The sequence below is a fragment of the Coffea arabica genome, chromosome 3c, assembly GCF_036785885.1.
Source record: "Coffea arabica cultivar ET-39 chromosome 3c, Coffea Arabica ET-39 HiFi, whole genome shotgun sequence".
In the NCBI taxonomy this organism is placed as follows: domain Eukaryota; kingdom Viridiplantae; phylum Streptophyta; class Magnoliopsida; order Gentianales; family Rubiaceae; genus Coffea; species Coffea arabica.
Genome location: NC_092314.1, coordinates 3,488,935 through 3,560,047, shown reverse-complemented (window position 1 = coordinate 3,560,047; position 71,113 = coordinate 3,488,935). Strand labels below are relative to the sequence as shown.

General features: G+C 36.0%; 5 protein-coding genes and 1 long non-coding RNA gene across 11 annotated transcripts; 3 read left to right on the top strand and 3 right to left on the bottom strand.

The window, feature by feature from the left end:
- Positions 1 to 608: 608 nt before the first annotated feature.
- Positions 609 to 4,155, top strand: LOC140037528 (putative calcium-transporting ATPase 13, plasma membrane-type). The gene has a single exon (XM_072081875.1). The coding sequence runs from the start codon at positions 778 to 780 to the stop codon at positions 3,835 to 3,837; it is 3,060 nt and encodes a 1,019-aa protein (XP_071937976.1). The 5' UTR covers positions 609 to 777; the 3' UTR covers positions 3,838 to 4,155.
- Positions 4,156 to 6,714: 2,559 nt separating this feature from the next.
- LOC113734187 (putative calcium-transporting ATPase 13, plasma membrane-type) lies at positions 6,715 to 12,578 on the top strand. The gene is made up of 3 exons (XM_072083265.1): positions 6,715 to 9,771; positions 10,739 to 10,819; positions 12,498 to 12,578. Exons 1-3 carry the CDS (start codon positions 6,715 to 6,717, stop codon positions 12,576 to 12,578), a joined length of 3,219 nt encoding a protein of 1,072 aa, XP_071939366.1.
- Positions 12,579 to 13,048: 470 nt separating this feature from the next.
- On the bottom strand, positions 13,049 to 18,191 carry LOC140037527 (ATP sulfurylase 1, chloroplastic-like). Its single transcript, XM_072081874.1, has 5 exons — positions 17,378 to 18,191; positions 14,440 to 14,845; positions 13,821 to 14,081; positions 13,623 to 13,709; positions 13,049 to 13,436 (listed from the first exon to the last, which is right to left on the bottom strand). Exons 1-5 carry the CDS (start codon positions 17,881 to 17,883, stop codon positions 13,299 to 13,301), a joined length of 1,398 nt encoding a protein of 465 aa, XP_071937975.1. The 5' UTR covers positions 17,884 to 18,191; the 3' UTR covers positions 13,049 to 13,298.
- A 19,769-nt stretch (positions 18,192 to 37,960) lies between these two features.
- LOC113734183 (protein argonaute 10) lies at positions 37,961 to 47,948 on the top strand. 6 transcript variants are annotated; one of them, XM_027260562.2, is made up of 23 exons: positions 37,961 to 38,232; positions 39,561 to 39,665; positions 39,827 to 40,497; positions 40,830 to 41,038; positions 41,256 to 41,405; positions 41,540 to 41,673; positions 41,759 to 41,868; positions 41,955 to 42,061; positions 42,370 to 42,508; positions 42,611 to 42,727; positions 43,256 to 43,363; positions 43,445 to 43,516; positions 43,975 to 44,097; positions 44,203 to 44,362; positions 44,456 to 44,577; positions 44,823 to 44,960; positions 45,043 to 45,185; positions 45,329 to 45,391; positions 45,735 to 45,798; positions 45,940 to 46,075; positions 46,176 to 46,249; positions 46,809 to 46,935; positions 47,514 to 47,948. In XM_027260562.2, the coding sequence occupies exons 3-23, from the start codon at positions 40,000 to 40,002 to the stop codon at positions 47,693 to 47,695; spliced, it is 2,976 nt and encodes a 991-aa protein (XP_027116363.1). In that variant the 5' UTR covers positions 37,961 to 38,232; positions 39,561 to 39,665; positions 39,827 to 39,999; the 3' UTR covers positions 47,696 to 47,948. The 6 variants fall into 6 exon arrangements, with proteins under 6 accessions (XP_027116363.1, XP_027116364.1, XP_071937972.1 ...); XM_072081871.1 differs by lacking the exon at positions 37,961 to 38,232 and adding an exon at positions 38,353 to 38,837; XM_072081872.1 differs by lacking the exon at positions 37,961 to 38,232 and adding an exon at positions 39,067 to 39,085.
- A 2,557-nt stretch (positions 47,949 to 50,505) lies between these two features.
- LOC140037526 (uncharacterized) lies at positions 50,506 to 52,981 on the bottom strand. Its single transcript, XR_011841455.1, has 2 exons — positions 52,436 to 52,981; positions 50,506 to 52,304 (listed from the first exon to the last, which is right to left on the bottom strand). It is a non-coding gene; the product is annotated as an uncharacterized lncRNA (long non-coding RNA).
- Positions 52,982 to 62,036: 9,055 nt separating this feature from the next.
- On the bottom strand, positions 62,037 to 70,511 carry LOC113734182 (uncharacterized). The gene is made up of 11 exons (XM_027260560.2): positions 69,684 to 70,511; positions 68,185 to 68,449; positions 67,413 to 67,566; positions 66,583 to 67,306; positions 66,068 to 66,494; positions 65,762 to 65,943; positions 65,151 to 65,310; positions 64,633 to 64,860; positions 64,180 to 64,530; positions 63,294 to 63,395; positions 62,037 to 62,718 (listed from the first exon to the last, which is right to left on the bottom strand). Exons 1-11 carry the CDS (start codon positions 70,193 to 70,195, stop codon positions 62,455 to 62,457), a joined length of 3,369 nt encoding a protein of 1,122 aa, XP_027116361.1. The 5' UTR covers positions 70,196 to 70,511; the 3' UTR covers positions 62,037 to 62,454.
- Positions 70,512 to 71,113: the final 602 nt, after the last annotated feature.

The window sequence follows — 71,113 nt, the reverse complement described above, 5'->3', positions numbered from 1 at the left end:
AATATAAAATAAAAAATAATAATTAAGAAAATAAAAAAATATGTTAAAAATTATATCTATAATATAAGCAAATAATTTTTGACCATTATTTGACTATCCAAACACACACAGGCTGGGCAGAAACAGAAACTCGCTCTGCCGCGTTGGCGCGTACACTCGCTTCTTTGACTTTGTCAATTATGCTTTAGGTTAAGTAACTTCGAACACATTACAACCGCACGCGCCCCAAGCCAGTGGCGGTGCATTTCCTAGTACTTTTCAGACTTGTTCATTGAGTTTTCCCTTGCAATGTTCTCATTCTATTATTCTTATCCTCGCATTCTTAACGTGGAATATTTCTTAGACATTTTGCATAAATTCCCTAGAATAAGCACAACCACTATTTGGAATTATTACCAGTAAATTCCAGCTCTTTTCAGTTTTCCTCATCTTCCTTTTCTTTCACTTTTAAAGTCTTGCTCATTACATTTGAACTATTTGTTTGCTAGGGCCCATGGATTAGACCTTCGGACAAGAAAGAAACGTCGTACCAGATGCTTCATGCATAATATGCAATATAAATAGAGGCAGCCACCGAATATTGCATCAACCAACTCATGCAACAGTTTTTCTAAAATCTTTTCATGCAGTCAGTCAAATTGGTTGAAATCGTGAACCTACAGTGAGCTTTTATCTTGCCTACATTTATACTTTGTATATTGGCTCTCCTTTTATCTTGTGTGAGATAGAAAATCTCAACATTCTTTTACTTAGCAGCTATCATTGGCTTTCGAAATTATGCCTTCAATAGTTGATGCAAATTTGTCCTGCATTAACCTGGTTGTGCACCTTAGTAAACTGAACAATACCAAAAAGAAATGGGGCTCTGCTTTTCTGACCATATGTTGTTCAAGGGCCTTCAAAAATGTTCCAAGTCGTAGAAAGAGCAAGATTTTACCAGTACCTTCAGACACGGTTACTATCGATATTGCCGAAGTTCATCCCTGCCCTTGCAAGGTTGATCAGACAACTCTAACAAAGCTTGTCAAGGAGAAAAGCCTTGGTCAGCTTGACCAATTAGGTGGTATTCAAGGTATAGCTACTTCTCTCAATACTGAAGTTCAGCATGGATTAAATGGTCATGATGCCGAAGATATTTTACGCAGAATTGAAGCCTTTGGTAGCAACACATATCGTAAGCCTCCCAAAAAGGGATTCTTCCATTTTGTTTGGGAAGCTTTTCAAGATCCTACAATTGCCATTCTTTTGGCATGTGCTGCATTATCACTTAGTTTTGGCATAAAAGAGAATGGTCCAAAAGAAGGATGGTATGATGGTGGAAGTATATTTGTTGCTGTTTTTCTTGTCATTTCTGTTTCAGCTATCAGTAATTTTAGGCAGAGCCGGCAATTTGAGAAGCTTTCCAAGGTCAGCAGCAATATCCCAGTTGAAGTTGTGAGAAATGGCAGGAGACAGCAAATTTCAATCTTTGAAATTGTTGTTGGAGACGTTGTTCGCTTGAAGATTGGTGATCAGGTACCTGCTGATGGATTATTCTTGGAGGGGCATTCCTTACGCATTGATGAATCAAGCATGACTGGAGAAAGTGATCATCTAGAAGTTAATCAAAACCAGAATCCATTCTTGACTTCTGGTACCAAAGTAGCTGATGGATATGGTCAGATGCTTGTTACTTCTGTTGGAATGAACACAACTTGGGGGGAAATGATGAGCTCTGTTAGCCAGGACTCCAATGAGAAAACTCCTCTTCAATCGCGCCTCAATAAGCTAACTTCAGCAATTGGTAAAGTTGGTTTAGCAGTTGCTTTCTTAGTTCTTTTGGTGCTATTAGTTCGCTACTTCACTGGTCATACAAAGGACGCAAATGGAATCAAAGAGTACAATGGCAGCAAAACAAAGGCTGATGATGTGATCAATGCTGTGGTGAAAATTATTGCTGCAGCCGTAACAATTGTAGTTGTTGCAATTCCAGAAGGTTTGCCTCTGGCTGTAACACTTACACTTGCTTACTCGATGAAGAGAATGATGGCTGATCAAGCAATGGTGAGAAAGCTTTCTGCTTGTGAAACAATGGGCTCTGCTACAACCATCTGTACAGACAAAACAGGTACTCTTACTCTAAATAGAATGACAGTAACAAAATTTTGGCTGGGCAAGGAATCAGTGGAGAAAGATAGCTACCTTTCTATCTCAACCAATGTTCTTAAATGGCTTCGTGAAGCTGTGAGCCTAAACACAACAGGAAGTGTTTATAGGTCGATTAATTTAGGAACTGAGGGCCTCGAGTTCTCAGGAAGTCCTACTGAGAAAGCAATTCTGTCTTGGGCTGTGATGGAATTAAATATGGACATGGAGCGAGTAAAACAGAATTGCTCCATTCTTCATGTCGAAGCATTCAATTCACAGAAGAAAAGAAGTGGAGTGTTGATGAAGAAAATGGTGGATAACTCGACTCATGTCCACTGGAAAGGAGCTGCTGAAATGATACTTGCAATGTGCTCGCATTACTACAATCTTGAAGGAGAAGTCACATTACTTGATCATCTTGAGAGGAAGAAATTTGAAGAAATAATACAGGGCATGGCTGCCAGCAGTCTGAGATGCATTGCATTTGCTCACAAGCAAATAACAGAAGCCGATGATGCCAGTGGAGAAATACAGCAAACATTAGAAGACAGAAACTTGATCCTTTTGGGGATTGTAGGCCTAAAAGATCCCTGTCGCCCCGGTGTGAAGAAAGCTGTGGAAGATTGTCAATACTCTGGTGTGAAGATCAAAATGATCACCGGCGACAATGTCTTCACTGCAAGAGCAATAGCCACTGAATGTGGAATACTTAAGCCCGATCTTGAGGCTAACGATGAATTGGTGGTAGAAGGTGTCGAATTTCGCAACTACACAGATGAGGAACGGATGGAAAAAGTTGATAAAATTGTTGTAATGGCGAGATCGTCTCCTTTTGACAAGCATCTCATGGTGAAATGCTTAAAAGAGAAAGGTCATGTTGTAGCAGTGACTGGAGATGGAACAAACGACGCGCCAGCATTGAAAGAAGCTGATATAGGACTTTCTATGGGGATTCAGGGCACTGAAGTCGCCAAGGAGAGTTCAGATATTGTCATTTTGGATGACAATTTTGCTTCTGTTGCCACAGTGCTTACATGGGGAAGGTGTGTGTACAGCAATATCCAGAAATTTATTCAGTTCCAACTCACAGTGAATGTGGCAGCTCTAGTGATCAACTTTGTAGCAGCAATTTCAGCTGGAGAAGTACCATTAACAGCAGTTCAACTCTTGTGGGTAAATCTCATCATGGATACTCTTGGAGCCTTGGCGCTAGCAACAGAAAGACCAACAAAGGATCTGATGGACAAGCCTCCAGTGGGGCGTACTGAACCCCTCATCACCAACATCATGTGGAGGAACTTAATGTCTCAAGCCTTGTATCAGATAGCAGTTTTGCTGACATTACAGTTCAAAGGAAAATCAATCTTTGGTGTTAGCGAAAAGGTAAACGCTACGTTGATCTTCAACACTTTTGTTCTTTGCCAAGTGTTCAACGAGTTCAACGCAAGGAAACTTGAGAGTAAGAATGTGTTTGAGGGGATACACAGGAACAAGTTGTTCTTGGGAATTATTGGAGTAACAATTATTCTTCAAGTGGTGATGGTGGAATTTTTGAAGAGATTTGCTAATACGGAGAGGTTGAATTGGGGGCAATGGGGAGCTTGTATAGGAATTGCAGCTGCATCCTGGCCAATTGGCTGGATTGTCAAGTGCATGCCTGTTCCGGACAGGCCAGTGTTCAGCTATCTCAAGTGGAAGAAATTCCGTTGAAATATGTCAACTTTTCCTATAGATTTTACTAGCAGAAGAATAAGAATATTTGTTAACCAAAAAATCATGTTGATTTGTTATCAAGTACGTAGTTTTTGTTAAGATTTTTAGGATAATTGTTAGCCGGATATTTTGTTAGTTTGCTGCTTGTAAATAGTGATTTGATGAATGAATAGCATAAACTCATTTTAAGATTCAATACAAGCCTCTTATAAGCTTTTTTTTTTTTTTTCTCCCAAAAAGACAACAGCTTCAAATGCATGTAAAATGGAGTAGTGTGCTCAAAGTTTCGTTTTAATATCTTCTGTAGTTTGCTTCTGTAATGTACTTTTTGTAGTAAATTCTTGCAGAGTTCAATATTTACACTTACCAATAAATCAAACAACTTCTACTAATTGTTATTAGGAAAACAGCAGGCGAGTTGCAATATCACAAAGTTTCGTAGTAGTTTATGCTGATTTGTTGGTTTAGAAAATGATTAGACTCCACTATAATATAACATTGGCATACACATTACAAATTCTTACTTCTTGAGCTATTCGCAATATTCATAAGCAAACTAATGATTTTCTGTAAAATATCCACAAGTCAAATTGACGAATTTGGGCCCAGCGTGGTTCAATGACTTGGACAAATCATTTTGGACGTCTAAAGACTGAGATGTATCTCAAACCCAAGCCCATTGATATGTAACCCATCCAAGAAGAGGTAGCCACCACGTGATAACAGAATTTGAAGGAACAGCGACTTTAAGAGACAACAGTATGCATTGACATGAGAAGCATAGGTGGAAAACAAATCAAATTTCGTCGTAGGTTTCAAGCAGGGTCCAAGGAAATGGAAAGGAAATTCAATTGGTGCCAAGAAAACTTGTGCAAAAAGGAAACTAGAGGTAGGGAAGGGTTCTGTTACCTCAGCGTAATTCCTAGGAAGCTTCCGTATTCAATCCGCAATTGAAGGCATTTTTTTTTTTTTTTTACTTTTTCCATAAACACATATTTCAACCACTTTTTTACATTCCATACAATCGCGACGGAGCCGAAAAAAATTTTTTAGAGGGGTCAAAAATTTTTCCTAACAAAATTATCTTAATATGTTATATTCAAAATAATTTTCATCTATTTAAATATATAAGATCTAAAAATCAAAATAATTTTCATCTATTCAAATATATGACATCTAAAAACATCAAATATTAACATTAATTGTAAAAGTATGTCTATTTTATAAATATACAGCATAGTCATAACAAAATTAAGACAAAAAATAACCTTTGATTAAATATTTTATAACATCACAAACCACCCAAGTTGCACATTATGATAAGATACTCCAATATGTCACGTATACAATATATACACATATATATATATGTAATATAAAAATAATTATTTTCAATTAAATAAAGATAATAGTTATGTTAACATACCTTAAAATTTCGACCTCTTTTCTTAAAAGTAAAATAAGATTTACGTTCTTTCATAGAACTAAATTCATCTATGATTAAATCAATGTTCATTTTTTCAGCAACTTCCTTTTCTATGTACATAGTTAGCCAATCTTTCAATAAATTATCTTTGAACTTATTTCGGAGCTTTGTCTTGATTATGTTCATAATTAGAAATGCTCATTATGTAGTTGCAATTGATATAAGAAGAGGAGTGAGAACAATTAATTCTAATCAATTGGACTAAGTTGTATATTTATATATGGGCCAATAAAGTAATTATTTTTGTTTTAGCCCATTGATAATTATGTATTAGGTCTTTTTATTATAATATATCAAATTGGGTCAATTTACCATGGATCATCAAATTATATGTTGCTTTTGAAATTTCATAATATAAATAACATTGTAAAAAATTAAGGAGGGCCAATTTTGTTTTACACATATATTTGCATACTATGAATTAAAATTTTCAAAACTTAGAGGGGGTTATGCCCCTCTTGACTCCGTCATCGACATACATCAAATCGCTATGATATAATTTTCAATAAAAACTTCAAAAAATAGCATTTTAAATGGCCCTAAACATATGACAAAGTTGTGATCTCAGACTTAGCATAAGCTGCCAAATTGTTTAAAGATGGTAAAAAAGATAGCTTTGCATCCAAATTGTAATATGAGTCGTGTGTGTGTGTATAATATATATGTGTATATATATATATATATATATATATGTATGTATGTATAATTTTTTTTCTCTGGGCCAATCAAAATTGTGAAACTTTTAAGAATCCTTGCTACTGCGACAGCTCCTGCGCGAAAAGACCAGTCGATAGCCCTAGTTTTGAAGAAGTCGTAATTAAGTTGCTACACTTTCAAAGAAGTCATATTATAGTGCCAATGATTCCAAGATGATTGGTCCCATTATGAGCAAGTAATTCCTTCGAGGCATCGGCAAAAATTACTTTAGTGCAAGAATCAACCAGCTGAATTATACCGAGACTTCCGAATGTTGAGGCATGCAGATCCATGACGACGCATGAGTCGTAGAAGCTGACGCTATATATAGAGCGACTTTTCTGCTGACGATGAAAACATAAGATTGGTGGAATCATTAATGTCTTATCCCCATAACAACTGCCAGGAACCAAAACTCTGGTTGACAAATAGCTTCAAAACAGAAGAGAGAAGCCAAAAGAGACGATCACTAATTTGCTACATAAAAAATATATATAAGAGGAATGAACGAAACTTCGTCCATGTTTCCTCCTCAGTGGTGGTGATCAAACACGGTAAATTCGACGGAAAGTGCTATTTCTCTATCTCAAATATGTATAAATACAGGCAGCGACATCAATCTGGTACTCAAGAATAAACTGACAACGATCAAAACTACCTCTTTTTGTCCCCCCAAAAAAAAAAAATCAGTAATGAGCGACGCTTCAGAAGCAAGTTTCAATGCTGTCGAGTCGCCACTACTTCCCACTCGAGCCCAGAAGAGGTGCCAAGTCCAGAAGAGGTGGCGAGTCGTATCTATCACCGTCCGGAGCATCAGACGCTTCTCTTCTGTAAAAGAGGAAGTTGTAGTCAACGAAGGAGTAGAGTTGACACCCATAGTTTTCGATGCCCAGAAGAGGTTGCGGGCATTTTGGACAACGCTCTGTAGCATCAATGCCTTCTGTCGAGCAAAAGATATTGCAGCTGAGAACCAAAGCAGGCTGTTGGACAATCCTTTACCATCTCCGTGTGATACAGTTATCGATGTTATGCCAGAACGCTTATCTGAGCCTACTCCCGTGAAAAAAATTGTTACACCAGAATGCCTATCTGAGCTTGCCCGCCGCAAAAACAGCGAGCAGCTTCATCAGCTTGGAGGCGTTCCAGGAGTTGCCTCATATCTCAAATCCAATGCTGAAAGCGGTATCCAAGGTGATGATGAGGAAATTGCACGTAGGCGCCATAACTTTGGTTCAAACACTATCCAGAAGCCAACTCCAAAAACTTTACCCATTGTGCTTGAGACCGTCAGAGATCCCATCATTATTATCCTACTTGTCTGTGCAACACTTTCAGTCTGTTTTGGTATAACACGTCATGGGCGGAGAGGATGGTCTGATGGGGGAAGCATATTTGTCGCTGTCTTTCTTGTGATCATGGTGACTGCCACGAGTAACCTCTGGCCAAGAAGACAATTCTTTAAGCTATGGAAAGCTCGTGACAAATTCTCCGTCTCCGTCATCAGAAATGGGCAACAGATGAGCATCTCAGTGTTTGAAGCCGTTGTTGGGGATATTATTTGTTTGAAGACTGGAGACCAAGTTCCTGCTGATGGCTTATTCATAGATGGGAATCCTTTACAGGTGAACGAGTCATGCATCGCAGCTTGGAGGGAATCAGTCGAAATCAATAAAAGCTGTAATCCATTCTTTCTCTCTGGCACGAAGGTGATCAACGGTTCTGCTCGAATGCTTGTGACTGCAGTCGGCATCAACACAGAATGGGGGAAGATGCTGAGCTCAAAAAGCTATGATATTGAGGAAAGAACTCCATTACAAAGGAAGCTACGTGAGCTGACGATACAAATATCTAAAGTCGGTTTAATGGTTGCTTCCTTGGTGCTGGTAGTACTGCTTGTTCGTTACTTTGTCGGGAATATGCGGAATGAGGATGGAAAATCAGACTTCACTGCAAGGAAGACAAATATCCATGAAGTCTGCAATGATCTGATAGGGATCCTAGCCACCCCAGTTGCTATTGCTGCAACTGCCATCCCTGAAGGTTTGCTCCTAGCTGTCATGATAACCATTGCTTACTCAACCAACAGGATGGCATCTCAAAAGGCACTAGTAAGAAATCTTTCAGCCTGTGAAGCAGTTGGTTCCGCAGATGTAATCTGCACAGATGAAAGAGGAAGTCTTACCTTGAATCATCTGATAGTAAGCGAATTTTGTTTCGGCAACAAGCTTCTCAATGCAGGAACTTCCTCAACCATCCCAAGAAATGTTCTTGGACTGCTCCGTGAAGGTATGCTTTTGAGAAGCACTAAAGCCTCATCAGGATCTCCCATTGAACTTTTTGAGAGTCAAGTTCACAGTACAATTCAGGCGTGGAGTGTCCAAGATATGGACGTCAATGTTGAACAAGTTCGAGCAAATTGTGCCGTTCACAGTCCAGAAATCTTCAATTCTGAGAACACTCAAAGTAGCATATGGATCAAGAACAATACCAGTGATAGTATTCATGTGCACCAGAAAGGCCAACCAGAAATCATATTGGCTATGTGCTCACAATATTATGATGAAGATGGGATCGTCAAACATATGTCTATAGATGCAAAAAAAAGCTTGGAGCAAATATTTCAGGAGATGCAGTCTAAGGGTCTCAGGTGCGTAGCATTTGCACATAAAGACGTGTCAGAAGAACATGGTGATGACGCTATAAACTTCGACCCCAAGCCGAAAGCAGAAAACTCAGCTTTCATAGGGTGCCTAGGCTTGAAATGCCCATGTCGGCCAGAGGTACAAAAGGCTGTGATGGACTGCCGCGAAGCAGAAGTGGACATCAAACTAGTCACAAGAAATGATCTTCCCACTGCTAGAGCCATAGCCATTGAATATGGTATTATTGATCCAACTCAAGATGAGACAACAGGAGAATTAGTGGACCGTCAAAGCTTGCAAAGTAATGCAGAAACAGAGATAAAAGAGAAATGTGGCACAATCCGTGTGATGGCACGAGCTTCTACTTTGGATAAACTTCATATGGTCCAAGGCTTGAAACAGAGAGGCCATGTCGTTGCAGTTACTGGACATAGCATAGGGGACGCAACTGTGCTAAGGGAAGCTGATGCAGGTCTCTCTCTGGGAATTCAAGGGACTAGCCAAGCAAAGGAGAACTCGGACATTATCATTTTGGACGATAATTTTGTTTCTGTAGCCAGAGTATTGAGGTGGGGTAGAGGTATGTATCACAAAATCCAGATGTACGCACAGTTCCAACTTTCTGTTAGCATTGCTTGTCTTGTGATAGACTTCGTAACAGCAGTTTCTGCTAAAGAACCTCCCACTATCAATATTGTTGCGGCCATTTCATCAGGTAAAGTCCCATATGCAGCATTTCAAGTACTATGGGTGAAGTTGATAGTTGGTGCATTGGCTGCACTTGCTATCACCATTGAGGAACCACCAGAAGAGCTCAGACAATTGCCACCAGTCAACCGGGAGCAGCCATTTATAACCAGCATCATGTGGAAGAATATAGTGGGACAAGCTGTCTATCCTATCATTGTTCTGCTGACCATACAGTTCAAAGGTCAATCAACCTTCAACCTGGATGCCAAAATAAAGGATACCATGATCTTCAACATCCTTGTTCTCTGGGAGCTCTTTGTCATATTCAACACGAAAAGAGTTGAAGGAAACTTCTTCAAAGGGATACATAAAAGGAAAATGTTTTGGGGTGTAATCCTAGCGATAATTCTTCTTCAGGTATTGATTGTGGAACTGTTAAAAGAGTTAGCAGATACAAAGCAACTGTCTTGGAAGCAATGGATTATATGCATTGGAATTGCTGTTCTAGCTTGGCCAATGGGGTGGCTGGTCGAGAGGATAAAATATCCATTTTCTTCACATTTATAAGCTGCTGGAGCAAAACTCATATGGCCCATCTGATAAGTATTTATTAGCAAAGTTAATCTTCTGTAATTTCAACTGTTAGGTTGAGCCATCTGTATCCTAGGTACAGAAACATAGTGGCTTAGAGACCTCAGCATAGCTTAACCAACCTTTTGCTGTTTTTTTTAAATATGTACAAAGCCTAAGCACTTTATATAAACTTACATATTTCTTTGCTTTATACGGACTGTATAACACAAACCATTCTTGCACTCAATGTCTCGTGAAATTTACTAAGAAAGTTGGGCTAATGGGAAAATATATAGAACTTAATTGGTTGAGTTCTGAAAGAACTTTTATCACTTCCACACAAAGACTAATTGTAAGAGAGTAACTTCATTTTACAGAAAGAAGATAGACAGGGCAATATGTGCGTCCAAATAAGTAGGCAAAACAGGAAGATCATCTACTAGGATACTCTGAAAGTGGAAAAGAGTAATCATGAACCTTACAGCAACTCAAAATGGTAGATTTTCTAATATCAGAAGCTGCAGTTGTGGATTCATAATTCCTATGCAATACGAGAGATTCTACTAAGGTTTTCCAACATCATCGTGATCTTTATTCATTTTATTGACCAGTAGGTTAGAACTGTTTAGAACCAAGGTCTTCTATATCAAGGTAAAGACAGTCTGCGTCATTCAGTATCTTTCTCAAACGTACACATACCATTTTCATGAAAAAATTTGAACTATTGGTGAATTCCGTTTCTTCTTTGGCTTTAACATGTGGAAACCTCACCTTTTCTTCATACTTATCTAGGATTGATATAACTTATTAGCTGACAGCAGAATCAGAGAAAAATGCCCTGCTGAGTGCTGATGCTCCTCACAGAAAGCTTAAGAGGAACATAGGATGGACTGTAAGCAAGTATCATATAAGGACAATTTGCTCCGTGCCATCTTATTGAAAAACCTATCCAAACTCACCTAGTTCAGGCAGATTTAGAGTCAGGCACCAGATTCAATTTCTAACGAAGACTCTGGTGAGGAAGTTAAACTGCCGTTGCAGTTGAAAACCATAAACGTCTAATCCTTCTAGTTCCCCGGATTCATTAATTGATCTATGATCTTATTACCTAGACTAGATTACATACTGGCTATAAGGGAACCAAGTTCATAAGACACAAGTTCAAAGGTGCAGCCAACGTTTAACAGCCGTCCAATCTAACAAATGTGCAAAAACCAAAGTCATTCTCCTAAATTGATTTGGTTAACATGACAGCCTATGTATCAGAAAATATTCAAAAAAAAAAAATGCTGTAATGGAGCATAGATTGTTGACTAAGATAATTATCCGCAGTGAGTGAGGTTGTCCTATATCTAGCTGAATAGAAACATAACAGGGAAGTTTCAAAATCCGTCCAATGGAATAAGAATATAGAAGCTTTCAACTACAGTAAATTTGTTCAGATGGGTTTTACCCACACTCAAAATGAAGCAAAAATCTCAAATTTCTTTCATTCATGCTTTATTACTCCCTGGTAGATATACTTTCTTCTGTTTGGAGTAGTTGTTTGACAATACAATACGTTATATAACATCTCTCCTTTTGGCTTAACTTTTGAGGCCAGGAAAGGAAGTCAACAAGGAGGCAATCTAGCATGCATTATACTACCAGCAGCTCTAGAGAACCCATCATAAACACAATCAATACATGCAATTCCAATTTCACACAAACCCAACAAATAGAACTGTAAATTGTCTTGGAATGCATGCATAATTTTGAGGCAGAGAGGGAAGAAACAAACATGTCAAACCTGAATTAAGCAAAGTAGCACCTCAACTGATCAATTTATTCAGTTCATACTTGCTTCACCTCTCTGCCCAGTAGTTAGCGAGCAAACATTTGTCATTTAATGTGTGTGTAGGGAGACTGAGAGACGACTTGGGGCTTCGTTGACTTCCGTTGACCTCCAAGTCTAGCCATCTTTTTTTTTTTTTTTTGAGTAAATCTTATGTACACTATCGTGTATATACAATCACCGTGTGATTCATAACATGTGTGCAAAAGTTGAATTTCAAATTCAAATTTTGCGTAGTTATCATTTATCCAACATTAATAGTATATACCCCGTCAGTATATGAAAGATTAATCCTTTTTTTTTTGTGTTAGTTTAATCAACATTGGACTCGACAGGCAGGACAGTCAAGACTCAATGATGCAATGAAATATAGCCAAAAACAACTGTTTGCCGGCAAAGAACAATAAGAAACGAAATTGCTCATGTAGTCCTTAAACTATGTTAGTAATGCCAAATTAATGTTCCCCTTTGACTGACATTATTGTTTGCGAAAATGACCATACATTCCTCACTCATCCCCCATTATTAGTGTAAGGTTAGAGCATGGGAGCATCTAATCTAACCACCGCCGTTTACTTATCAAAGTTGAGGGGTATTTGCTATCGAAATCATCCTTAATTCTCTGGCAGCTCTTTGTCATATTAACACGAAAGATAATTCAAGAAAACGTCTTTAGAGAATTACATCAGAAGGAAACTTTTTTAAAATGTTATTGGAATGATAATTCTTTCTTCAGGTATTGACTGTAGAACTGATGAATAATTTTGCAGACACAGAGCAACTAACATGGAAGGGAAGCAATGGACTAAAACATTAAACAAAGTTGTTCTTCTTAACATTAACATGTTCTTCTTACACAATGTTAGTAATATCAATTTGACTGACTTTTTTTTTTTAACGAAAATAATCATAGGTCTCTCACGCATCCATGAGTAGTATAAGGTTAAAGTACGGAAGTACTATCGCATATTTCCTCTGAAAAGAGAGAAAATAAAATCTAACTGCTGCCGTTTACCTATGTGAAATTTCTGGGGTATTCGCTATCTGGTCATAGTTTAGGCGGGTAAACTGAAAAAATCCCATAATTTTATACGTTTTCACTTCGACAATGAATTCATGATTTGTCAAAATTGGCTGTCAATTCAACATCGAGACCATCAAACACATTGATGCAACTTTTCTTCCAATTCTTGTCTGATTTAACTGATTCTGCACTTGCTGCATTAACTACGACGCAGTCCTGATCATCCAAGTTGTAGTAAAAGCTAATGCTATGAGATTTGTATGTTTTAACAAGCAATTCACAATCCATTTCTTCATTGATAGCACACACTTACACAACAGCACACGAGGCATGTGCCTGTTGCATTACAAGATATGAGGCGAAGTGTCCACTCTATTTAACAATGCCTCAGCAAGATTCACAATCCAGCTCCAGCAGAGTCTTTTCTAAATTCTCAAACCCGGACGTTGGAGATTTAGAGATTCAAGGTTTCTCCCAAACATCAAATAGTACATATTTACACAGCTCGTTTTATCAAGCTGGGACAGGTACAGGTACTTTTCCATTCTCAGAGAGCGTTAGACTCTCGTAATAATCAACCAAGACTTGCCAGCCACCAGGGCACATAAATCCATCTGGGGGGTTCTCCCTGTTCTTTGCAAGTGTTCGCATCTGATAAAGGCACGTATACTGTTAGAAACACACACACACACAAGGAAGCCAAAAGCAGAAGTTGTTCTAGCAATATTTGCCTCTTAGAGAAATCGATTCAGGTGGTTAAATAGAACGATCAACAAATGGAAAATATCGAAATAATATACAGAAAGAATAGGTAAAATAATGCCACATGGATGATACCTTGGTCCCGGATATAAAAAGAAAATCTTGTGGCCTTGATGGATCAAAGAATGCCATTTTACTCTGAGTTTTATCGTATGCAGCCACCTGCAGTAAAAGCCAACTAATTAATATCCAAATGACTACTTTAATTCCCTTTGTGGTCAGAGTTTGATATTTAGCTTCTGAAAGATAATCAGAAGAAGACTGTTTATTTACCCGGAAAGGCAGGATGCTCAGCCGCTCCAGTCCAGGAGCCATGCTCAGTACCTTCTTCCCATGATCTGCATCATACAAATCTCTTTTCTCCAGTGGATGGCCCATCCCAGCAGGGTCTCGACCCACAATATAAAAGTTAGCACCAGCATTGATGCGAGCCTTTGCATGCCATTGTACCTCAGTTGGGCCAGCATAGTGCATTGGTGATGGAAATATAGATACCACAGTGGTCTCTGGATCGAGAACACCATCTTCAAGCACCTATAAGAATAAAGACTCCAAATCAGGATGCAAATGCGGTTTGCTTTCAATTACAGAAGTGGATTCATATGAAACAGCCACCAAGTTCAACAAAATCCTTGCAGTAGATTGGTTAACTTTTATTGTTTTTTTGTTTTTCTCCTGATTCACAGGATGAGACCAGCCAATGCCCAGAAGGCATCGCAAAGTGAACATATCTGATGAAAATTGCCATGTTATCACTTGGACGTTACAGACTTCCAACTCCATCAATGGAAAACAAGCGAGTAAAATTCTTCATCACGAGTCACATGGTCTGACATAAGGAAACTATTTTTTAACAAACTCATAGCAGGTCAAATTGTAAAGCTATACAAACCTTCTCATGTTGTTTCATCCTCCAACTAAGTGGAACATCATCAGCCTTGGTGTAACCTCCAAGTGGATGAAGCAGAAGTATAGGATTCTTATATCCCATCTCCAGAAGCCGGCGGCGTGTATCAGTCATTAATAGAGCGTGACCGTTATGGACAGGATTTCTAAGTTGAAAAGCAAACACGGCATCAGCATTGCGCTTTGTAAATTCCTCACGTAGTTCTGATGGAGAGAGGCGGAACCGGTCAAGACCATCATTATACTTCACCGGTTCAATAACCTCCAAATCACCGCCAATCAGCCAGTTTCCAGCATTGGTAATGGTTTCCTCAACATAAGGTAAGCCAGGGGCAGTGGTTCCCCATGTTCTTGCTATACGTTCTTCTTTATTGTGCTTGTAAATCTCAATGCTGCAATTGTACGAAATCATAGATGAGAAATTAAAATACCAGGCAAGTCATAAACTTTGAGATATATTCAGGACAGCAGGAAATAGGTGGTATCTTCTCTATTAATCTATTTGGTTAGATTTGGAAGCTTGGAAATTGGCAAATCTAACTTTGGAGAAGAAGAAGAAAAAGAGGCCGAAGATAGGCATCAAACCACAAGAATCACAATTAACAGGAGAAGTACAGTATAAACCACCATTAATTGTAAGATAGACATCAAGTAAGAAGTCCAATCCCACCATATATGGATTACAGCACTGCATAAAACAGGAACAGGTACTTGCAATACCCATTCCTGTCAAAACTTCGAAACTTATATACTTTGCCTCTGTCTCCTTTCATCATATGTGAAGACTTAACACTATCCAATTTGGTAATCATGCTTAGATATATTGTAGCCCATTATCCAGTAAGCCGAACACGGATGAGTGCTCCATATATATATATATATATATATATATATATAGTTGCTTGTGCAAACAGTTTGAAGCATGAAATGTTGTTAGTTGCACATCCCTCCAATATGAGAAATCAGTATGAGCTCAACAAATCAGCTATCAATGTAACCAAAAAATTTTCAGCTAATTGCTTTTTATAACTTTGATAGCAACAGATTCTACCAAAAGGGGCCAAGTTTAGGAAAATACAGTACTTCCAAAAAGTGGTTGAGAAAAGTAGCGTGGGAGGGTTCATAAAGTATTTGATATACAAGTTATGACATCTTATAGGGCTCTGCCACAAACAGGTTTGCTATTCCATTTTAAAAGTACTAAAATTCTATTTCCAGAAATGGGACTCATCTTGTCTTGTGTCCTTTCACTAACACAGAGCGCCGAAAGCATGTAAAAAGAATGCCATAGAAAACCCTATTCAAACAAAGAATGGTGGTTCAAGAGGGATGAGAAAAAGTAACATACCCATGCATGCAAAATGAATTTACGTATTATTTAAAGTGCAATATTTTTTAGAAGACCAGCCAACTTGCGCGTCCTTTTCAAGAGCAGCAAAAAGGTGAATTTTATGAAAAACTGGTGCCGAAGGATAAGTAAAAGGCCATTCAAAGTGAAAGCAATCTTAATTGCAACAAACACGCTACCACGTTGGTTAAAAATACCAACGAATTCATATAAAAGATGTATGTTCCTGCAAAACCTATTTAATTAGAAATGAACCCATCAGGCATTTTTCTAGTATATGGATCCTAAACATTCGCCGAAAGACGACTGAATTATTGATAATTATTAAAGCTACGGTGTTTAGTCCTAATAAAACAAATATTTTGGTGCTGAAGGCTAGCTACCTCATGCCCTGGTTAGAAGACACACTAAGCCTCTTTCTAGATTTTGCTATGTAATTTATGCATGCCATGTAACCATTCTGCATAAGCTTTTCTCTAAAACTCATCTCAGGCAGATGTTTTATTTCTTTACTAGTGTTCATGAAAACACAGGTCTCCAACTTCCCACATGAACGAAACAAAGTGACACTAAACTCCATCAGTGAATTGGGATCACCAGTTATTTCATTTTGACAATCCCAGAAAACAATTTGGAAGTACCCATTCCTGTTTACCACATATCACCAACTAAATTTCAAAATTAGTCAGAAAAGAAAAGAGTAATATAAGTATTAGACATTTTTCTGTTTATACAACCAGCAAATTTCCAAAAACATAAGCCAGCTAATTTCCTAAAACCAAAGAAATAATTCCCACCTGCATGGTTTCACATGTGAAGTACTAATGTTACACTCACAAGAAATTGATTTCATAAAATAAAAAAAAAAAAAAAAACTTTAGCTTCTTTTCTACTCCAACGAGCTTGAATTAACTAAACATAGCTGTCACGATTTTCATGACAGAATATCTTTCAAAATCTTTACCCGTTCCTGTTTACCACATATCACCAACTAAATTTCAAAATTAGTCAGAAAAGAAAGAGTAATATAAGTATTAGACATTTTTCTGTTTATACAACCAGCAAATTTCCTAAAACATAAACCAGCTAATTTCGTAAAACCAAAGAACAAATATGAAAATAATTCCCACCTGCATGGTTTCACATGTGAAGTACTAATGTTACACTAACAAGAAATTGATTTCATTAAAAAAAAAAAAAAATTCTTTAGCTTCTTTTCTACTCCAACGAACTTGAATTAACTAAACATAGCTGTCACGATTTTCATGACAGAATATCTTTCCATTAGTAACCCAACTTCTTTTTTTGTAGTTAAACATAAGATTCCAATTTTTATTGTAAACAGTCCTCTTTTATCACGCCGTCAACCACCCAAAAGAAAAAAAGCCTCACATAATTGATTTGACAGCAAATGAGATAAGCTAAAATCAACAACAACCCATTAAAAGTCAAGTAATTGATTGAAAGCCAATGAGATTAGCTAAAATCAATAAAAACCGGATAGTGTTAAAACAAAACTAATCACCAGATACATAACATTTTCTCAAATAATCATACAGGACGAAAATGGCCTTACTCTTTCAAAATGGCAATTGGATTGTTCTGATCATCCAAAAGCGCCACGGAGCTCTCCTGACCGATCCTCTGCTTCTGAGAATCATCGATGGCGAGCACGATTGGCACCGACATGTTAACGACTGAGCCGTCACCGAGTCGGAGCGAGTTAAAATGAAGAGTTTGGAGGAACTCAGACTCTCTCATAAAGCCCTTCAATGGGCTGGCCCAGCCTTCGCTGAGCACATGAACCCATTGGAGGTCAATAGTCGAGAGCCTAATCGACGGCAAACCCAAAGCTTGCCCTTTTCTGGCGTCTTTATGAGACTCCTCAACGAAGAGCTCAACCAGTTTTCCACCATCCGGCTCGATCAACCCGCACGAAATCCGAGCTTTTAAACGGGTTTTGGAGGTGGGGCGGCTGGGAAGAGTGAAAGTGAGGGGTGGGACGAAAAGGGTTTTCTGGGTTTTCGGCAAAGATGGTGATGAAGTTGGGGTATTGAGGAAAAGAGAGGCCATTGTCGCCATTGAAATGGGGATTAAAAGCTCTCTCCTTTTCCCTCAGTTGGGTTGGCAGTCTGGGTTTTGTTATAATATTGGAGGGAGAGGGAAGGAATGGAGGGTACTTCGGGAAAAGAAAGATCTTGGTTGGAGTGGGGTAAATTTGTAGTTTAAGAGGGGAAGAGGGATTCTCTGGGCAATGAAGTTTAGGCTTGTGTATATGAAGCAGGGGTGTTTTGGGAAATAAAATTTGAGGGATGGTGAGGGGTGATAATGGTGGTGGCTTTAATACTAATCTAATTCTTGCCAAACCGAAGAATGATTTCTTTATGTAAGAGGAAGACAAGCACTGAGTTGGAAGTTTTGGAGGGATTTACGTTGGATTTATAATAAGAAAGTTTTGGGATAAAGTTATGGGAAGATTCTGAGAGGATGAACCTGGACACTGCTGTGTTTGTTTGAATGGTCTCCTGAATTATGGCTCCTAGACGTGTTAATGGTCAATTAATCACGTTCTTTAATTGAAGATGTGTGATTTCATCCATAAAATTACCATGCTTATAAATTTTGCAGAAAAAGACTTCAAAAGGATCTCATTTTGATTTCTTTTTGTTGTGTTCATTTTGATTTCTTTGTGTTTTTTTTTTTTTTACCTTGGTTTTGTGTGAGCGTTTCGTTATGGCGTGCACATCACAAAGATTCAAGAATTGTGGAAGAAACCAATGCTAGTACCTGCTAGTACTAAACAATTCTTTCTTTGTAGTAGTAGTAATAATAATAATGTGCTTTAGGCACAACGACAAAAGATTTCTTTCTTTTTTTTTTTAAAAAAAAAAAAAAGGCACTAGTGCTAAAGATATCATCAAAGTAATAGTAGTAGTACTTCTTTCTTAATCCTATTAGAGAAATCCATTTAAAATGCAAAAGCATCCAATACGAATCTCCTAAGTTTCTCTGTTAGATATTGATTTCATATGTAGAAATATTTTACATACAACTTCTCCAAAAATGGAGCTCAACAACGAAGATCTTTACCTTGTTTGAATTGCAATTTTTTGGAGTTTCTATAGAAAATCTACTGCAGCAATTTGATATATATATATATATATATATATATATATATATATATATATATATGAGGTAAAAAGGTAATTAAGAAATGTGTTCACGAAAAATGTAGAAATTTTTTGGAGTTTCTATAGAAAATATACTGCAGCAATTTTATATATATATATATATATATATATATATATATGAGGTAAAAAGATAATTAAGAAATGTGTTCACGAAAAATGTAGAAAACGCGTCACAAGCTAAAGGATTTTCTAATGCATTCAAAACAAAAACATAAAAATGAAATGAATAGAGGCAGATGAAAATACAAGAAATTCTCAGAAAAAATTCAATAAAATAAAAAAATAGATAAAAATCAAAATTTATAGACCGACCCCCCTTAATTTACTTTTTCAATCAATCAAAAAACCTTGCATATAATAGAACCCACGATTTGAATGTAAAAAAAAAAAACCTAGGGCACAAAACTAAATAGATCTACTTGACTTATCACAATAAATTATATTTGTTCGATACACTGTTGTCAATATAAATATTGCGAAAAGAATATATGAAAAAAATATAATAAATTCAATTGACAGTTAAAATACAAACTGATCAAATCGTTGGATTGACACTGCATATCTAAATAATTCTATTCTACACGTGTAGATGAGAAAATAAATAAAGACGTGGTGAAAAAGTCCCTGATTTATTTAATCCACACCAATCAAAAATGTATTCAATAAAAAATAAAATAAGTAGAATAAGCAAACTTACCTCGATTCCCTCTTTCTTTGTTATAAGACAGTATTTGTCGAATATGGGAAAACAATGAAAAATAGATTCAAGCTAAAGGATTTTCACACATGGCAGACCAAACATGGCAATCATATCACAAAAACTATTGGGATTCTGATGAGAAGACAAGCTTGGATGAAATTGACAAAGGCCCTTCAAAGGAAGCATTGATTGAACTTTCAGTTGGAACAAATTCTGTAAACTATCTGTTGTAACCTAAAAACTCCTCTTATGTCTTGTCCTTTTTAAAGTAACAGTACAATAATAAATATTTTTTTTTTATTTTTTTCTGTCATTAGGCAGAAACGCACACCTAATTAAATTAAAAACTCGAAAGTTAGCGATTAAACGATTCATGAAGAGTAATTTAAGGAAGACCCACAAGAAACTCACGTCCAATCAATTGATAATTAAACGAGAATCCTATAAACCTTAAATCCAGATTGAATAACCCACATCCAACCGATGTGGGAAGGAAAATCTTTTTTTTTATTCAAATGGGTGATTTAGTGATGGATGTGATAGCGTAGCTTTTTTTTGGTCCGTTGCTGTTCCCCATTTCCACGAGTCTTCTTCGTGCAGGAAAGTAGCACTAATCCATGACGTATTAACCTCTCTCATCGATGCTTAACATCTTCCATTATGAATCTAACCCGAATTCCATCCATGTTCGTGTGGCGGCAACAAGTGGAATGGAAGACAAACTTTTCATGTTCGTAACACATAGCATATCTAAACTCAAACCTTGCTCAGTCACCCAAAAAGACAAAGAGTTAGGAAAACCAAAATAACTTTAATTGATTAATTATTTAGTTGGCCGACACGGGTAGTCAAAGGTCATGGGCATTTTTTCATATTTAAAGTGATTAACATTAACAATTTAACCTAATAACCAAAGAGGATCGGACAAAGATGGCAAGAATTAACATAATAATAGATAGTGCAATATCAACTTTATTGAGGCTTTGCCTCGAGGGTTGTGATTTTTTTTTTTTTTGTTCACTCTAAATACGAATTGCAGTACTTTTCGATATCCAATTCCATGTCCTTAATAACCATCAGTGTTCAATGCACACACTAATGTGTGTGCAACTAATAGAAAAAATATTTATAAGTTTTTTTGAGTATATTTACTAAAATCATTTTCATAAAATTGGTTTAATATTTTGACAATACGAATGTATAAAATTCACCAAAATAAAATGTACAAAAAATAGTTATTTAATAGCAATTTATAACCATAATTGGTAGTTGCAAACAAAATTTAAAATTTATTAAATAAGTTGAAAGATAGAATAAAAATATTTTATTTGGTAGAAAGCAATATTGGTAGCGATTATTTATCAAAGATAGTTTAGAGAGTACATAAAGTGACCGTTTTTTCTTACACCAAAATAGGGGTGTACAACGAATTCGAATTCAATAATTTGGAAGTTTGAATTCGGAATTTTGGTATAGGAATTACCGACCAATTTCGATTTCGAATTCACCAGTTCCGATTTCGATTTCGATTCCAAATTCACCGAATTCGGAAACCTTTTTTTCCCTTTTTTTCTTTTTTGTTAGATGTATTGTTATATAATATAAATTTTATATTGCATATATTATAAAAAATATTATATATAAATATATTATAAAAAATATTATTATATATATTAATATATATTAATATACATATTATAAAATGAAATTGAAATAAAAAAATATTATATATATAAAAAAATATTAATATATATTATAAAACGAAATTGAAATCAAAAATTTCGAATTCGATTTCTGATTTCGAATTATGAATTCGAAATCGGAAATTCCGATTTCAAAAACTCCATTACTGAATTCGAACCAAATTTGCATAATTCAAAATCGGAAATTCCGATTTTAGTGCCGAATTCCAAATTACCTATTTCAAAAATTCCGAATTCAATTCAAATTTGGTCGGTAAATCGAAATTTTTTGATTTTGCACACCCCTATACCAAAAGTCTCCTCTCCCTTCATATATAGTTATTTACATCAAAAGTCTTCTCACCCTTATAGATACTAGTGCTAAAGGCACACACGATATGTATGCAATTCAAAATTCTTTTTACAAATTAATTTTATAAAATTTTCATGATTGAAGTAAAGTGTGATATTTTACCCTTTTTCTCCTATCAAATGATGGTTTTAGTAGTTATAATACTTGGAAAGTTAGAGGTAGTCATTTTGTTAATATATATTTAGATTAGTTATAGTTAAAAATAGTTACAGGTAGTTTGTTTATAACAATCTGTGTTTAGGTTGTAAAGTAATAAGTGATTTTAATGAGAATAAAATAAAATAATAAAAAAATATTTACTCCTAATTCCCATCTCTCCTTTTTGGGAAAATCATTCAAAACGTCCCTCATGTTTTGTAAAATAACTTTTTTTGTCCCTCACTTTTAAAAGCGTAATTTTACGTCCCTTAGAAATTCACATTGGTCAAATTTGGTTCCTGCCTAGATTTCTGACTAGTTTTTTATCGAAATTCATCACGTGTCTTGCAGGTGATCATTTTTAGAGACAAAATTGACAAATCAAAATTTACATAATCCATCTATAATCCCTTACATATCACAAAATGAATTGTTTCGTTCCTCACATTTCACAGAATAAATTTTTTTCATCACTCACATTTCACAAAATGAAAATTTTCATCTCTCATTGATCATGTGTACGAATAATTTTTTTAAAATCCATGTATATATCTATTTGATTTCACATGAATAGTATGAATATTATATAATATATCTCTATTTGATTTTATCTAAACAGACTAATTGTAGTTGTACATATACTATTCAATAGATATATACATGGGTTCAAATCTAACAATTTTGTTTTAAATCCATATACAATTCACTCATTGAGTTGTGTAATAAGGTCTAATTAATCGATTCTAATTCGAATTCTACAGTCATGCTAACAAATTGTAGTTTAAATCTAAAATTTTACTCACCACTTTTAAGATCAACGGCTGAATTTTTTACCTTGTGATTATCTTAAAAATTTGAAAATGTTAATCACTTACTTCTTTTTTTTTATACTTTTCCTTTGTTTATTTTTTCTATCCAAATTTAATTCGATATAAATACTTGACAATGTTTAGGATTAAATGTCTTATTTGTTTTCAATTTTTGAGTAAAAGAAAATGAACATGAATGAAAAACTAACAATTTTTTAAACCCTTGTATATATTTATATTAATTTCACCTAAACAGTACATTTAGACGAAATCAAATAGATATGTATTACATGCTATTCATAAATTATTCGTACACAAGATCAATGATGAATGAAAAAATTTATTTTGTAAAACATGAGGGATGAAAATTTTTATTTTGTGAAATGTGAGAGATAAAAAAAATTTATTTTATGAAATGTGATGGACTATGGATCGGATTATGTAAATTTTGATTTGATAATTTTACCCTTAAAAAATGTTCACGTGCAACACACGTGGTGGATTTTTACAAAAAAAAAAAAAAAAAAAAAACTAGTCGAAAACCTAGATAGGAACTAAATTTGACCAATTTAAATTTGTAAGGAACATAAAAGTATACTTTTAAAAGTGAAGAACGAAAAAAATTATTTTACAAAATAAAAAAAAAACGTTTTAAACGATTTCCCGTTCCTTTTATATATGATATAGATATTCTTTATAACAATACCATGGCCCCAACGTCCACTTGTTCTTTTTTTTTTTTTTCCTATTCTATTGAAAAAGAGAATCTGAATGGGATGTAATAACAACATAATGTCCTCAGAGGTTTGCTTTATATGAAATTAATTCCCATAAATACTGATAGCTACCTAGTATCTTATATGAGCAATTGCGTAAGGCTTATAACCACGTGAAGCAAGAACGTAACGCACAAGGAGATTATATAGCAGTCTTGTCTTGCTTGTTGTTTTAAAAAACTTTTTTTTTACGGTAAGAGAAGGGGGCTGAGATTTAAAAGGTGGAAAAGGATAGAGGATTAGAACTACATGAAATGAGTAATGAGTACATTGAAGATTTTGGTTTACATTTTTTGAGAAATAAAAAATATTTTTGGATATCTAAAATCCAAAAGCACCTTCTATATTGTAATTACATTTAATATTCCTTTAAGTTGATCATAATTACAAGAAAAGTGCAGATTTTTTAAATTATGTACATCCGTTTTAGCATTTCTGCATTACACTTCATCAACAAGTGATTTTTGCTAATTTTTTCTATAATTTGATTTTTACTAATTCCTGGATTTATGACAAAAATTTTGGGAAATATTGCAGCAATTGCACCGTAATTGTTGGTTAAAACTTTGGACCATGGACCATTGGAGAGGTTGGCCCGTGTTCTGGTTGGATCATCCCATTTTCTCAATATTTGGGCTAGGCGGGTTTTTCAACCATGGCGAAGACAAGTTTGGCTTTTGGGCCATAACTATTAGCTAAACTATGGAAGATGTTCTTTTAGGTCACATGGGCCGCATCTATTAGCTGTACTGTGTTAGGAACACACCCCCCAGCCGCCAAAAAAAACACCGGAAAAAAAATCCGGGTTAGAGAACAAAATCAGAGGAAGGTTGGATTGGATAATAAAGAGGGGAGGAATTGTAAACGAGAGATTATGAATTTAAGACCTCTTGTTCATTGAAAAAAAAAGAGTAAACCAAAAAATTCTTAAAACTACAATATTAGTGGTTCAACTCTTAAATTTTTTGCGTTCTTCTTTCTCCTTTATAAGGTTTAGAGTTTCTTTTTGAACCCACAAAAAAATAATCCATTCTTACATTTTTTTGACTTATTTTTGTCATGCTTTTTTTTTCACGAGGTTTATAATGCTATAGCAAGGTGAAATGATGTTCAATAAAAGTTAATTATTTAGAGAAAGAATATGTAAGCTGAAGAAATTTTTTTTTTTTTTGAAGTGTAAGTGGGAGAGTCACTCCTTCCTTCTAAATTACCCAACTCATCCCTCGCCGGCATGATCATAGGTTGAACCAACTTTTAGATGCAATTCTATTCCTCTGAATTTTACTCTTATTGTTGCTAAAGCTGCACTCTAATTTTTGTCTTTTCCTACGATATTAGTAGTATCGTCGTCTAACACAAGAAATTAAGAGAAATGGTACGTAGTACAATTATTATTTGGCCACAATACACAAAGAAAGCATAATCATTTTAGCTTGGAGAGCAAAAGATTACGCCTGGAAGCTATGCCTTTTCCGAGTGATAATGATGATTGCCTAGAACCATATGTTCATGGTACGCAGTCGGCTCCACCTCCTCCAAAGATTGAAATCGAAAGATATTGAGTTATTTCCTCGTCTGATAATGAAAAGTTGTCAAGCTCCACAATTAAAGCTTGGGTTTAATCAACTTTCCGACTTCGGTAGAGATTGTCTAATCGAAAGCTTTTGGAACAGCTTTAACATGGCCAGTGACAAGCAGAATGATCAAAGGAAATCATGATGACTTCATGATTTTAGCTTTCTTCGTTCTAATGATACTCCCATCAACTTCCATAATTTTGTGCCGCTTAGCTTTTCGAATTGGAACCTAGCCACAACTGTTTGTTGATCGAATCAAATTAAAGCGTCGAGTCCCATCCATCTCCCCACGTCAAAATAATCATAATGATACAGCAAGATCTAGCATTCTAGCCCCTGCATGCAGGGTTCCACTTGTTGACGATATTCCTAAAAATGATTGACAAATTTCATCACATTTTTTTTTCTTATTCATTCATTTCCTTTTTCATTTGGTAACAAGTTACCATTTTAGATTCAACTGAGGTGCGAGTTTGTGAGAGACAATTTGCATGCACAAATTACTGGTAGTTCTCTGATAGCCAGGTATGTACATTGGTAGTTTTTATGATTAACGTATGTGGTATTGAAAGTCGAATTGTGCATCATCCATACGTATTTAAACAAGTGCACGGGAACCTTTCACTCGCAGGAAAGTGAGCAATGCCTCTCTTTGCTTTGCATCCACATAAATGAAGTATTGTTAGGATAAAGGCACCAAAGATATGTTTAACCATCAAATATGCATAAACTATAAATTACTTCTATGCATCTGTGGTTTTCGAGTGTCGATCCCACTTAGTGATGCTTTTTGATTAGTGAAACTAGATATTTGATGAAGAACCTATCTATCATGGTATTGTCTATTCGTATCATTATGATTTGTTGATAGCATGTAAATATAGGCAAGTGGTGAAGAAAATTTATTTACGTTACTCTTTGGCTGTATTACATGTATTTTAGTATCAAGTATTCTTCATGGGCATACGCAAAAGAAGTTTATTACGAAACATACTAATGAAGATAAAAACATATATTTTTTTGTTTTTCAATATGTTTAGAGGCATTGGTATTAGAGCTGCAAATAAATAAAGTCGCTTGCAAGCTTACTCGATCAAAGTTCAGCGCGAACTTGATCAACATCGAGTTCGAGTCGAGTATAGAGAAACTCAATTCGTTAATTCGCCAGTCAGTTCAAATAACACACACACACACACATATATATATATATATATATATTTTTAATAGTAAAATTACACATATATATATCCATAATATTTTTATTATTTATTAAAAAAATGAATATTTTATTCATTTTTTTCAAAGATAAAATAATCATTTTTTTTTGAACTCAAGTAAGCTTGAACTCGAGTTCAATTAGACTCAAATTTGAGGTTGAGTTCGAAATCAAGTTTTACATTGAAAATTCCTTGAGTTCAATTTTGGTAAAATTGAGTCGATTTTGATTCGATTAGGCCAAAATTCGATTCGATTCGACTCGTTTGCAACTCTAGTTGATATAGTGACTAAAGTTAAAACTCCAATTCTTATAGATCTTGGATTCAAATCTTCTTCTCCCATCTCCACTTCTTACGCCTCACGTATTGCCTACTAGAAAGAAAAATTATAAAAAAAATATTCTTAGGCTAATCTTCAACTTAATTTTTTTTATTTTACATTAGCTTCAATTATATCACTTGAATGACATATTGAACAGAATTAGTTCGTTATATGAATATGTTAATCACTTATACAATTGAATTATGAGTAATCTTCAGTGACAAATGAACTGTTCTAGTGACATCGCGTGATCATTCAATTCTAGCCAAACAGAGTATCATTGCGGTAGCATTAGAGTCTTGCCACATTCTTAATGTGCTAAACAGCTCATATTCCAATAATATGTCTCGTGGCCTAATCTTGATCACAAACCAAACTAGAGTAATTCTTCAAAAAAAGAAAAAAAAAACCAGTAGTTTATGGGATTAGAATCCTCTATCTGCTTTTACCTAAGGAATCCTGCAAGTGCTTATAGGTGAGTTGTTATGCAGGCTAGGCTTGAGTTTTGATTAACTTGCTCCTTGCATAATTGCATGGGGCAGCAATCATGCGGATGTGTTAAACCACATGTTAAACCCCAGATTCTAGAAATAACTCCTTAGCCGGAGGCGGGCTAAATTGATACTACTATCCTATCTCTTTAATCCATAAAGTAGCTTGATAATAAAGACTAAAGAAACTAGCTAGTTCTAAGAAAAGATGATGTCTTGTCGGGCTCGCAAAAGTTTACCAGTCAAAAAAGAAAAGGGGTTACAACGTTGGTCCTGTGCATCCAGCTATTCACGGTCCCAACAAAACACCCTTTTGTCATCTCCAATAAAAACGTAAAAAGTGAAAGAAGTAAAGCTCTTTCAAGCTTATTGAGAGAGAAGCACTTTTTGACGAGAATGAGATGTTACTATAAGTTTCACTACTAGCTGGGATGGGAATGGGATGAATGAATTGGGACCAAGCAAGAGCATTTTTCACGACAAAAAAGTTCTAAAGCTCGAATTTCTGATACATCGTTATCAAAAAAAAAAAAAGTACTTTTGAAATCATGCATCACTCATTCATGTACCTGTATATATATTTAAAAAAATGTCCTAATAATTGTGTGCATATGGTAGTTGAATCAGGAAGGGTGGCGGTTTGTCGAAGCATGCTTGCCTCGATCGATGACCAACTCACCAACACTGAATTTCTCATCGTGCGGGCCGACTGCATAAGAGAAAATCCTTGAGGTCCAATTTTTGGTTAAAAGAAAAAAGAGTAAATTTTAACCAATCATTTAGTCAAAAACTTAAATGCCACATAAGTTCTCTGTTAGATGAAAATTTTCAATGTATGGAATATTTAAAATTCACTTAATTCTAGGTCGCAAAATTGGTGAAAAATAGTCCTATATCTAGAATCCTGACTTGTATCAGATTAATTTCTCTGCAACAGTGCAGAACTCCCCCCAAAAATGCATCACACGATAGATAGACAAGCGGGAATCGAAATGGTGATCTCCAGATAAAGATCAAAGAACCAACCAGCGAACTATCCGCTTGGGACCTATAGCTAGCCGCACTAGATAAATGATGAAGATATCGCATAGGCACTCGAAACGGTACGATCCATTTACTTAAGAAATTGTGACAAAAGATTTGCGAGAAATGAATGAATGGCCAAAAAGAAAAAAAGGGAAGTAGTTTCCATGACTACTACATTACTGCGCCAACAAAGAAAAAGGTACTATGGATCTATGTGACTACATTGCTGCACCAATACAGAAAAAGGTAGTAGTATGTTTACAAACAATACTTCTTGTGCATGAAAGGCAAAGGAATCCAGAAAATCTAAGGCCTTGTATGTATCACTATTTTTTTGAAAAACAAATTGAATTGCTATTTTAACTTGCATGATACATGATATCTTAAAAAAGTCATACAGTGTTAGTTTTTTTTTTTTTTTTTTTGGGAGAAAAAAACTCCTAAAAGAATGCAACTCAAACAGGCGTTCATATTAGCGGTAAAATATTTTTGGGATCCCTAAATCCCAGTAGGGCACTCATATTGGTGAGCTACAACATCTCAAGGTAATTAAGATTCTTATTATCAAAAAAAGAAAAAGGTAATTAAGATTCATTGGGTCTTTGGATTGTGAATTATTAGAGATATTTTTACTGTAGCACTTTTTGTGATGTGATGTATGTGAGATAAAAAGATAATTGGGAAGGTAAAAAGGTGTATTGAAAATTGTAATGATGATGTAAGCAAATAAATTTTGAGAAATAAAGCCCAATCCAAACAAAGCCATTGTTTACGATTTGCCAAAATAATTCTTGAGGGGCATAACGGGACCCTACTCCCTAGTGCTTTTCACGAAAAAGGGTAGGGTTGGTGATTAAAGGACGTGGGGAAAGTACTGAGGTTTTTTTTTTCTTTTCTCGGAGCAAATGGCTTGTTGGCTTTCGGACGGGAGAGTGGATGAGATGAGTTTATCAGTGTCTTTGGATGCTGACACTTTTGTAATGCCTCAGAGGGTAGGAAAAGGATTTGTCAAAAGACCAGAAGACCGAGCAGAGGGGAATATCAAATATCAATGACAACAGTTATCAGGGTCGGATAGGAAGAGCATTATTATTATTATTATGTGTAAATTTTGCAGCGTCGGATAGGATGGACAAATCCCTGATGTACTCATTCCGTAGTAGACAGCTGTTCTTCTTCTTCTTCTCCCATTTTCTTTCTTTTTTTTTTTTTTTTTTTTTTTTTGCTCTTTTGATTCGTTCTTGTCTAGATAATAAATTAGAGTTGCGATGACCTTGAGTCCGGTGTTTGTCCAAATTGTTTGGAAAACTTGATTTATTTTTTTTTGTAATTATGAAACTAAAGGTGATTTGTTCTTTGCGATATTGTGCAATTTAATTGTCACTTGGGTTTGGCATTCTTCTGTCAACTCAAAATTAACACAAGGCTACTCATGATATTTTTGAAACGCTAAACTAACATTCAACAGTCATGGAGTGGCTTTAGGGGGGATCTTTGAGATAGACAATAAAGATGCAATGATCCATCCAGATATTTGCAATGTATACTTTTTTTTTTTTCGAACACAGTGGATATCTGAAATTCAACGGAGTAATATTCCCGGCCCCAATTAATCCCATTGCGCTTGTTGCCCCCGTCCCCCAAGAGACACATGACGTTAACAGAAATCGAACCGCGAACACCCAATGCCAGGACCTGAAGAGGCACCCCCAACACCAACCGAGTCAACCCCAGGCCAGTTATTTGCAGTGTATACAAGTTGCACATTTTACTTGTGCTGGTAATCTATATAAACTTTTGTGGAAGTAGACAATTTGGTAGGTGGACAAGTTAAAAGTTGCCATTTGGGTGCAAGACATGTAGGTTTGCCATCCTCTTTTTTCTTTATTTTTTCTCTCTCTCCTTCTTTTTGGCTCTAATTGAAAACTAGAACGTGTGTGCATAGCTTTTATTTACAAATATTATTTTACTTGCATCGTAAATATATTTTTTCGATCAACTATTTTGTCTTTTTAATTATTTTTTCATCTTGCATATATTAAATTACAAAAATTGTTACAACGAATTTCAAATAATCTTCGGTCCAAACCCTTCTAAATACATTGGAATATGAAACGATCTCATGTAACATGACATTGTATCAATTAACCAAATCAAAAGTTCGTTGTGTTACATGGCCTGTGATACTTTTTTTTCTTTTGTCGCAACGGTAACATTTTTATAATCTAAGCTATCTTAATCAAGAAAAAAAGGAAATCGATGAGAATAGAAACTCCATCGGAAAAAGTCACTGAAAATAACCACATATAATGACAATTTGATGGGAGGTCAATGGTTGAACCAACGCGGCCAAGACTTTAAGTGCCTGGCAGTGATCACCAGCAAAAGGACTGATGGCTCATGGCTCGTGATACAATATTGTGAAAGCTTGTACATGCCATAATTTTTAATCTTGATGTGTACCATAAATTTGCATAATTGGCACAGATACACATGAATTGACACTTGTTTGTTTCTCACGACCTAGAGCTAGAAGAAGTACATTATTATTGCCAAACTAGAAGAAAGAAAGGGAGGGGTTTGGTAATTTATTTATTTTTTTCAAAAGCGGAAATATATGGGAGGGCATTGGTAATTGGTATGGAGAATATAACACAGACGTGATAGGAACGACTGATGAAATTGTGGATCAGCATAGATTGACCTTTCTCTTTGCCTATGAAAGTTGGGTTTTTCCTGCCCGCGATTTGACACTTATTTGTGTGGCAGCTCTGCTGGTGCTGGGAAGATATATTACCATTTAAGGAAGACCCACAGAATCATAGGCCAAAGATTTTCTCTTTTGTGTACCAGAATAGGGAAAGCTTATTACTGTTTGTTCTTTGGCTGCTTGTTACACTAACTACTCCCTTCAGATTGCTTTATCAAAATGTTGTATATACATTATAAAATTAGTAAAAATTCAGGATCTTCTAGTTCTCTTGCTCAAGCTGTACTAAAATTAGTAAGAGCAAAAACCAACATCATCTCTTGTCCACGGGGCGAAATCATGTTGTGAATTATCTTATATACATCACAATAAAAATGTGTTACGGTACTTTTTTTTAATTATAAAATTATCTCAAATAATTTACTATTCAAATAAATACACGTATATTCGCAATGATTTTTTACAGTGCACAGATGAGAATTTTCATTGTTTGTATAAACATTTGTTTATAAGATATTCTAAATATCCATGTGTGTGTTTTGTGCTTATGTGATACTCAAGGAGTCTCTTCTAAGACCTCAAGTTTTCCAAATATGATAGCACTAAAAATGAAGAATAGGTTTATCCCTAATCTCTAACCTAAGAATCGAAGATTGATAGTTTTACATACCTTTACCTTTTAAGAATTAAGCGCATGCCCAAATGAAAACAACAATCTAAATGCATTATAGATCTCAAATACCAAAAAGCAAGCTCTAGCTATAGCCAATTAGCCATAGCCTGCTACTTAATTTAGTGCAAACTGGTGCATGCCACAAAATGATTAGGTCAGAAAATAATTAAACAAAACAGATTTCAGCAGCATCGAAGGTCCATTAATGGGAAGCATATGTTTGGTGTCGTTGTTATGATAGTTCTCTGATGTTTCTTGATGGGGAGAATTCCATACATTTCTTTTTAATTCCTTTTGCCATACTCTTGCGTGAATCCCATTGCCACTACAGCACCACTTAAAGCTGTAGTCTTTTTCCTTCAACTTTTCAAGAACAATTAAACTACTACTACTGTTGAAGGAACAAATCCATCCTTACATCTCTTTTTCCCTTAATTAAGAACAATTATATATATATATATATATATATATATATATATATATATATATATATATATATATATATAAAGACCGTGCCATATTAATGCAGCAGAAAGCAATAATGCACTGTCTGAAATAAAAGAACAATAAGGTGGTGGATAAGCAGCTTTTAGCCGCCTCTCATGCATGCACTATTCAAGAACCCCCAAAAAAAAAAACACTTTTTGAGTTAATTGTTAAGGTGCAAGCAGAAAGTACTATCATTGAATTGTACTAATATGTGGCTAGCTAAAAGGTTTTTTTTTTTTGGGGGGGGGGGGGGTAGGTAGCTAGTTAAAGGTTATTAGTTGGACATGAAGCGATCTTGAAAGAGCCAACCTCAATATAAAAGATGACATGCTAAAGAAATTCGGAGTAATTTGTGGAAGTTTACAAAATGATAGCTCTTAGAAATTAAGATTGAGAAAGTATTGATACTCTGTTTGGATTGCAATTTTTAGAATTTTTTATAGAAAAATGTACCGTAGCGATTTGATAACTGTGAAGTAAAAAGATGATTGAAAAATATATTTACGAAAGACATAATTTTTTTATTTTTTATTTATTTTTTTTTGCATAAAAACACAATCCAAACGAGAACTTTCTGCAAATGCAAAATAATGAAGTCATCTTCTAATTGTCCACACTCCAAAAAAATTTTAAAAAAAAATCATTTACAAAACTGCTTCTCCACCTAAAATATTTTAGTCAAAAAAATTTTTGAAGGTAAAAAATGATATTATGTTTTTCAAGCAATTGGATCATTTTGAGATTGAGCCAGGCAGCCAGCACGAACGCACTTCACAGACGAACGCACTTCACAGATTTCCAAAAGGAGGGTCAAACATAATTGCTTTTCTGCTCTTCCAATTCATTGAAGCACTCACCATCTCCCCAACAAAAAAGCACCTAACCTAACGTTTGAGATCGGTGGAATTATTGCAGCAAGCAACCCCCAGCAGCGCAAACTACAACCACACTACTACTACTTAATGCATTTCCTCTCTGCAATGCCATGCACCTCTTTTTCAATCACTCACCCATGCCTCTAAATCATTTTCTTGATAAACAAAGAGAAGAAAAAGGGATCACAATTTTTAGCTAGTTAATTAATTTTTTCCTCCGATGCACTATACTGTTTTAAATTGTTTAATTGTAAGATATTTCACGCGTGACTTATAGGTCTCGAGTTTTCAAGTCACTAAAGAATTGGTAGAACGTCACTTTTGATCCTCTCATATGAAAAAAAAACTAAAACAAAAAGAAGATAAAAAAAAATGTGTGATGCATGTATAAAACTTGATTAGAAGCCTCATTGAAACATCAAATTTTAAATCAAATTTGTACGTACGTATGTTTATTACTCCCTCCGTCCCACTATGATAGTCTTGTTTTTTTTATCCTCACATTAAATATGATGCAACTTTATGGGAACTTGAATTGATGGTAAAAAAAGAATCAATTCTCATTAAATGGGGTAGGTTTATAGTAATAACTACTTACATTGAATAAAGGTATTTTAGGAAAATTAAAATACAAATATTCTTCAATTGGAAAGTGAATTACAATTTAGGACAGATGAAAAAGGAATACAGGACTATCAAATGGGACGGAGGAAGTATATAATATGATGGTGTGTGACCGTGAGTATGTGGATGTGTTCCTAGTCCTCTAATGGTGGTGGATGTTGGAGGCCCACCACACGCACCATTTTTACTTGGGAAGCAGTAAAATATGAAACAATTTGGCAAGGTTACCCAAACCCCATGCACCACTTCTTCTATATTCTCACCAAAATACCTTTTCTTTGTCCAGATTCCAGAACCTCTATTTTCCCGTCCTCCTTCTACTGGATGACACCTATGAATTAAAAAATTATCAATCCCAAAACAGAACAAAGTTAGCCCATATATCTTCTTCATGCCATATATTTAATCTTCCTTCCCAGTTGTTCCCGGCAGTTGTTCCCCACTTCACTGCCTGCAATTTACTACTAGTGCTGCCACAGTCTTTCCTAATGTGTACAAAGGAAAATCCAAAGCTTGTTTGTGTAACAACAAAGATAAGATAGCCCATAACCATTTCTTCATTTCCATCCATGACCAGCCTGCTCTTCACCCTTTCTCTCTTTCGCTGTAAGAGTGCTGAAACTATGCATTTAATACGCTGCTCTGGAACATTTTCATGAGAGTTTGGAACTTCAATGGCTAAAGTCAAACTCAGCTCCATGCCACTTTATTGGTAAAATAGAAATTTTCTTCTAATAAACTGTACTCCCTCCGTCCCGTTTACTTAGTCTTGATTTTTTTTTTCACACAGATTAAGAAAGTGTAATTAATTTGGTTGGAAACATAAATTTAGATTAATAATTTCCTAAAATACCCTTATGCTAATAACGAAGAGTGCATTGGAAAAGCTCAATGTATTCAATGTAATGGGTTAGTATTTAATAACAATGTATTAATAACAAGATATTTAATAAGGGTATTGTAGACAATTTGAAAGATCATTACATTTCTTAATGGGAAAGTGGACTACAATTTGGGACAGACCAAAAAGGAAAACAAGACTATCAAAGTGGGACGGGGGGAGTACATAATATAGGAATAAATGATGATATTTTTTTTATAGTGTTTTTATTTTTACAGTTTTATCATGCATCCTAGAGGTGCACAAATAAGAAAATTTTGAAAAAAAAAAATTTGAAAGCCTAATTCTAGGTTAATCTATCCATATATATTACAAACAATCTAGACATGGAAATTAAAGCAAGTTAGTTCGAGAAAGTTTTTACAAGACTCACAGTCCCCATGCATAATTGATGTACAAAGAGAAATGACACTTCATCTGATTGAAAATTTCGGAAAAAGTACATAAAGAAAATAGAGTGTCATCAAACAAAGAAATAAATCCCATTAACATAACTAAAGAAAGATGAAATAAAACATTAGGTATTTGTTGAAGTTTTGTATCCGGGAGGCCCCTCCCCGACCCTCCGTCCGTATTGTCCTCCAATCCAAGAGAAAGGTACGCTTTCTTTTATTAATATTGTTTGATGTGGCTTAGTCCGGACATGACATGAGAGGGTCTTCTCCATAATGATTTTGATCTACTCACTGCCATTGTTTTCCACTCGTTGATGGCTTCCTAAGTCTCCTCCTCCTCCTCCTCCTTCTGCTCCTGAGCTGCCTTGACTAGATGTGGTCCTGTTCCATGAATCTACGATTACACGAGATTTCCCACATCTATAAATATTTCCTCTGTGATGCTGCTTTGCTTCATGCAAAGTCGTCATCAAGATAAGGACTTTACCTCCTCCTGCATTTGAGTTTTAATCAGTTTAACCCGTCTATTATGGTGCACCTCTGGCACAAGGATTAAGTAGTAGTAGTATCTTGTGAATGCTCGGCAGATGGATGTAAATGTAATAGAATAATTATCTAAAAGTTGTTTAAATATATATATATATATATATATATATATATATATATATTTTTTTTTTTTCTTTTAAGGAGTCTTTGAAAGAGGTATTTTGACAGTCTTAAAAAGGTCAACTTGTCTTTGTGCATTGTTATTTTAGATTATTAGAAGGAAAAAAAAGGTATCAAAATTTGGGTTCATACTAGTAATTAAGGCCCATTTAAGATCTTATTGTCAATACTTTGCTGTGGAAATCTATATTTTTATTTAGACAAACCATAATTCGAGTCATTATATGAATGAATCATCACTTTTGTCTTCAGAATCCTACAAATATTGAGGTCTTTTTTCGAATTTATAATAGGCTAAAAGTAGTTATTTAAAAAAAAAATAAGAAGTTGACTTGGAAAAGCAATCTTTGTGTTTCTTTTGGAAACAATTGGATAGCAAAAATATCTCAAATAATATTTCGTTCGCATCATAAACACATATTTCAATTCACCTTTTTATATTCCCAATTACCTTTTTATTTCACATACATCACGTTACAAAAAGTGCTACAGTAATTATTCTAAATAATATTTCAAATAATACTTTATCCAAACAAACCCAAAATTAGTGTAAACTTTTCACAGAATGTTTATGGAGTTGGGATCCTCTGTGTCATTACTCGGTGTCAAGTTCAGTACCAATCACACTTATCGCGTGAGGGTAGAAGAAATTTAAATAAACAACACATGACAAATTAAATAAACAGAATACTTGACATAAATGTAGAAGTGACATTGAATTGTCATCGAAAAAGTGGCGCTGAAGATCTCACGTGATGTTTACAATTTTTTCAATAAACTTTGAAAAATTAACTAAACTTCTCAATTTTGATTAATTTGCTTACTGAATTTCTCAATTAAAATCCCATTTGATTTACCTAAATTGCCCTGTTGAATGTGTAATGTGCCATAAGCTACAAGAGAATCTAACTTGTCACATTATTATCTAGAAGACAAGTCTTGTGATAAGATAGTAGTGTGTTTCATGTTTGTGATGTTCCTTTTGCCTTGATCAAGTCAGGGAATATTAAAATTTGGTCATGGATCCCATGGTATTTCTCCAATTTCACTGGATTAGCCTTAACTACCAATCACATGTAGTCATTTATTGAGGTGACAAAAGAGATTTCCAGTCCTCCCCCAGACTCCTAATGATGATATCAACAGGAAGTTGATCTCCCCTCATGGCATCAATGGAGCACAGATTCTGTGAACCGCATGGTCAGCAGGTACTCATGGGTTGTACTCGCAGGAACAATCACGACTTTTATTTAACTAATTATGCTAACATAACAAAGAGTGGGATCATGAAACACGATACTGAAATAAACACGCAAGAAAGCTTCTCACTTATCAAGAGTAGCATGATTATAAGGACCCATGAGTTCCAAGTCCAAGATGCCATCATAGACAATCCCTACTCTGATTCTGTTTCCTCCCCTTTCTAATCATGGCCCCAAGACCTTGCTCCCTGGAGGTGTAATCATGTACTTTGCAATCTCACAGATCAAAATGGTTCCCAATTTTCAACACCTCTGATCTCAGACCCATGCTGTCTCACCTCATTATTATATCATATTTATCAAGCACCCCTTCAGCTGGTGGAGCCACCATTTAAGTGAGATTCATTAAGAATCACGCACAGAGTAATGCTAGTTAGCCAGAGAATGTCATGATGAGGCCTTTGCAGTACTCTATTGCATACTGCATGGGATGTAGCACTACCAAATAACCAAGAATGAATTTACTTCAAAATTTCACATCAAAGAAAATTAATATGATACTTGAGAATTAAGAGTTGTTTTCAAAATTTTGCATGAACATTCTGAATAGTGTTATGTTGTGTTTTCTCCCCAAACACCAAGAATTTGTCTGAAAAAAAAAAGAGCAAGAGGGTATACAAATAGGTAGATAATGTGGTTTAATTTCTAGGGTGTTTAAGATGAATAATGATTAGAGAGTTAAGTTTTGACTTACTAAAAACTCGGTGGAATTATTGTATTTAGAAGTTTTGATAGAAAAATATAATATAACGATTTGATATATGTGAGATAAAAAAGTAATATGAAACTATGCTCGTAAAAAATATAAAAATTTAGAAAAATTACGATCCAAAACAAATTCTACTATCTTTTGTTGAACAGAGAACATTGTACTGAGGTCGTACCGCGCTGTGTTTAGCATCTGTATCGAACATGCATCGAGTCTAAAAAGTTGAACTACCAAGAAGTGTTTATCGACTGGACAACAACGAGAATAGAGGACATAGATATGACACATGGCAACATTAGTTGTTTGGACGCATTGATAAAAACTTTACTAATCCTAAATCTCTGTGATTAATTGCAGTCCCAACTGGTCCAAGGAACTAATAATTCCCATAGTTCCAAAAAGCAGATAAGGCCACACATGTTGTGGACCAAACCGAAAACCTAAAGAAAAGTGGACGCCATCTCACTCTTTGAGTTGGAGGGATTGAACCGACCGTTACAGCTTACCAAAGCTTGACTGCTTGAGTACATAAATAAAAGATTCTGGGACATCTCTACTACGTAGGATAGGATTCATGGGACTTTCTTGTTGAGAAGCCAAAGCTAAAAGCTAAAGTATTCAGCCGTAGCAAAAAATTGAGCTGCCATTGTACAAGGCTTGCTTGCCTTTGTAGTTTGTCCTCTTCCTCTCTTCGCATCCAAACAAAACCAAGACAAGCAAAATGCATGCATAAGCATGAGCGAAGAAAGAAAAGAAAGAGCGCTGTGTTGCTGTCAAAACTGAAAACTGTGGAAGTGAGAAGAGAAGATCCCATTTTGTGAACTGGTGAGGGCTGCAGGTTTCAGTTATTCTTTTTCTGTTTTTCTTTGCTTTCATGTAGGTAGCAGCTCACACACTCGAACACAATTGTCCTTTAGCTTGAGTGGTGTATTTTCTTTTTCATTTGGCAAGCCATCACATTTTGGAGCAGGTAGAAATGAGTCCCCGTTTGTGTCTGTCTACATTAGAGGATGGGAGGGGAGCAAGAGGAGATAGAGCAAGAGTTATAGAGAAAAGCAAAAGGGGAGGAGAGGACTTCGAAAAGCCTTTTACACGTGATAAAGAAAACACCAAAAGCAATTGCATGCGTGGATAGAAAAGATTCATCTTCATCATCATCATCACCACTCTTATTAATTTCTTTCTCTTCAACATTTCAATTTTTCTCTCTCTCATGTAATCTTGAAAGTTGAATCACCCCACCAAAAATCCCATCTTTTTAGTTTAAATCTCCACTTTCTAGCTCTCTTCCCTTCCCTTCGTTGTTAGCCCACCATTTTTTCCTTAAAGCTTCAAACCTCAGCTCAGTAAACTTTAAAATCTCAGTGTCATTTTCTATGAAGCAGTGGTATAGGGGCCATCTTTCTTCAGATAGTGTGATTTTTGTTGGAGTGAGTTTTTCAATGTTTATTCCTTTTATCTGTTCTAGCTACACACATGCTACTATTACCTCTTGTGACTTTTGTTTCTTTCTAGGCAATTTTATTCTCTTCTTGAGCAGTCATACTTTGCCTTCCACATTTATTAATGCTTGTTTATATGTGCATATATGAGATACTGGTGTCTTTTTTCTTTGGATTTACTCATCCATATTTTGTAGTTTTCTGATGCAAAGGTTTGGTCTTGGTTAATAGACAAGGTAAAGGAATGGTTTTTGTCTCCTGGGCATTTCCCCTATTACTTTTATTTATTGGTATTTGTATGCATATTTCAACACATAGATGTTATCTTTATCAACTTATTCTCCTATTCTCATCCTGATTCATGGATGTTGGGTTTCCAACAGAAGCATCTAATACGATTTCGGTTCTGGGTTGTGTTCTTTTTGTTCTGTCTTCACGTGTGTGTCTTTTCCAGCCCAAATCCTAGTTTAGTTACAATCCTTTTTTTCCCCTTTTCTTTTGGATATTCCATGCTCTTTTTGAACAGGGTCATTGAGAGTTGATATTAACGAAATATATCCATGTACTGTAGATATCATTCATAATAAGGGTTCATGGAACATAATTCTTAGAAATACCAAACTCATATACAGTTTATTGTGTGGTTATATGTGATTATTTTTACTTCGTTAACCTCTTTATTGAATATATTCTTGATTTACTTCACTCTAGGAGTTCAAATGTCCAATAGCCACTTCAACTTCTAAGTCGCGGGTAGTGTTTGTTGATGAAACAAACGTGCGAGAACTTGGGGCTACTTAGTTTTGCAAAAGAATGGTAATGTGTGTAGAACTATATGTAGACTTGAAGTTGAATGCCTGACATTTGACTATTGCGTGTGAAAATTGGTTTAAGCATCCGCAATTTCTCTTACTGGTTTTTTTCCCTGTTGGGTTATTTTAGTGACATGGCTTCTCTTCTCTGTTTCTGGATTGCAGTTGGGTTGGCCTTAAATTTTTGAGGAGTAATGAGGGAAGATTGAATAGTGATTGCGAGAAAGGGTGACTGTCTTGCATTGTGCCATCAAGGGGAGAATTTTTGTTTTAAGCAGGTTTCCGTATTCTGCACAAAAAGTCTTTGCAAGCAAGCTGTCATCATCATTACTATCATCATGCCTATTAGGCAAATGAAAGAGAGCTCAGAACAGCATTTCGTGATCAAACCCCAGTGCCAGAGCTCAATGAATCCAGTTCAGAAGAATCCCAAAACAGCTCAAAACGGCAAAGGGCCACCCGCCCAAGAAACTCAGAACACCAAGCCTTACAACCAGTCCTCACCTCCATCAAGAAATAGAGGAAGGAGAAGGGGAAGAGGTGGCCGGAAATCTGATCAAGGTGACACCTTGATGCGGCCAAGTTCAAGGCCTTGCACTGCCGCAAATAAGCCGGTTTCGGCTGAACCTGCTGGTCCTGTTGAATCAACTCCAACAAGTAGTTGTGCTAAGAATGGGAACAATAAACTATGTAAAGTGGACATGGGTTTTCCCTCTTCAAGCAAGTCATTGAGTTTTGCACCTAGACCTGGGTTTGGGCAACTTGGAACGAAATGTATGGTTAAGGCCAACCATTTCTTTGCAGAGTTACCGGACAAGGACTTGAACCAATATGATGTAAGTTGTTTGTGTGTTTGTTTTTTTTTTCTTTCATGTTCTTCATTAACTTAACTGTTGAGTGTAATGCTGCAGAGTTATTAATTGTTTATACTTATTGATTTGGGGCACGACTGCTGGGGCCCTTAGGCTGACATTCAGTATGTTTATGTTTTTATTTTTTCTTTTTGTATCTGCTGTTACTTTGCAGGTAAAATTGAGTAGGCTCATTTCTCTTCCTTGTCCTCTGCTTTTAAGTAGCATTAATGGCCCTTGAAAATGGTAATGGGCATTGTACTTAATGTTCTGTATATTTCATTGCCTTTTGCAATTATTCCTGCCCATTTTTGCAGGTTACTGTAACTCCTGAAGTGGCGTCTAAAAACGTGAACAGAGCTATCATGGCAGAGTTGGTGAAACTGTACAAAGAATCTGACTTAGGGATGAGATTGCCTGCATTTGATGGCAGAAAAAGTCTATACACTGCTGGTGAACTTCCTTTCGCTTGGAAAGAGTTCACAATTAAGTTAATAGATGAAGAGGATGGAGTCAATGGCCCCAAGTATGGTTTTATTGCTCTCTACAAAGTACAAACCTCAATTTTAAAATTTTAAAGACTTCATTTTCCAGCTAAGGATGAAAAATTCTCAAAGGAATATTCAGCATAAGAATAAAAATACAACAGGATTGGTCTTTATAACCTTTACAATCAGAACCTTTCAAATTTTAATTAGCAAAATTTGTTGTGGTAATTAGTTGAACATCTGAATTCATTTCAGGAGAGAGAGGGAGTACAAAGTTGTACTCAAGTTTGTTGCACGGGCAAATTTGCATCATTTAGGCCAATTTCTTGCTGGGAAACGGGCAGATGGTCCGCAGGAAGCTCTTCAAATACTTGACATTGTGTTGAGAGAGCTTTCTGTAAAAAGGTATCACAATGATATACGTGGTATATTCTTCCTTGGATATATTAGTGTATCTTAATATGACTACTTGAAAACTAATGCATTTGTCCTTCATCTTTTTCCTTTTTTTTTTAATTTTATACTGCACACTTTAATAGGTACTGCCCAGTGGGGAGATCATTCTTTTCTCCTGTTATCAGGAGGCCTCAACGTCTTGGAGATGGCTTAGAAGCATGGTGTGGGTTCTACCAGAGTATAAGACCAACTCAAATGGGCTTGTCTCTCAATATTGGTAATTTACCTGGTGATTTAGAAATTTAAATCACAATGGCTCTACTTTTATGGTTACACAACTTTATGTTGTTTATTTCATGAAGATATGGCTTCAGCTGCATTTATTGAGGCTCTTCCGGTGATAGAGTTTGTTGCCCAACTTCTGGGAAAAGATGCAATATCACGCCCTTTGTCTGACTCTGACCGTGTTAAGGTACTTTCTATTAATTTGGCAAATATAAGCTTGAAGTACTTTATGCTAAATGCCTATAGTGGTTTTGTAATTCGAATGTGATCCAGATAAAAAAGGCACTCAGAGGAGTGAAAGTTGAAGTAACGCATAGGGGAAGTGTGCGAAGAAAGTATCGGGTTTCTGGGTTAACAACCCAACCAACTCGAGAACTAGTGTAAGATATTTGTCTTTCGCTAAAGATTGATGTTCATTTCTTTAAGTAGCTGTCCCTCATCCTATAAACAAATTGAAAGTTGATGGAACAAAGAGTTGTTGAAACGAAATGTGTTGCATCTAACTTAACTAGTCCAAGCCCATCCTCTCTGGTAACATGGGCATTTTAAACAAATTCTTGTCTGCTGTTTCAGTTCGTTTAACCCCTAGTTCCCGTGATGTGTTTATTATTATTCGTCCTTTATGTTAACACTCTCAATTTGAACTTGCAAGCTGAACAAGAGAAACTAATAAATAGTTCTGAAGCAGTTTTCCAGTTGATGACAATTCAACGATGAAATCAGTTGTTGAATACTTCCAAGAAATGTATGGCTTCAAAATTCAGTATACCCATCTTCCTTGCCTTCAAGTCGGGAACCAAAAGAAGGCTAACTATCTACCAATGGAGGTAACATGATTATTAGTCAACGTTTTGTGTTCCAGTGGATGGGTTCAACTTTTTACTGTCTTTCAAGTTCTTGCATGTGCTCTAATTTTATTGAACTTTCAGGCATGTAAAATTGTTGAGGGCCAAAGATATACAAAAAGGCTGAGTGAGAAGCAAATTACAGCTCTTCTGAAGTTTACATGCCAAAGACCCAGGGAGCGTGAAAATGACATTTTGCAGGTACTTCACCTAATCACCTTACTAGTTCCAGTCTCAGTTTGACCTTCAAATCTCATGGTACCGGAGGAAATTTCACCACTTGAATGTCTTATCAATCCAAAACATACACACCATCTATTAAACAAAAAAAAAAAACTACCTTTTGAGTGCATATAGTTGAATAGTTGAGCTGGAGAAAATGTTGAAATCCTCATTCTCTGCTAGTTTCCTAAGGCTTGATGCATGCTAAAAGCTTCTGCCTTCTGCAACAACCTTGGAGTTATCAAGCTCTGGATTATCTCTATGACAATGTAGCAGAGTAGGAATTTAACTTGATACTGAAGTCCCTGGTTATGTTGTTTGAATAATAACCATTTCTACATTACACATTCTCTATTAGGATTCTTACCATAGCATCTCTTCCTTTTCTCAATTAAGTGCCTAAAATTTAGTGCTTACTCTATGATTTCTGAACTTCAGAAAGTCTTAAGTGAGGTTAACTGAGCCTGAGGAATTGATGTGGTATCCTTTTGTTCTGCTCCTATGCAGACAGTTCAGCAAAATGCATATGATCAAGATCCATATGCCAAGGAATTTGGGATCAAAATTAGCGAAAATCTAGCTTCTGTGGAGGCAAGGGTACTTCCAGCGCCTTGGGTACGAATGCATTTTGTTCTGATTCATATCTGTGAAGAATATCTTATGTTGTCCTTAACGACATCATTCACTTATTTTTAGCTGAAATATCATGAGAATGGAAAAGAGAAGGATTGTTTGCCTCAAGTTGGACAGTGGAACATGATGAATAAGGTAAGACTTTCTTTTTTTTTTTGTATTGATTATGCTTGAACTAATTTTCTGTTTTATTAGAAAATTCTGTTGCAACTTAATTCTTGTAAATATCTTCTCCAGCTTCTATATCATTTTGCAAGTTACTTATTGAATACAAGGCCATAATTATAGTTGAAGATGGTTACAACTTACATGAGATATGAAACAATAGTAGTCATCCCCCCCTCCCTCGTTTCTCAACTGACATATAAAATACTCCTTTCCGACATAAAGGGCCATGTTAGCTAGCAAATCCAAGTGGCAAAAAAAAAAGGCGCAACTTTGTAATGCATGCTAGTTATTTGTTGGCCAACCATAAAAGGACCCTTAGTATGCATGATGGGGTCTCTCTTCTTTTCAATTGAATTGTTGCAACACATTTTTGCTATGTGACTTCTTTGGGAGTTGCAACTGAATACTTGTTCTCATGCTGATAGAAAATGATCAATGGGATGACTGTTAGCCGGTGGGCGTGCATCAACTTCTCGAGGAGTGTCCAAGAGAGCGTTGCTCGTGGGTTCTGTAATGAATTGGCTCAAATGTGTCAAGTGTCTGGCATGGTAGAGTTTTGTTCTTTTCTACTTTGATTAGTCTGTGCTAAAGAGTATATGGTATTGAATTTTTGCCCTTTGTTAAAATGTTGATAGTTGGCTCTCCTATTACAGGAATTCAATTCAGAACCTGTAATTCCAATCTACTGTGCTAGGCCTGATCAAGTTGAGAAAGCTCTAAAGCATGTTTATCATGCTTGTATGAACAGACTAAGAGGAAAGGAACTGGAGCTTCTGTTAGCCATTTTACCAGACAACAATGGTTCATTGTATGGTATGTTTGAGAGACAGAAACTTTTTTAAATTGGCATGAGCTCAATACTATCATTATCTAATGTATCTAATACGATTTGATTCTACTTTATAGGCGATCTGAAGAGAATATGTGAAACTGAACTTGGTTTGATATCACAATGTTGTCTGACAAAGCATGTCTTCAAGATCAGCAAGCAGTACTTGGCCAATGTGTCCTTGAAAATTAATGTTAAGGTAGGAATGATGCAATGATACTTTATTTTAAATTATTTTGATCATAGCTTTATTTCTGGTGAATGGCTTCATTGAGCCTTGATTGCTTTGCATTGCTGATAGTATCCCCTTTGGCTGCCTCTCTGACTACTTGTTACAATAAGTTTTAGTACCTTTAACCTTGTTAGTTACTTTTCCACTCAGAAGGATTGCTTGGCCTATTCAATGTACTCCTTACTTCTAGATCTCTCAATTTATGCAAGCAGATGGGTGGAAGAAACACCGTACTTTTGGATGCTATAAGCTGTAGGATACCATTGGTTAGTGACATTCCAACCATCATATTTGGAGCAGATGTAACCCATCCAGAGAATGGAGAAGACTCCAGTCCGTCAATAGCTGCAGTATGCTTCACTTACTGTAATTGCACTTCTCTGCATTATTTATCTTGAAATATTAGGTTGCTTAGACTATTTCTGCTTGTAGGTTGTAGCTTCCCAGGATTGGCCTGAAGTCACTAAGTACGCGGGACTAGTTTGTGCTCAAGCTCATAGACAGGAGCTTATACAAGATTTGTACAAGACATGGCATGATCCTGCCCGTGGAACCGTCAGTGGTGGCATGATTCGGTCTGTGAAGTCCTCGCATTTGCTGCTTTTTGTTTGTCTGTGTTTCTGCTTGCAATATTACTTCTTTTTGGAATTTTGTTCTGGGATTTCCTTTGAAATGCAAGAGAGTTGGTTCTTTACCATCTCCTGTTTTCTTGTTTCAGAGATCTTTTGGTTTCCTTCAGAAAGGCAACTGGTCAAAAGCCACAAAGGATCATATTTTATAGGTCAGTAACTGTCTTGTATTGTCTGGCTGTAATGCTAGACTTGAGTAAGTGCCACAAGGATGTGGTTGAAAATTAATCTTTAAGAAAGTTGATGTCACTTCCTACCAACCACGAGTTTGCTTGCGACTGTGCAGAATGAGCTAATATGTCTTTGCAGGATGATTGTCTTTACGTTGCCAAATAAAAGTCTGTGCTTTTGGCCTTATTTAAAACATGCTTCTTTTTGTTTTCTGTGGGTTTTTCGGTGGAGGAAAGTGGTTTGAAACTTTGAAGATTTGTTAAAAAACACTTAAATGTCCTTACAACTATAGTTGATGTCTGATAGTGATGTTCATTGAAACAGGGATGGTGTGAGTGAAGGGCAATTTTATCAAGTCCTGCTTTTTGAATTAGATGCAATCCGGAAGGTACGTGTCCCTGGAGTATGTAGTTTTCTTTTACTGGTAAAATTTATGGTCTTTAAGTTCATTTCTACAAACACCTTCAACTTGGTTTGTAGCTCTCATCACTTGTTTTCCAGTTCTCATCAATGGACTTTTTTGCTCTAGGCTTGTGCTTCTTTAGAACCAAATTATCAGCCGCCAGTAACTTTTATTGTGGTACAAAAGAGACATCACACCCGGCTATTTGCTAATAATCATAGGGATCGCAGTAGCATGGACAAGAGTGGAAATATATTACCTGGTAAACTATTACAGTTTACAAAGCACAGTTCTTTCTTTAGGGAAATGCTTATATTTCTTTTTGGAATTTATCTGATGTCAATATATCTCTCGTTTCTTAGGCACTGTGGTTGACACTAAAATCTGTCACCCAACAGAATTTGATTTTTACCTTTGCAGCCATGCTGGCATTCAGGTAAAAGATTGGCTTTTGGCTTATGTTGCTACAACATCATTAGTCTTAAGGCCCTTAGCTTGTATAACTGAGGATCTTGATGCCTGCAACTTGTGCTATGACCAGAGATGATTTGTTTATAGAGCAAGGAGTTCGCGTCTTGTCCATTTAGTTGCACATCTTGCATTAGTATGTATGAATGATCTTATGGAACCAAGAGCTCATGACACTTCTAGTTGAAAAGAAATAACACTCATATGTAGTTTTTTGTCAGGCAAAGGCTTAATCTGAATAGTATTTGAAAATTATTTTCTATCCAATATGGAACCTTAGAAGTCAGTTTGGAAAGATGAGTGGATTGGGTTTTTTGGCCAATCTCATTGTGAAGATAGACTTAAATTGGGATCGCTAGTACATGTACATTATTTTCACTTCTATAATGCTTTTAGGATGAGATGATAATTGATTCGCTTATTGTGATATGGCATACAAATATATTTTATTTTTTAACATGTCTCTATATATACATTGGTTTTACCTCCAGGATGAGATGGTAACATATAATTCTCTGCCATGACAGGGTACAAGTCGACCAGCACATTACCATGTTTTATGGGATGAGAACAATTTTACTGCGGATGGCATTCAGTCATTGACAAACAATCTCTGCTATACATATGCAAGGTGCACCCGTTCTGTTTCTGTTGGTGAGTGGAAATGCCCTCCTTCCCCCAGAAAAAAAGATAAAAAGTTAAAAGAATGATTGTAACAGATTATAGAAAGGTGGAAGTTGGCCAAAAAGATAAAGACTACGAATTTGGAAGAGCATGTGCTGAATTGTTTTAACTTCTTGTGGCCTATGATAAGTTAAGATAATTTTGGTTGAAAATAGCATGATGTTACCTCGTGTGTCGCCTTACAACACTTGTGCCTGCTAGCAGGGCTTGATTGAGGAACTCCATACTTTCCTCGCCCACTCTTCCTCCCCGTCTTTCCAACATCCACCTCCAAAATATCTTGGTGATTCTGGAAGTTCTTTTTTCACACATAAAGTTAATTAAAACTTTCGCATATCGTATGCTTCAAAGATATTCTCAGCTGCAATCAGGGCGGCCAGAGGCACAGAACCACCCTCTTCTTTGACCTAGATCATCATTTTGTGCTCACCTGTGTCTTTATGTTCTGCTTGATGAAACATTTTAATGCTCCCTCAGTCCTTTGAATATTTTCATTTGTGTTGTACTTGATCTTCTTAACGTCATTGAGAAGTTCCGGTTTTGTGCAGTTCCTCCTGCTTATTATGCACATTTAGCTGCATTCCGAGCCAGATTCTACATGGAACCAGATTTGCAGGAGAACGGATGTGCTGCTGCTGGAAGAAAAAGTTCCAGAGCAGCTGGAGAGTCTGGTGTACGACCATTGCCAGCGCTAAAAGAAAATGTTAAAAGGGTAATGTTTTATTGCTAATCAGAGGATAGTTAGCGAGTAGCAGAGGTAGCTTATAAATCAGGGGTAAGGCAGTTTACATGCAACGTAGAGCCTCTTTGTAAATGGACGGCTAGTCATGCTATGTTGCATGGTTCAGAAATCAGATGAATGATGTAAAAAGTAGCTGTACCTTCCTTCATGGCTTCAACGATGTGCTTTAGATTATGTTTACAGGTTCCGTTCGCTGTTGAATGGCTTTCTGTCTAATGCTAAAGTTGAGCATTGGCTAAAAGTACTGAGGCTGCATATCAAAGTGGATGCTTAAAGTACATGATCCCTGAACAAATCTACTGTTCTGAAACACCTGAAAAGTTGGCAATGATGCCATTTCCTAGTACGGACGATGGGATCTACCCATAGTAATAATATCATGAGCTATATGGTCCAAATTGGACATGAAGTCTCCCTTGAAAAACAAAGAAAAAAATGATGCCATTTACATCTGGTGGCAAGTTCAAGTAGTGTTCAAGCAGGTTGACCAATATATACAGACTAAATCTAACGATGATTTTGTTGGCAGCACAAACTAACAATTTCTAAAATATTTGTCCGCTGAGAGGACAGGGATTTTGTCGGACGGATAATCAATTGTGTCAAAGTTTCCAAGCTCCAACTGGCGTCCTAAAATGGTCAGCTTTTTGCCATTTTGAAAAAACAAAAATCAAATGGCATTGCACTGTTAACAGTAAACACGTATTGGAAGTGGAAACAAGAAAAGACCACAAAAAGGGTGTTGGCTGTCCTAAAGAGCAAAATATCCAGATGACCATGTCAATTTGCTCTTGTTTTAGTGACTGGCGAAACATGGGACTTTAAATTCCACACTTTTTGCAACTGAAGCTTCCAATTCTATTCTACTTGTACTTCTTCTTTTTGCTTTTTTTTTTTTTTTTTTAAAGACAGACAAGAAGCTCTGGGAATTATTGCACCTAAACTGTGACATCTAGTGTTAATGATACATTTGAGGAAGAAAGAAAGGTTTGGAGACAGTAGTCTTTTAAAAAATGACTAGGGATGCATGGACGCTTATATCTAGGTTTATCTAATTGTCAGGATTTCATTTACAAACTTTAAAAATTGAGCTATTTTGAGTGGAAGCAAGTTGTTTACAGGTAGAGGTGTGCCCTTGAAATTTTCATTAATTGCAATTTGCACCTTTTCAGAGTGAATTTATGAAGAGAATAAGCTTTCCGGTGAACAAAGGATGGATCCTAAAGGAATACACAGTTCACAGTTTGTTGCATTTTCACCATGCCGAGAATCGCATGTCTTTTAGCTTGCATGAAAACTGCAAGGATGACGGAAGGTAGCCCAAAACATTGCTGAAAGCATCAATTCTGAGGCTCAACAGCAATGTCTTTGAACCATGCTAAAATTCAAAGCACCTCCACTAATGTAGGATATATTGGAATCTGAATGTCATAAATCATGATGTATATATCAAATTTCACTTTTTCCTCACTATTTTGGCTTCAGCCAATTTGGTTTCAAGTTTCTCCCACTCTTCTTGTGTCCCGCTATGCTTGTAGATTGTACATACAGAGTAAATTTTGGGCTCATTATAAAGCTTTTTTTTTCCCCCCTCTTCCAAGTTTAAAACAAATGAAGTTACTTCCACTTGGTAAACTGAATAATTCTTAGCACCATCAGTCTTTTGCTATTATTGTTCTTCTGCAGTTATTGAAATTGAAATGATTTAGAGTTTTTTTTTCTATCATAAGCTGTTGGTAGATATGAACTCAAAGCGGCTCGATCACCATGTCTACTTATAATTATGAAACCTTACTCTATACCTGATTGTCTACCAAAGTACAAGATGACTGTCTACTAAGATTTATCACACAAATTCCTATCATTTGAAACAAAGAAAAAGGCCATGGCATGATAATGCCCTCAAGCTCACACCTCAACTGATAGAACCTAAAACCGATTCTGATTACTTCCAAGCCCATTGATTTTGTGGTGTGATTTGCACGGGAAGCATTCATGGTCAGTGTAAATAAATGCATTCAGCATAACTTACATCTTTTTGTTATCTTTTTAACCAAAGAATCAGAAGCAGCTCTTTCAAAAAGCAGGCAGTCAATCACTGATAATCATTAGGAGTGGCCAAACAGTCGAAACTCTTGAATTGCAACTCCGATGAGCAGTAGAAAGAATGTCAACACTTAATGCAGTAATCCTTGGAAGACATGGCTAATGCTGCGTAAGTACATTGGCTGAACAAGCATTTCTACGTTTTGTAAAAAATAATGATGGTGGGAGTCATGTTATAATGCTGTTCTTGGAGTCCGTCCTTTTTAATTACCTTGGTTTCCTTGTCACTTCAATTTTAGTTGTGTTTCTTAAAAAAGGGAAGGAAAAAAAAAAAACCATTCCTTTCCAGGCATGTGGGGAAGGGGAATGTGGGCAAGTTCATATCTGTCATTGCTGCCTGCTGGGGTAAAAGGTGACTAGGGCCTCCAGTTCTCAGACCTCAGTGGACTACATTTTGGCTAGAAATCATTGAGACGCTGACTGTATCACTATCACCTGTGCTCTTGTTAGCCTTAATAATGTCTAGTTCTTCCAACGAAAGACATTGTTGTTGAAATGTTAATTGAGGGGACCGTTCCCTTAATGCTATGTAACGAACCCTAAAAGGGGAATCCCTTCTCCATATTTCCATCAGTAATAAGATCAATTATAAAGAATGGTCCCTGGGAATAGTTGGGAGAATCAATGACGTTTCACATATATAGTGTACTGATGGATATGAAAGGTTCAAAGAATCTTGCTAAAAATGAAAATTTCCCAACTAGAAAAACAAGCCAAAGCTCGCTGCTCTCAACAACTGCACCGTGGAAAACAACCTCCTCTCACCAGAAGAGTAAGACAAAGAAAGAAACGGATGGAGGTGGAGCTATCTGGTGCAAGAGAGAGAGAGAGAGAGAGAGGTGGGGAGAATAATTGAAGCTCACAAGAAATTTTAGTCTTGAAATAGACTTGCTGTTGGAATACCTGCATGCCACTGTTCATGAAGCTACAATATTGATACTGCCTTCCTATTTGTTAAATCAGATTTTATACTTGGTTTACTGAATAAATTATTTAAGAAACCAATAAGTGAGATTCTACATAAAGAAAACTAAGAAGGGCTGCAAGCAAAGCCAAATGGGAGTTTTCAACTTATGTAATGGATATGAATTTTGTCTCCTATTGATCAGCTGTCAATATGAGTGTACAAGTTGAAATAGTTATGTAAAGAAAATTTTGGAGTCCATATGCTCTAGTCAAATGATCATTTCCAAAGAGCAAAGCTGTGTCAAAGCAAGGATTTTTTTTTTAAATTCAGAAATCAAACTGCAAGCAAAATGATTTCCTACTCAATCATGAGACAGTGATAATGGCATATGCAAAGGAAACTTCAATTCCTGGAAATGACAGAAGATATTGAGATGAGGATGTAACTAAAATATCAGAACACAAACGGTCTCATCAATGCGTGGGGCACTTGTGCTTTCATTTCTCATGTCAAGCCAAGTGAAAAGATACATCTTTTGGTACTGCACAATCAGATGATTCAGATCTGATAGTTGCTTAAGGATATTGGTATCTTGAAATATAAAAGGACACCTTGCTGTGAAACATCACTGTTATAACCCTCTCAGGCTCGGACCAACTATAATCAAGTTAAATATCTAGTTTCATTTATTCTTCACAAAATATCCATGACTCAAGTTAGAAGAACAAGCAAGATGCAAATTAAGGAGACTATGCTCCCAAGGCCACAACTAAAATAGGCGGATAACACATGTTCTTGTCCATCCCATGGCTTTCTTTCTCTCATAGTTTGGCTACACCACCCTCCCCAACACAACACACTTCAGAAAAAGCTAAGAAACATTGATGGAAAAGGAAAACATCCAAGGCAAGAAAAGTTCAGGAAGAGCAAGAAATTGTGGATGGGCAAAGGAGAAAAAAAAATCTTTTGCTCTTCTTAATACCGTTGCCTACTGGAGACAATGATAGAGTACTTGTGATCCCCTGGGACTAATTTCAAGGTTCTGGGTACTTATCATTATAATCCCACGTTTCTTCAAGATTTTATGAGCTTCCGGAAACCCTAGTACTGTATCATTGACTGTTAAGACAGGATCAGTTTCTACACGGGAACTTGCTAGGAGTCACGAAAGCTGAGAAGTGAGCTAGACGATTAACTCAAAGAATCTTCAAAATTATCTCTAAAATTTAAAACAGAAATGAAAAGAAAACATTACTCACCAACTCCCGGCCTGTAGAACTGGAAACCCTACTCAGGTAAGAAGGATATCAGGACAGGGCTAATCCCGGATTCTAATTCCCATGAAGAACGAGGCTTTTTCTTGAAATATTTGGAGAGGCAATGCAATTTATTTTCAATGAGTAGTCATCCGTGGCACACATATTTCGCATGACATTTAGAAATCTGTTCTTGAAAAAGCAAAGACACTAACGAAAACTGAGACTATTACCCAACACAGGAAGGTAAAATTAGGCATATCATAGCTCGAAGTCCAAAGCACAACAAAGGGTCTTGGAATCATGCAATTCCCATGACACAGGTTTCCTGTCACATATTAACCTTAATCATCAATCGAAAACGCCTGAAAACACAATAAAAAGCTCTCCCACCCCACCTGAAAAACTAACCATATATCCCGTAGTAAATATTGAAGCAAGAAATTTCACATTGCATACCTTTTCCACCAAGTGAATGGTACCGAATTATAACTACTATTGTATGACTAACAAAATTGACAAGTAAGAAGAAAGAAAACTAGGGTCCGTACATTCATATTCGTGTCATCACCAACAGGTGAAGCTACCACATGATCTGATCTTTCCTCAAACGAAGGAGAAAGGTTTAGATCATGCTGGCAGCTTCAACTGATAATGAAGCACGGCCAAGAAACTGAGCTGCACAACTATTCCCTCATGACCCTTCTCCTACCAGGGTGTGTAGGTCAAGAGAAAGACTAAAGAGAGAGACCTATATGGCTACAAGGGGCCAGGTTCCTCTTCGTCTTCTGTAAAAGGCTCGCCTAGAGAAGGGAGGGCAAATTGGCTATAAATAGAGGCGGGGAGCAGAGAGAAAGGGAGGGGGTTTGTCAATTTTATTGGATAAAAAAAAGATAAGGAAATTGGTGACTGAAAAGATTTGGAAAATTGTAGTATAATGGAAACAAAATTTGTTAGATGCAAAGTGGTCCCTGGTGATGCAAATTGAATATTGTCACGCCACCACCACCGCCACCACCACCACCATGCAGATCCCAGACAGCTTAGTGAGAGTTTCTAAATATTATTATTATTGTAAGAGCATTTATTAACTTTAGGGTTGAGACGGTGGGGGGACCCTTTCATGCACCCCCTCTCTGCTCTCCACCTCCTCTCTGCGCCTTTATGTGTATATATATGTATGTACATGTATGCATCTAACACTCTCTGTGCACTTACTTTCAAATTTATCTATCAAGGAAGTCACTGAGCCTAGTGTAGTCTAGGTTCAGGAGATAATAAAAGAGGCAAGCACGGTTCGGTTGGGTATTTATCACGGAATTTCTCCGGTTCCGAAGGATGGAATTCGTTTCGAACCGTACCCCTATTTTGACTTGGATATATATTTTCAAGAGGCAGAATTTATTTATGAATCTCCGTCAGTCATCACGTAACAAGAAAATATAATATTTTGCGAATTGCACTTATGCCCACATGCAGACATGAAATTCATATCTTCCCATTCCAATAACCCATATGTCATATCTATGGTTCCTTTTGATTTGATTTGGGTATATCATATTCACAAGTGAAATCCGCCGTCGTTGTTGGACGGTGAAAGAATTGTTATTGACGATTGGATTAAACATTGTTCAACGTTTTAAATTTGAATTATTATCCGACCCACTCACGTTTAATTTGAATCCGGTAATTTTAAGAGGTGGAATTTGCTTATGAATTCACGTCAATATTTCAACATTACACAGATAATTCCCAACTGCACCTGCACATTAATTAGCTTTAAAAGTTTAGGGTGCATGCCAATACGTACGTGTAGATTCGAAATTTATATCTCTCTCCGTCAAAAAAAATAGCCCACATATTAAGAAAGGCAGGCCAATTCCTAAAGCAGGGTCTAAAAATGGTAGGGGACCATGAAGTTTGCTTGCATCGCATGGCTTCGTAGGTCTTGCACAATAAATGAATGAAAGAAGAAAGAAAAAGAGCAGCATCTCTCAATTAGCCAGAAAAACGTACCACTAATTATTAAGTGGATGTCTACCTTTTTCGCAGATCAATCGTAAATGTTATGTGAATTTGAAAAAAATCATTCCTTCTAAAAAATCATCTCCTCGCGGAGCAGAATCAATTGGCATTTCCTTCTAAAAATGCCATTTGTGGGATACTTGCCATTCATTTCATTTGATTGGTTCCAGCTGGGATGTATCGTATAGTACCATCTGGGCAGGCTAGACTAGCTAGCTAGTTATACATAATATTGATGATGAACTGTCGCAGACCATCTGGAAAATGACTTGCATCAAATTATTTTCCTCTGCTAAATTGCTTTTAATACACATTTTTTGGTTCCCTAGTCCATAGGATACCTACCTGTAGGACATATGCCCTTGTCGCTCTCCAGAATATTGTGAGCAATAACAATAGGACGAGAGGGGGAGGAGATCTAGCTAGCAAAGAGGAATACTGATTATAGTATTCTTGAAATATGATTTTAATTAGATCTCCTCAGACTTTTAAGATTTTATCTGCTAAAAAAAGGGGCCAAAGAGAACATTCTTGATTCTTCTTTAGCAACCATTTCTTATACTACTAGTTCATTTTCAATTGGCCTTTCTGCTACATATTCGGTTGGCCGAAATTTTATTCCTCATCAATGCATTTTGTTCATCATATTTTACGCACACCTGACTCTCTCTATATTCAATTATATATACTTGTTCAATGATGAGCCAACACTTCCAGAATCTTGTGACATGAAATGTCAATGAGTGAAGAAGGTTGATTCTCTGTCATATATTGTAGGTATCTTCCTTTTTTTCCTCCTCTTTTTTTTGGTGGGGTTTTGACAAGTGTATACGTGTTTTGTGCATACACCTCGGCCTAGCTAGTAGTAGAATACTAAAGTCGAGTATCCAGGATGTCTCAATCAACTGTTACGTGCAGCTCTTTTACTAAGATGAAAACTAGACTAGTGAAGCAAATGAAATCGAAAATGAAACCGATAGCCATTTGGGCTGTTGGCTGTCATCACAGCCTTTTAAGACTTAAGGTTTGACGGCCGTGTGATTAAGAATTCAAATCTTATCTTTCATTATTTATCATTATATGTGACTGTTACTTTAAGTGATTTAAATCTATATGGGTGCGTAATGCGCACCTGTTTGGTGCGATGGTGATTCAGTCTCCATCGATTCCTCCATGGCTCAGTTGGATTCTCCTTTTAGTATAGGTTAAAGTAGGAATATGCATATAATAGGCAAGTGTCGATTGATAAAAAAAAAAAATCAAAAATGAGATTTTTTTTTTTCAAAAAAAGAAGAAGAAGAAGAAACAAGGGAACTTTCATCCATCTTGTTTGGATTGAAGAAAAAAAGAAAAGGAGAGGACTCTAATGAAAAAGAAACAAAAGGAGAATAGAGAAAAATAAATTTCATCCATCTTGTTTGAATTGAATATGAAGGAAAAAGAAAGGAAGTATTTAAAATATTGTTGGATTAAGAAAAGAAAAAGATTAGGAAAGACAAAAAAAAAAAAAAGAAACTATCATGCATTAGTTATGTTTTTATTCATAATAATTTAAAAGCTTAATTTAAAAAAATACATAGGCCTTTTAAGAAATTTTAAAAGTTTCATTTATCTTGGCTTTGTTTCCCCTCCATTTCAACCAACTTTTGGACGGAAAGTAGATTGACCAAAAATCATGACTAGACTTTATCTTTCCCTTTCCCTCCCTAACATTTCTTTTCCTTCCTCAAAAACCAATCAAAACATCAAATTTATCCCTCCTTTTCCTTTCCTTTTTCTTTCCTTCCCCTCACATCCTCTCAAAATGAACAATGCCTCAGTGAAATGAGGATTGGAGAATGGAAGAAAGACAACAGATTTGGCTTTCCTGAGGTCTAGGATTTCTTCACCAACCATAAGACAGCCAAGCAAAGGGGAAGTAACGAGAAAAGTAAACTGATCAGCATCTCATTTCAAAAACTTTAAATAGTGCAGAAACTGAAAACATACTTTTCCCTGAAGCTATTTCAGGAGAAAATGACTGAATAGCGATATTTATGATCATGGGGATTATAGTACCTGCAAGATGCCAGCAGTAGACTATTATGTATAATCATTTTGTCCTAGGCAAATTATTACTTTTTGATATTCTATCATATTTTTCCCCAAAAGTGTACAACAATAATGATTATGATTGACTTGCAATTTCAATTACTTGTTCTTTCCCTGATGAAACATGTTAAAAATATATCTCTGCTGGATGGCACATCTATATGTAGCTTAAGTTTAGTGTTAAAAAATCACAATAATTTGAAATGCTGTTGTTGAATAAAAACTGACAAAAACCAATGAATTGAATTGATCTATGAAGGGTATCTTAGATTTTTACGTTTGTGTTTTTCAATATCTATATGTTCTTCTATGCAATACATTCGTCTTCATTCCTAATATTACTTTAATAAGAAGAATATGTAATATCTATATTGATTCAATGATGATTTTCTTTATTCCTTTCCACGAAAATGGCATTAGTCCGTGAGACTTTATGCAGTGAAAAGCTAGGTAGAAGCCAATCCGGAAAAATTCCCAAAAATTATTTTCATGAGCATAAAAGTCTTTTCCTTTCTTTTTTTTGGAGGGGGTGGGGGGATTTGGAGTTTTCTAATATATAGAAAAAGCAACTGCTTCGAGGAAACTAATTGAGGAGAAATACGTCAGAGTAGTGCATATCAGCATACGAGACCTTTTGAACTTTATCTATAGGATTTTTCTAGCAGATATGTGCAACCAAAGTACAAAACTCAACTACATATCTCGAGAAGCCCCAGTCAGAATTTGCTTCACCAGAAGAAGGGGAATATGCTGCCAGATCCTTTACACATAAATCGGAATACATAAACAAGACTTTTCCAAAGACTATAGGCATATTTATCTTTTAGGATTAATCATTCTTACACTGACTATGTATACACTGTCAGCGTTGGATGAACGACAACTATTTGAATTTGAAATTTAACTTTTGCATGCATATCATGAATTAAACGGTGATAATGTATATACTATCAGTGTATATAAGATTTACTCTATTCTTTATGGGCACATTCATCCGACTGATGAAGGATTAATGTTACCAAATTTTATTATTTGTTGCAACACATTAACTTTTCATACTTAATTTGTAGCAAAATATTTTGATATGAAATTTACAATCTACTCACTTACTGACATAGATTATTGTTATAGATTTTTTGATTGAGTAGCAATTACACCGCAGACGTGTGTAACATTCAGTGTTATAGACGTCTGTTGCAACTGGTACTTCTACAATTTTTCCGATATTTCAATAAAAGTCGTCTAATAGTATAATTTGTATAAGAGTTCACAACTAGTATTAACTGTTTGTTACTCTAAAAGCTGTCGACAACTATTCATTCATCTTCCAATATAAAAAGCAACATCAGCTTTCTTATAAACTTTCACATTGATTTAGTTCAATCAAAAAAAAATTGTGATCGTCTTCCAACAAATTTAAACAAGAACCTAGTGCAAGAAGTATCACAAACATTCTTATTTTAAGTTTTTTTTTAAATCTTTATTTTCTTCTTGATTTCTCTGAGGATTTATGTTGATGACGGGTAATATAGTGTTAATATAGTTTGAATACTAATGGTATATAAATGAATTAATTATCCATAATCCATGTTTCTGAACATATATATCTGCATAAGTTTATGTAATGATTTTTTGTGTTGTATGCTTGGTGAAAATAATAGAGTATAGCTGGTAATTTATGTGAAGTTCTTGTATATATGCATGCTCTAAGTTTACTAGCTTTTTTAATTGGCATGGCTAGATATGTTCAAAAGTGATACTCTTTTGGTGATTTATTTTTTTTTATAGTTGTCTTGTATGTTAATTGAGTCAAGTCCTAACTACTATGCTTAATTGGGTTTTGTTTATATTATTAGCAGTTAGCAACTATATTTTTGTACAATTTTTCCCTCCAGTGATTATGCTTTTTGGTTCATTATCTCATTTACTCAATAGGACTACCTTGCACTATTGAGTTCGTGAGAAAAAAAATTGCGTGATCATTATTTGAGTATACATACAAAACTGATGATAAATTGAAATATCTGTTATTATCACTAAAAAAGGGAAATCTAAAAAAAAAAAAAAGAGTTTTGGAGCTTCCAAAAACAATTGAATGAAAACCCTCTTTTCTTTATGGTGAGAGTAAATGATGAAGAAAATTAAATTTCTAAAGAAAAAGTTGATGTTTGAACTAGATGGCACACATGATAACCACCAACATTATAGGATTTGAGGCAATCGATTTTCCTTGTTGTTTAAGAATCTCAACTGGAAGAAAGTATATTTAATCATGATCCTTGATGATCAATTTCTCAGTCGAAGGAAAGGGAATAAAGGGAAAAAAAAAAACACAAAGTCGTGTATACAATTCCTTATGCAAAAAAAACTAAACACATACATTATAACTCACGCATCGATAATCTGCTAAGAATCATGGCACCTTGGACCAATATGTCATGAAGGTAATCTTTTGCAATGCTTCTTAGTTTTTTTGTCAAAGCCTTTCATAAGACTTTTGTGACTTTACAAACCTAAACCCCGAGTAAACCTCAAAAGTCGGCAACTCTCGAGGCTCCTCAGGTGCAATGCTTCTTAGTTAGATGCAGAAATTTCTGGCTATTCAGCTGATGGTGTTTTCTGTTTTGGACTAGGATGTTCTTTCGTTTTGCCTAGTGTTCAAACCTTAATGTCCAGTACTGGGCTACACTATGATGTATAGATCAATTGATCATCAATGTCTGCAAAGTACACAAATATGCTGATGCACGTAATATCCTACCAGTATATGTCGTCAAATAGATCCCTCAGTTTTCAAGTACTCTGTGAATTTACTTAGCCAAAGAATCTGTGAAAACCCCACTTTTTTCTTTTTTCTTTTTTCTTTTTTTCTGAACCCAAAAAGGACTAGTTACTTTTTTCTTGTACGCACCCTGGTTCGTAATAGTAGAAAGAAGAGACTGATTTGTACAACAAAACATTCTAGGGCAAAATTTAGGGTCACAAGCTACAAAAAAATGACCGAAGATTTGTAAACAAATATTCCACGTTGTTTATCAGATAAATAAATGGGCAAACAATTAAACTTTCCCCTGTTATAATGGTACTAACAAGTTAATTTAGGGACTACGAAAAAAATGCACATAAGCAGAAGAATAACTTAATAAGTGAATTTAGGGAGGTTCCAATTGATTCTGTTACCCATGCTTATGAGTTTCCAATTGATTTTGTTCATGTTGGTAGGCATATGACTGTATGGAATTGTCTTCGGCCAGCTAAAAGATGATAAGCTCATTTGAAGGTGTACTGTTCTTACTCATTACTGCATTTCCAGCATACACTGCTATAGCAACACATGCATTTATCTTCCCTACCTTTTTTCACACACAGACAAAAACATGAAGCATGGAGAGTAGGTCTTTTTTGTGTCCCCTAAGAACCCTAAAAAGCCTGGATTTTAGAGGACTGTGGGGGGTGCAAGTGGTCCTAATCAGAGTTATGTACAAAACAGGCCTGCGGAGATAAGAGGGTTGTGATGGCTGGTAGTAGACTAGAGTGGTCCTCTGGGCTGAAGCAATACAAATTCTGCAGATGTAGGCTGCGAAAGCATGCAGGTGAGGGGGGGGTACTACTACTGGATCTTCCTGCTTCCCACACCTTGTGTCTCTGCATATATAAATGTAATGTGCGTCCTTTCGGAAGGGCTTACAGGACATTGTCATTGAAAAAAGGTCACAGCAGATTGCATCAAGGGGGGCAGGGAGAAGGAAAAATGCAGCTGCATTCTGCTGCTCCTGATGATGCTTTTGCTTCTGATGTGCTGCAACCCCATTTACTAGTCTGTGCTTGCCCAGTAGCTCGGAGGATGCCAATTGGATCAGACAAGGATTGTTCGAGTGACATCCAATTATATCTCACTTAGTACTAGTACGGTAGCTAGTACCACCATTTATCATCTCTAGGTACTATTTTCCACACCCCAAAAAAAAAATTGAAGAAGAAGAGGACATGTGTATGTACTTTTTTTTTTTCCCTTTTTTAAGCTTAAAAGGGAGTTTTCATTCATGTTAAATCCGCAAGAACAGCATCAGACACTTTCTTGGGGAAGTTTACAAACCGGACCCTTCTTCCCTCAAGAGATAAAGACAAGTTAGACACGATGTGGGCAGGAACATTATTGGTCCTCCTGACATGGACTAATTTGACAAAATCAAAATCATTTAACATGGATCCGATCATCTCCTCATGTATGGGGCCTCAAGAACCCTTCATGATTGGCGGCCAGGATTTAGCTGTTAAGTGTGATTACGGTTAATATGGTGGTAAGATTCTGTGTAGCACGCTTAAAATTTCATGTGTATGTTGTGTGTTTACCACTATAGATAGAAGATTATTTAGAAAAATAAAATTAGAATATTATTATAGAATTTTTTGCAACGTTATGTATATGAGATTGAGATATAAAAGTGGTTAAAAAGATAAAAATTCGACTGAAAAACTGTACTTATGATGATGCAACCGACAAATATGAAGCCTTCCTTGGGAGGCAGAGCATTTGAAGCATTTACACGTTTTAGACATTTTTCGTATCGATATGAGAGCTCAATGACGTTTAATGGTTCATGACAAACATTTTAAGCCAGGGAGATATATAATTACATTTTGGTCAGAGATGGATTGAATTAATTAATTTATGAAGGAAGTGTACAAAAAATTCTCCACAGGGTCAAATTTAGTTAGTGCACAAGCATCAGTCTTAATTCTCAAAAATTGAAAATGCAGTGTGCTTTATAGCATCCAAATCTAGGCCACAAACGGTTAGGAGCTTTATGGAGCTCAAACCGTCGAGGCATGGATACCTTTTCATCTCTGTAGCATTTTTTATGTTCGACAAAAAGCTCCCAAGCTTTTTCTTTCGGCAGGGTAGGGGGGAGAGGTTATTATTGCATCACCTGGCTATGGTGGTAGAGCAGAATGTGCATTGTGATGCCAACCCTTCAGACTTCTGGCAGGCCATCCATAAGCCATCGATCTTTGAAATAGGCGACTGAAGAAAATTTCCGCAGAAATGCTCTCTAGACAAGTTGAATGATGCTGTAAGTCGTATGAGTCGTATGTTAACTGGGTCGGGCTCAACAAATATGCACTCAAGAAAATGTACTTATGTATTCGATTAGTTTTCATTCAACAGAAAATAAAAATAAGTCCCTTTTTTTTTTTTCTAAAGCAAGAAATAGGTGAGATTTAAGAAGCGAGAAAAGGGATTTGAACCAGAATCTGCCAGGTTACAAAAGCTTTCTCGACCAAAAGAAACAAATTACTTCATATATGTTAGGAACTTCTAATCATCTATTGTATGCTTTCGTTTTTGTGGTTTGTTTTGAGCACAACCGATGTTTTTGCTTTGAGTTTAGGTTAAGTGATATTATAATGTATATAAATACCTCCTTTATTGGATTTTTGCAATTGGGGAATTGACCAATTATCATAGGAGGAGAGTTGGATTGATTGATAAAGTAATGAAAATTCCAAACAAGAGATCTCGAGTTCAAGATCTCCCGCTTACTCCGACCAAAAAAAAAAAAAAGGACTGCACAATGACCAATTATTGCAGTTCCAAGGAGGATATTAAAATAAATGGCACATATGCTAATTGGCTTCCCAATCCACGACGCCTTCAGTGCACGTTACAGTACTGCGGAAAGGTCTTCTATAATAGGACCCCTATGAAACAGTAGAACGAAGAGCGTATGAGTAACAGCACACCCGACAAAGTGCCAGAAAAACCTCAGGTTCTGTAGCAACTGCGCTTATCCAACAGTTTCGTACAAGAATATGGGAAGTATTATTGCTGTCTAATTTCCTTGGGGCTAAGTCAAGGGAACAGATCTACAAAAGATAATTAAGAAGGCGGTACTGCAATCTTCAAATGTTAGCAAGATGAGGATAATTTTCAATTTCAAGCTTCAAGCCAATAATCAGACTTAGATTGATGAATTTCCCAGACAAACATCTTGGCACTGTGATGGAGACTACTACATAAGCAGCATAAATGACTCCACATTGTGGCTGAAGTGAAAATGGATACAATGACAAAGGGCTTACAGAACCAGAGCACGAATTACAAAGGCAAACTAACCTCTGATGAAAACAATCCACCTATTAAGAGCCGGGGGGGTCGTCTGATCGTGATGCTCTATCATGTAAAAGCTACTATGTATCATGCTACGGCTATACTGGAAAATGAAATGTTACTCTTCTAAGGCGTAACCCCTGTGTGCTTGGTCCCAGTGGACCAAGTGCTACTAAAATCTAATTCTATTCCCCAACTTCCTAAGGCTACAAAAATCTGGGTCAAGAATAAATTACTGCCTGATCGACACCTATTCTTGCTCTTCTAGGCTTTTCAATCCAAAAGTCAGGCTTGCATGTGCAAGCAAATTGTAAAGTTTCTTTGCAGTTGGACGGTCTTTTACATGACTCTCTGTACACCAATAGTACAAAGCAACAAGAATCTTTAGTACTCTGGATTCATTCTCTGATCCCTTGGGCTCTGACTCTAGTTGAGCCATTACTACATCCTCCCACTCCTGGCCAGAGTCAGTCAATTCCTCCAGCTCTTCAGTTAGGCGCGGTCGTTTTCCAACCTGCATTAGTACAAAGAAATTTAAATCGTTTCTCAAATTACAGCTTCACGGGCATCAGAACAAAAACAGTGCAAGATCGAATGAAGTTGGTTTCCGGAAATATGCTACCCAGGTTCTATGAACTTAGCTCCGTTTTCAGAGGAAAATATTCTATGTCATATCACAACATTGCCCAAAACATTACATTCAAGGAGCTAGACTACCAGAAAGTTGAAAATATCAAATCGCATCCAGTTTCAATCTTTAATAAAATCATATTTAAAGCTCTCAACAATACTTACATTTTGGTCAACGCTCAAAAGCAATGTTCACATTGCCAGTATCCATTATAATGTCCTAATGTCTCTCGAAATTAGGAAAGCCGTATCTACATTCTACAACATTAAATAAGCACAGAAAAATGTCTATAAAAGGTGCGTAAGCAAAGTTTAGAACCTAGATCTAATTTTAACATTTCTACCTTTCAGGATGTACTAGTTTCTTCATGCCAATAACACAAAATGCTTTGTTACTTTTTGTTTGATAGCTCACGAGTACAGATTCTACACAGGATTGATTTGGAGAAGGAATCATACCTCAAGATAACTGTGAATATCTGTTTCAGGTAAATCTGAGTAAGGGATTTGCAACGTCAATAATTCTGCAAGTACACACCCAAATGACCAAATATCCACTTCCTACAAACAAAGGGGGGAAAAGGAGTTAGCAAAACGCCCTTAAATCACTAAATCACAAGAGTCGTACACATGAGCCCAAAATTCGACAAAACATTAACCAAAAAATCAATCTACAAGAAGAGGAAGAAGTTCGGGGAGGAATTCAAATACAGTGAATACAACAAATAGTGCAAGAAATAACTATTTAAGTAGGCCAATTACTTAGAGTTGATGTCTTAATGTAATGCACTCACCAATGAAAATTTGTCATTTCTTTCCTAATTAACTTGCTAAATGTACTTCTAATACTAAGAACATAGTATTTCCAGAGAGCAAAAGCTATCTGATCTACAAAAAACACCCAGGATTAAAAGGATGCATCATTATTGATGTCCCCTTAATGTTCCCTTAAAAAAAACCAGGCCTCTCACTGACTCAGCAATGATTGCATTTATGGCCAGTAATACAGCTGTGGATAGGGACCAGCCAAGAAATTTGAGTATGATACTTAAAGAAGGATGCACTTTTAGCACATACAGAATGAAAAATCACTATTGTTGATGCTATCATTCTCAGAACAAACAAACAGACTCTGTTCTTTAATTAAATTCCTTTCATGATATGCCAATGAATGTTTAAAGATCTCTCAAGCGTTTCTTAGCCATCTTGCCAATGCACCAACAGCCCAGGGTGACAGAGACTAAAGCAAATAATTTTAGGACACTTTGGGAAAAGAAAAAAAAAAGTCAAACACCATCAGCGACACTGGGTAAACACCTAAAAGTGGATTGCAGAAAGTACTTACCAGCCCATACATGTCACGTCTATTCATTGTCCTAAACACCTCAGGAGCCATCCAACGAGGGGTGCCTACACAAACATCAGGTGAAGGGATCCCAGTATGAGCAATACAACATGAATGCAAGCTTGAACGAAGAGGGATTGCCCTGTCAAAGTCACAAAGCTTTACAATAGGTGAACCATCATCCCTCTTCTCCTCCAAATCAATCAAAATGTTTTCGCTTTTTATGTCGCGATGAATAATGTGTCTGGAATGCAGCTCTGCCAACGCACATGCAACATCTCTTGCAATAAACAGTGCCAACACAACAGGAACATGCTTGTCACCATCTCTTGCCAGTTTCTCTAGATAAAGCTGTTGAATTAAGCACACAACACAAATTTCTGTAAGTCTATATAGGTAGATTAAGCAATCGAGAGGTAGATCATGCAGAAATGAAGAGAAGGCAAATAACACCTTTAGGGAACCCCCCTTGATGTACTCCATTAATATGGCGGATTGCAAGATACGAATATCTGATTTTCCATCAGACGAAGAGGACCACTTGGATGATATTTGATGACCATAGTATTTAATGATACACGAATGCTTCAAAGAACCCAGCATTCTGGCTTCCCCTAAACAATTTAATTCAAAACTCCTAATTTCATCTGCTAACTGTCCAAATACTTCTAATTTGCGCACCTGCATTGTTAAACTAGTTAGAAACACAATTTTTCCTTCATGACTATACTGTTTAAATGATACTCAGTGTAAAGATTCATATTATGTTTCCATAACTTCATAAATATAAGCATTGCACATGAATTGAACGCTAGGAATACAACAAAGCAGAAACCAAATAAATCTAAACAAAATGCTAAAGGAATCTTACAGCAAATCACCAAGCAACATATACACCTCAATAATAATAATGATCCTGAATAAGGAATAATACAGTAGGACACCAGACAAGGAAACAAACAATAACAAACCTTTGCTGCTGCCTCAACTGATCCAACTTTGCACTCCAGGAGGGTGGTAGATGCTGTTTTTCCAGTTTGATCACATGCAGAGAGAGAAGGAAACGAACAGTACATACTAGACTTATCATCTCTCCGAGCAGATACAGTCATCCTACTCAGAGGAACATACCTGCAAAGACAGGGTCACTTAGTACAAATAGCATGAATTAAGTTCAAATAAATAACCAATTCACCAAAGTCTTATAAAATTAATTTTTTATAAGCCAAGGCGATGAGTTGTACTTGGAAACCAGAAATTGTTTCCAGTATCAAACAACAAGAAAAATACAAATTAATCTGCAGAAGAATGAAGACAGAGCATTAACATTTCACCAATACTTGACCAAAAAAATCCTCAAACAAATATAAAAGTCAACAATTTCTTAATGACCTGAAGCATATTGAAAATTAACCTGCATAGCAAAAAAAGTACCCATTAAAGAAACATTTGCTTTCAACAGCCAGAAAACAAATAATTTTTTCAGCCTTAGTAAACAGAATTCCAATTATTTCCAATCACAGGCAGTTGGTATATTCTAATGTATCCTTCAACAGTAAGTAAAAGCACTGAATAAGTATACCTGCAAAAATACTCAGGGTCTGTTTCTTCTCTTATATCATGTGGATGGCAAGCATCAACAATCATGCGAACCCAAAACTGACCCCTCTTAACAGCTATTACATTCCAAGCATGAGGTGAAAAATCCAAGAAACCACGAACAAGTTCGCAAGGTACTGGAGGTTCTACCCTGTCACAGAGGTACTGCAGTGCACAAACAGGAAATTTTTTTAGTTTGAAAATAGCTGAATACACAAACTGTAGAGCTGTAAGGAAAATCCATTAGATTATAATAATAGGAAAAGGAAAATTCCATACGCAAAAGTACCTTCATAAGCAGAGCTCTATGTCTGCATACACCAAACTGCAGGCTACCAATAGGAACAACTACAGAATTTCGTCTTGCCTTTAAAGATTGAAGAGCTCTCTCACATAGATCAAGGAAAACAATATCTTCACCATCCAGACTATCTTTTGTGGTTCTTTTAGTTCTGTCATCATTCCCAGTAGGGCATGTGCAAACAAAAGGCTTCCTATAATTTGAACCAGAAACTGCTTTCCTGGTGTTTTGAAGGGCTGCACTTTTGTCACTTCCACCAAAATGGTCCGAAACAAAAATGGCAAGCAAAGATGCAATCTGCAAGGAATCAATAGCTCCACGTCCCCTTTCCTTCATTAAACCATTAATCTGCCTAAAACGTGACACAAGCGCTTGAGCACAGAGCACAATAACATCAAGTTTTTCATCCCTCTCCCTGAACAAAAGATTAAAAAATCAAAACAAGTCCATCAAGGAACTCCAAAAAACAGCATAATTCGTGATGCAAGTATATTGAGAATTACCGATCAACAAGAATAACTTCTCGAGAGTCAAGCTGCAGATTTTTCTCATAAACAGATAGGGGCATAAAAGGTCGATCTCGTCCTGCATCATAAAAGCCATCCGATAAATAGTCATCAACCCCACAGAATGATATCCTGCTATATTGGGACGAGGTGTCCGAATGATTGCCAGTAGGTCTCCTATATTTCCTCGGTTTGGGGCTATCAAGCTCAGCATCAGAATGCCTTTTAGACTTGCAAATACTACTAGATGCTTCAGGATACAAGCAGTCGTCTGGCATACTACTAGCATCTGATAGAGAGGCTGTTTCATGCTTGGTACAAGCACTTTGATACGATTCAAGCGCATCACATGAACATTTCTTCTCACAATAATCCTTCTTCAAAACAATTTCATTGTCAACATTTTCGATTGATCTCCCCAAGTCAACACTACCAGAAAACAATTCCTTGTTATCAAAATCAGAAACTACAGTGGTGTATGAACTTTCAACAAACGAATCATCCACAAGATCGGAGTCTCTGCATGTCAAACATTTTTCAGTAGTTTTATGGATTGCAGCAACATTTTGACCCTTCCACTTCCGACTGTTATTTAATCTTTCCTGGCGAGCTCTTTGCTGCAAGGAATACCGTCTTTTCCATCCTTTTGATTTGCGTGCAGCAAAACATTTATTATTAGGTGATGACCCACTTGAATGATTCAATGATGTTGTAGAAGAGCCTATGACATTACAAAATATATCCACGTTAAGAGCAAAACAGATTACAACTTCTAAATGAATCATGTGTATGTGCGTGTGAGTGGCAACAAGTCTTGTTCAATTCACCTCCACTATCACAGGGTTCCTCAACTACGCATTCTACACCATCCATTTCTGCAGCAGAACTGATGAATTCATCATTTGACAAATCATTGCCATTTCCCTCCAAATTGCAGCATATCCACGAAGGTATTTGACAGCAACTAAGAAGCTTATTGTGCTTGAGTAGAGTGAAGAGATGCAAGAAGCTACATGTCAGAAGATTGATTGAACATACAGAAGGAAAACAAGTACCAAACATTACATATTTTTGTCTGAGCACATAAGAAATGTCAATCTTTTAAATTTAATTGTCCAGAATACAGAACCACTTTCCAAGAGTTGAACCCAATGATTTTCCACTTTCATGTATAACAATTAAATTTGATCATTATATCGCAAAATACAGGCCCACTTTAACTGAATAAAATAAGTCAGGAGTTGACAAAACCATCTCAAAATCTAAATTGCAACTACTAAAAACTGAACAAGGGATGTTGGCTCAAACCAACCATTTGAGCACATTCTCTATTCTAATAGTAAAAAACATAAATAATGTTCACACATTCTCTAATTCAGTATCTTTCAAGTTCATGTCTTACATGTCAGTAGTAAAGATGGAGGGCAGCTGAAAAACCCCAATATATAATTCAACACTTTCTTAACTCAAGCATCATCAGAGAGGCATAATATCCAATCAGTAAAGAGACTAAACAGATATGGAGGAAGATGATCTTGAAACTCGTTAAAAAATTTTAATGTATCACTGTATAGCTTTTATGTTGATGCTATTACATACCTGAAGATCTAATCTCTGAAGGTTATGCATTGATTCGAGTTCCAGACACCCAAAGGATGTCAACCTATTGTTTGAGAGATCCAAATTCTCCAGCTTTTGTAAAGAAGACAGACCGGAAGGTAGCTCAACCAATTTATTGTTGGCAACTTTCAGAGATACTAAGGAGTTTAAGAAAGTTATCTCAGTCGGTAACTTCTTCATCTTATTGAATGAAAGGTCCAAGTACTCCAATCTATTAAGGCGTCCAATTTCTGGAGGGAGGAATCTACAGTAAAAGTAAGAATTCAGGGGATTTAAACTCTTGCCAGGACAAAATGAAAGAGAATAGCTAAACAGAAACGAATATCTCTAAATGTTATTGGCATCTAACATTATGTGTAACAGACACATGAAATTTCCAATAGCATCATCATTATGCTTGTGTCCTGGTTTCAGCACAAAACAGACTATAGTTGTTAAACTTCCTTTTTCCTAAAAACTTTCAAGCATACTGGAAGTCTCATTTCTTACTAGAATAGTTTGTTTCTTTTATCAGGAAGATACTCGATCAAATAGCTTATCTGCTTAGTTAGCCTCAAACCCCAAAATCCTATATAACCAGGAAAGCTTCCATATTGGTACCACCATAGCCAATAAAATATACAACTCCGGTATCTCAAATAGTGAGTCATACTGGCTAAAAAAACTCAAAACTGAAGCTTTCTCGTATGGGTTCAATGTTGATGAGCATTTAACACAAGTGCTCGGTAACTGCATTATGTATCATCACACTATCAGATAATCCAAAAGCATTCCACAAGCACAACTTCTTATGAGAAGGCCTCATAAAAGAAGTATTCTACAAACTGGACCGCTGACAATCAAGCAGATTTAAGCACCCATATAGAGACAAATGATTCAATATTCACTTGCAGTTCAGTTAATATTAGATGATGTGACAATACGATCAGCAACAAGTTAACAACAAAGGCTTCATAGTTGTGTATGAGAACCAATAAGGGAAATGTATATGAAAAAATAAATGACCATGGATGTGGAAATGACTATGAGAGTTAGAGTTTATTTTTCCTAAAGAATTCGTATCCCTTTCAGCTTCAATAGAGTAAAACTACATCCAGGACTCTTATGACTAGCTCCATCTAATAAATCATTAATATCATGAGAATCATAAGGCAATAAATTATTTTTTGATTTTAAAAAGGATACCCTTGCAGCCAAAGTGCAGACTAGTGTTCTAACAGAAATCCGAATTAGCAATTGCCATAACTTGAAACAATTGAGCTTCGGAATCACCATTACAGTTATTCCAGATAACAACAATAATAAAAGCAACTAATTTAAACTTGGTCCAATTCCAGAAACGCCAAACAACAAATAAAACAGAATATCATTGAAATTTTAATTACATAAAGCGACTACCAAGAATGTGATCAAGTAATCATGTTTCAATTATTTTTTTAAAGAATAGAAAATGCAAATAAAATTGAGAAAACACTGACCTAATGGAAAAATGGCAAACAGAGAGCTTAGTCAAGCACTTTAATCCAGCAAGTTCACTCAATACAGGAAATGCAGATGGCCTCAAAGGCACTCTACTCAGCTCCAATTCTTTCAAAGCCTTCAACTTCCCCAAGTCCAACCCACCTAACCCGGGCGCCTGGGCCACCTTCACTTGCAAGCACTCCAACCCACCCAAATCATTAAACTCCCCAGGAAACAAATTCAACTCATTCGCGAAAAACTTCAAAGTTCTCAAATACTTTAAGCTCCCCACTCCTCTGGGAATCAAATTAAAAACATTCTTGTACAAATACAGAGCCTCTACAGACTTCTCGGCCCCTTCCAACACAGGAAAATCAAAACTTTTTGCCGAAACATCAAGAATCGAGTCAAAATCATCGCGCTCTTCGACTGATTTCTCATCTGAAGGCTTCTTCTCAGCAACTTCAACAGACTTTTCACCAGGGTTTTCCACAGAATTCTCAGTTTCTTTCAATTCTTTAACCTGCATTGTCTCTGCTGCTTAAATCCCGACAAAATTCAATTCAAATAAAAAAAACCCTGATTAAAAAAAGAATGAGTTCCTCCCCTGGGGTGCTATAATTAGGGCTGGAATGAGTGAAAGTTGAGCATAAAGTTCAATGGACATCCACAGACACGCATATGATACCGAAAGAGAGGTGAGCAAGTGTGTGCAACTCTGGAAGTAGGAAGGGGAGAGTTTTAGGCCTGAAGAGGAGGAGGAGATGGAGGTGTTGGTGGTGGGGGGAGAAGACAAGAGAGAAAGAAACCCTAGAAAGAAGAGGAGGAAGAAAGGGGAGGAGCGGGGGGCGTCAAAAGTTGACAGGGAAGGTTATTTAATAATGGAGGTTGGCCTCATTGAGAATATGGGGAAGTTTTGGGGCAATTTACTTTGACTCCCCATCTCGGGAAGTTTGAAAAGAAGAATTCCGGTATTGTTTAAAACTAGTTGGAGTGGGCAGCCTCACGCGACTAAATAAGCCCTGAATATTGATTTTTTTCATTAAATGAATACAAAAGGTTTTATAACATTCATTAAAGATACCAGAGGTTAAAAATAAGAATGATATAAATATGGTGTATCCCTTCCCACCAAGAACATCTACTAACTATATTTGCAGTCAAGAACAAAAGATTAGTTGGAATCAATCATATATACTAAACTAATCAGGCTACATTTTTCAAAACATATATATATATATATACAGACATATATATAAGCATATATATATACATAACTATATAAATATATATTTATTTATTTATTTACATACATTAAACTATTACATAGGCTGAAGTTAACGTTCAAACCAAAAGGATCAAAAAATCAAATCCCAAATAACAGATACCAGCAAGAGTAACAAAGGCACATAAGGCTAAAATAGTCAATAGACAAACATAAATAAGG

What these genes read in the sequence shown, in the direction of transcription:
- LOC113734183 (XM_027260563.2), top strand. Translation starts at nt 40,000, where the DNA reads ATGCCTATTAGGCAAATGAAAGAGAGCTCAGAACAGCATTTCGTGATC. An exon ending in GTGAAAATGACATTTTGCAG is followed by an intron (nt 42,728 to 43,255) that starts GTACTTCACCTA and finishes GCTCCTATGCAG; the next exon opens with ACAGTTCAGCAAAATGCATA. An exon ending in CACCCGTTCTGTTTCTGTTG is followed by an intron (nt 46,936 to 47,513) that starts GTGAGTGGAAAT and finishes GGTTTTGTGCAG; the next exon opens with TTCCTCCTGCTTATTATGCA.
- LOC113734182 (XM_027260560.2), bottom strand. Translation starts at nt 70,195, where the DNA reads ATGCAGGTTAAAGAATTGAAAGAAACTGAGAATTCTGTGGAAAACCCT. An exon ending in GTTTGCCATTTTTCCATTAG is followed by an intron (nt 68,450 to 69,683) that starts GTCAGTGTTTTC and finishes CTTTTACTGTAG; the next exon opens with ATTCCTCCCTCCAGAAATTG. An exon ending in ATAGAGCTCTGCTTATGAAG is followed by an intron (nt 65,944 to 66,067) that starts GTACTTTTGCGT and finishes TGTGCACTGCAG; the next exon opens with TACCTCTGTGACAGGGTAGA.
- LOC140037528 (XM_072081875.1), top strand. Translation starts at nt 778, where the DNA reads ATGCCTTCAATAGTTGATGCAAATTTGTCCTGCATTAACCTGGTTGTG.
- LOC113734187 (XM_072083265.1), top strand. Translation starts at nt 6,715, where the DNA reads ATGAGCGACGCTTCAGAAGCAAGTTTCAATGCTGTCGAGTCGCCACTA. An exon ending in TAGCGATAATTCTTCTTCAG is followed by an intron (nt 9,772 to 10,738) that starts GTATTGATTGTG and finishes ATAACTTATTAG; the next exon opens with CTGACAGCAGAATCAGAGAA. An exon ending in AGAGGAACATAGGATGGACT is followed by an intron (nt 10,820 to 12,497) that starts GTAAGCAAGTAT and finishes TTCTTTCTTCAG; the next exon opens with GTATTGACTGTAGAACTGAT.
- LOC140037527 (XM_072081874.1), bottom strand. Translation starts at nt 17,883, where the DNA reads ATGGCGACAATGGCCTCTCTTTTCCTCAATACCCCAACTTCATCACCA. An exon ending in CCAATTGCCATTTTGAAAGA is followed by an intron (nt 14,846 to 17,377) that starts GTAAGGCCATTT and finishes GTACAATTGCAG; the next exon opens with CATTGAGATTTACAAGCACA. An exon ending in TGAGCATCCTGCCTTTCCGG is followed by an intron (nt 13,710 to 13,820) that starts GTAAATAAACAG and finishes CTTTTACTGCAG; the next exon opens with GTGGCTGCATACGATAAAAC.